Source organism: Myotis daubentonii, chromosome 8, assembly GCF_963259705.1.
Source record: "Myotis daubentonii chromosome 8, mMyoDau2.1, whole genome shotgun sequence".
Lineage (NCBI taxonomy): Eukaryota > Metazoa > Chordata > Mammalia > Chiroptera > Vespertilionidae > Myotis > Myotis daubentonii.
The window spans coordinates 25,120,186-25,192,274 of NC_081847.1; the positions used below are offsets into that span (position 1 = coordinate 25,120,186).

The 72,089-nt window shown below is 39.9% G+C and overlaps 1 pseudogene; it reads right to left on the bottom strand.

The window, feature by feature from the left end:
* Positions 1–26,232: 26,232 nt before the first annotated feature.
* On the bottom strand, positions 26,233–30,735 carry LOC132240255 (keratin, type I cytoskeletal 18-like; annotated as a pseudogene).
* Between the last annotated feature and the right edge of the window lie 41,354 nt (positions 30,736–72,089).

Sequence of the window (72,089 nt, forward strand, 5' to 3'; positions counted from 1 at the left end):
TCTCCCTGAGGCATCCCATAGACAATGAATGTCTTGTACATGGAAGACAAAAGCCCAGCTCTCAGGTAAAACAACTCATGATGGTGCCTTTCACACACCAGAGCTCTTTGCAGGATCAGGCTGGCAGTAGAATTTATCTGCAACCTTATTTTTGCTATGCCTCTTCCTATTTCCTGTCTTTTTCTCTCATTCCTTTTCTTCCTCAATAAATAACTTTTCCTCAAATCCCTATGTCAGGCTCTGCTTCTAGGGAAACTCACCTAAGACAAGCCATAGATAGAGGTTTATGAAGCTAGCATCCACCCCAACAATAATTGTAGGCAGCATCCAGGTAATATCTGATCTGTGTTTATAAACTCTTGCCACCATGTATTCTGAATACCACCGGGGAGGGAAAAGGTGCAATTTTTACAACAGTGGTCTAGGAGTCCTTGAAGTTATTGACAGGGACCCATGTATTCATCAGCACATCAAGCTTCATCTGTAGCCTATATTAATGCTATTCTTTGTTCAAATGTTTACCAATAACAACAAATACTTATGGATCTTGTGATCCTAAAATTCCTTTTACCCTAAAATGTTTAATTCAGGGTAAGTCTTGGCCATTTTATATTTTATCAATTTCAATACTCTTGTGTATGTAAGATTTTTTTGATGTTAAAGAAGGTCTCTCATACTCTATAGAGGTATTATTGATTTAGAATATAAGTTCCCAAAGTAAAAGAAAGGAAAAATGCTGTGTGTCTAAACAATCAACCTAAGGACCCACAGTCAAAATCCATGAAAAAGTTGCCTTCTCTGCCTCAGAATCTCTTTCTCTACCCACTTTTCTAAATATTTTCACCTATTTTCCTTATTACCTGACTTTCTATAACTTGAAAATTTGTTTAGGCTAATGAGCATCTCATTAAAAATGCTAATATCTCTGGAAAGGTTAGGAGTCAGCAATAATTCACATTCTAGTAAGAAATTGCCTAGCCATTGATTCAATAAATACCTATTGAGAACCCACTATGTAGAGGGCTCTAAGTTTATATAGCCAGGAATACAAAGTTTCATAAAGGAAAAATCTTTTAAGAAAAAAATTAAAACCTTTCTTATCATCTGGCTAAAATGAGTTAGAGCAGTGAGGGAACAAAATTTGGAACTGAAGAAATCAATGAGGCTGGAGACAAGATGGTTGGAGGCACAAAACCCCAAGGGGACCGGGAAAGTTAGAACCCTATAAAAGCATGAGCTGGTGAGAAAGAGGGATTCCAGGAAATGAAGATGACAAAAGAAGCCTTGCTTAGATAGCAGTGTTGCTTAAGTCGTGGTACAATTAGGAGTGAGCAAAAAACTGCTCCCTCTCTCTCCCCACAGAGCTCTTTGACTGTAAATTCAGGTTAATACTATTGTTGAGCTCCCTTGTGTGTCAAGTAAATGGTATAGACCTACAACAGGATTCTAATCACTCACTTCAGTTACCTGTGCGGAATATAAATGCTATTTTTTAGGCCGAGTTATGAATATATATCATGACATACAATTCGATTTATAGAGCATAGGTCTTTGTCCACAGGCTTGTGGTGATACTATTCATTAAAGATGAGCTGTAGCTTTGGAAATAGGCCAGCATTTTCCCCTATGAAGTAAGCTTTGTATTGGCTAATCAACACTCCCATGTTCAACACAGGGAGTCTTTGTTACTGTATAAACTTCATTGGTTTTAGATCCTATCTGGAGGTTTGAGGGAAAAGTTAGACATCCATCCCAAAAACCGATCATTTATTCTGTCCCAAGTGCAATGCTCTGCACTGGGGACATGAAGACATATTACTTAAACGTCTCACTTCCAGGAAATCAAACTTTGGGATCCCAAAGAATTAACATTAATTCTGCCTATGGAATCAGGGAAGGTGTCAGGAAGGAGCTGATGTCATCTGTCTGGTCTTTAAAAAAAAAAGGTGGGAAAGGAGGTAAAGATAGCTCAGGTAGCAGGAAGAACCTGTACAAAGATATTGACATAGTAATTGTGTGGCTTAATGGGGAGTGGTAAAGAGATTAGTAAGTCTGAAAAGTTTATTGTCTGCATACCTCTTCATGTGTTTAGGGCCACTGAGCATTGGATATGCTCTTTTTGTGAAGTGCTCATTCAAGTCTTCTGACTATTTTACTACTGGGTCATTTGCTTTTTCCTTATTGATGTATATGAGCTCTTTATATGTTCAATATATGAGTCCTTTATCCAGACATATGCTATTATATTGCAAATATCTTCTGCTCTATGGGTTTCCTGTCCTCTCTCAAAAGTGTCTTAACCAATCTTAACCAATTTATCAACTTTTCCCTTTATGCTTAACACTTTTTAGGTCTTGCTTAGAAAAAATTTTTATAACTACACTATTTATAATTGCCAAAAGTTGTAAGCAGCCCAAATTTCCATCAAGAATAGACCTGGGAAATAAATATCCCTTTAATGGAATATTATGCAGTGAGGAACATGAATCCATCACAGGCATATGTACAATATGGGTGAAACAAATCTAATGTTAACTGACATGGTAAGATATGTACTCTATGATTTCATCTATGTGAAGTTCCAAAAAAAAAGCTAACTAATCTCTGGGGTTAGAAGTTAGGATGATGGCTATCCTTAGAGAGATAGTTACTGAAAAGGACCTTTAAGGACTGTGGGGGTGCAGGTGGTATTCTGTTTTATGATATGACTGCCAATTTTGTGGGCATACAAATTTTGCAAGCAGCACTTATATATTTCTACATTTATGTTATATGTTTATAAAAATATTCCATTAAAAATATCAGAAAAGACCACCTGAGAAAGAATAATAATAAAAAATAGGTTGGAAGAAACAAAGAATTCAGAATTTGAAGATCCTGACTAGGAAGTTTGGGGAGTTTTAATAAGTGTTTAAGAGCTGGGCTTTTGCCTGGCCTGTGTTGCTCAGTGGTTAAGCATTAAACTAAGAGGTCATGGTTCAATTCCAAGTCAGGACAGGTGGGGGCTCAATCCACACTGTGGGGCATGCAGGAAGCAGCCAATCAGTTGTTCTCTTTCATGAATTTCATCTCTCTCCCTCTCCCTCCATCTCTGAAATCATCTCTCTCCCTCTCCCTCCATCTCTGAAATATATATTATATATATATTAAAGCTGGGCTTTATAAAGACTAACTTCTAACTTGCTGTGTGGAAGATTGAGGTGAGTGTGGATGTGATGGGAGACAAGGAGACCTATTTGCAAGATCTACAAGAGTCCAAATGAGAGAGAAGGAGGCCTGGTTGGAAAAAGAGGTAAGGGCAATGGATAGAAAGCCACCTTGGTTTTTCCCATTGAATGTTTCTTTAAAATCCACTCACCAGAGCTATAAGACCAGAAGCACCTGTCCAAAATGTGGGGGGCAAAGAACTTCAAGTCTTTGACAGATGTGGAGTTTTCAAACAATGAGAGACCTTGATAAACAAACCTCTCCCCTGGATTTATTAAACCCACGCATTTTTGTCTGGTTCTCGTCTTGGATTGTAAGACATGAGTGCTGATACAAATCCACATATGGATTAGTGGAAAGTTATAGAACTGACACTAACTATATTGTTTGAACACATTTTTCCTTTCTTCCTCTCCTCACCCTCCCCTGCCCACTATCCAGGTCTTCTTGCTGGGTGGTTTCTACTTGTCTCCTTAATTCCCTCTTCTGTCTGCATGCTCGTTAGGAAAAAGAGTGATTCCTAATCTTGGGAATAAGGCAGGGCTGCCCAGGAAACTCAAGTAGGCAGCATGGTGCAAGATGGAGCGCGACAGGGCCTCCAGGCTCAGAGAGTGCCATGAAATTTCCACAGGCACAGGGTCAGGAACACAGGGTGCCACCTCCTAGAGGCAGTTGGCGGGGGGGTGGAATAGGGGGAAAGAATACCTTGCTGTCATCAGTGTTCCCTCTATTGTGTTCACCAGCAAATATTTATTGGGCATCTCTGGCTGAGCCACCCACTCATTTGTATGTTTCATGGGAAAGGACATGGAGGAAGCATGAAATTTATCCTCAGGCTTGAAGTGAATTCATAATCAAAAGACTTGGTGTGCACCCCACTCCATTCTTCCTGTGAGAGTAGACTCTGCTCACCCAATATCCCCAAAGAAAAAAGAGGTAGCATGTAGAAACTTAAACACAGACCCGCCAAGAGCAGACCTTACACTGAGAGGAGACAAAGATTTTCTGGTCAAGCAATGGGATTTGGTTTCCTAATCTTTCCTTTATGGCATGTTTGTTTCTCAAGGTCTCTCTTAGGAGCTGATATCCTTACACTCTTGTTTAGATTTTATATGAGACAGTCTCTCTTTGCACATTTCTTGAACTTTTGTCTATGTTTTGTGTCTTGCCACTTTCTGAAAAGCCTGCAGATGTGGTCCAAAACCAACTCCAAATTTCACCTCCCTGAGTTCGCTGTATGGCTTTTTCATAGAAATCTAAGAGTTCAGAATCAACGTTACCCTGCCCAGAAAAAAAGAAAAGAAAAAAAGAAACAGTAACTTTGACCCAAAGTGAAGGTTCTCCACCTGTATTTTCTGAAGGAACACAGTCTACACAGAGCATTGCTCAGCCTCAGGGCCCCCCACACAAACTAGACAAAAATATCACTGTTTTCTTTCTTTTTTAAAATATATTTTATTGATTTTTTACAGAGAGAAAGAGAGAGGGATAGAGAATTAGAAACATCAATCAGCTGCCTACTGCACACCTCCTCTACTGGGGATGTGCCCACAACCAAGGTACATGCTCTTGACTGGAATCAAACTTGGGACCTTTCAGTCCACAGGCCAAAGCTCTATCCACTGAGCCAAACCGGTTAGGGCACCACTGCTTTAAGTGAGGAACTACGGCCTCTCCCACTGACCTGCGATAAGTCCTGAGTCTCACTCAGGCCACATGCTGCCAGTTCCAAAGTAGAAGCAACATAATAGTGATTTAGAATCTTGAGAAAGAAAGCTTCTCTCAGGCCAGGCTAAGCCTGCAACCTCCCCAGGACTAAACAGAGCCAATTCGCACATAAATTACATAACTCTCTTATTTCCTCACCCAAAAGTCATAGGGCCACCATTCATTTATTGGGCACCCATTTAATCACTTCTGAGAAGCAACCTATATCTTGTCTACCACAGTGGGATCAACCAGGCCTGTCCCCCATAAGATATACCAAAATAAAACTGTGTTTCACTAAGGCGAATTTTTCATTCCAGAGAAGGTGAAGATTGGAATTTTCAGCTAGATCATGAACTAGTCATATAAATATGAAATATTATTGGCATTTCCAGTCTTAGGTTGAATATGGCACTAGAACATTCCTAAACCCTTCCTCCCTGCTGTTGCACAGTTATTTTGAATGCTTATTTCAGTGATTTTCAACCTTTTCCAACTCAGCACACATAGACTAATTATTAAAACTCTGTAGCACAGCAAAAATATATTTTTTGCCAATCTGACCAAAAAATAGTCATAATTTTGATTCATTCACACAGGATGGCTATCATTGTGTTGGCTTTTGTCATTTTTTTTATTTGACATTCTCAAGTGAAAGAGGTCAATGCCCTGACTAAATAGTCAGGCATTGAATGTTTTAATAATTCTTACAGACATTGGATAAAATGCTGGCTTATTCACATTATCTTATGAACTGGTGGAAGTCATACAAAGTAGTGTTTCTCAGAAACATCCACCAAAGTTGTCCTTTTAGCCTAAGAGAACATTGTACTCCACCGGAGGTCTGAGGGATGAACACATACTGTCAATTATCATTGCAACTTTTTCTTTGAAATCTCATGTTTATTTTTAAAGTTTATGGACTACTTAAATACTACACCAAATTCTCTGTGCCCCCTTCCAATACAAAACTAGTGCTACAAATTCTGTAACATCATCTTCAGCACCATGTTCTATTCTGCAGATAGTCTTGCATAGCTTTGTGAAACAAAGGACAAATTTCATAAGATCCTTTCAAAGACAGAAATTATTATTTCAATTATTAACTCATTTTAGTAAATGTTAAATAGCTTTTAAAATTGAGTTTACATAGGCATTCTCATAAGATGTCACCTATAAATCGGAGTCAAAGAGACAGAGAGAGAAAGAATGAATGAAAGGAAAATGAGTGTTGATTCCTTACCCAGTTCTTTGAGAGAAGGAAGATAATTCTGAAAATATTCTGTATTTCATTCCCCCCATTGAAACATCAGGATGAAATAGGACTTTGAATTCAAGTGGGTGACTGGTTTTTCAGCACTTCTAAGCCCAGCCTAAATCTGTAGATAATTTTAACGAATACCTCTTTCTGGGACAAATTACAGTGATCCTATCATGAAAAACCTGCCCTATGCTCCAGCCCAGCCCAGCATTCATAAGCAGGAAACTTCATACTAATCTTCCTAATTTATCGCTTGAGTCCTTTGAACAATCTTCCTCGGTAAGTATGGAAAGAAGGCAACTGTCATAACACGAAAGCGAATTTCCACATAGTCAAAAGAAGTCAGCATAAAATTTAGGGTAATGGTCATTTGGGTCCTGGAAGATTCTAGGTCTAATTGGTACTAATCATTGCAAAAGTAATATGGTTTATCAAAATCTTTGTGGCGGTTCATATGAGTCACCACAATCTATGTACAGATCTCAGTAACACATGGCCCATCTTTGCTGGTTCACATATGCCATCACCGGAGGTCCTGTTGTTATCCCAACGTTTATTCAGCCCCTCCAGCCTCTTCTCCCAAATAAAGATTTGGACAGAATCAAAACTGCACCTACCTGTGATGGTTGCCCTGCTAGAAAGTCAACAATAAGTTCTCAAAAGCTCTCCAGTTGCTCATGGTTTGGTTCCTCCTTCCTTCCTATCTTAAGTTAGGGTCTAGATAGAATCAGAGCCCAATATGGAGATTCACATGGAAGCACTTTATTGAGAAAGGAAACAGTAAGTGAGGGACTCAGAAAGGAAAACAGAGCTAGGGTGTGGTCTCAGCTGGAGTCAAGTCTCTATCTGATCCCACAGGGAACTCTGGAGCTTGGATTGCACTATGGAGTTGCCCCCTTCCCTTTTTGAGGCAAAGGGTCCTTTCTAGCTCCTGAGTCAGTATTTGGCTATGAGCCACACCCAAGGGCAGAAGAGTTGCTAAACTTCCCAGACAATTCTAGGCTAGGCAACTCCCATTAGGCCAAGGGCAATTCTCTAGAGAAAGAGGCAGCTGTAACCCATTAACAACCAATGCTCATAGCACAAGGAATATGGGGACAACAGCCTGCCAAAGGGGATTCGGATGGGTCAGCAACAGCATCCCTATAGCTACCACCCTAATTCATCTCAAAAGACATTCCTTTGGACAATGTTTGGTCTCCTAATGTTTGCTTTAAAACCATTCCACCTCAGCAGCATATAATAATATACTAATCCACAGTGTTTACTAAGAGCCTACCATGTGTGAGGCACTTCTCTTAAACGGATCTTGTGTTCACAATAACCCTATGAGGTTGGCACTGTTATCACCCACATGCGAAAAATGGAGGGATGGAGTAATTAAAGAACTAACCAAGCTAGTAAGTGGCAGAGCCAGAGTTAGTAGCCCATCCTCTCAATCCTGCATTCAAATAAATTCTGCATTAAATAATGCCAAAAGGCAGCAGCAAAAGAGAGAAAAGTAAGCTCAGAGCTAAAGTGGGAGGTTTCATTTATATAAGACACCACACCCAGCTAGGTGAGAAGAAAACCTTTTGAATGGTGGATATAAGAGCTTGAAGATAGTTAATACCCTTTCGTGTGTGTATGAATTTCAAAAACATGCAGCAGTTTCATCTACTGGGTTGATGTTCACCATTTGAACTTTCATCATTTAAATCCCATGAAAGTGCAGTTGCATAAGACAGGACTCTATGCCAAATGAAATAATAGCTAACATCTGTTAAACACTTTCTGCGAGCCAGGCACTGTTCTAAGCAGTTTACATGGATTATATCATGTAATCCTCAGAACCATGCCACGAGGCAGTCCCATTTGTAGATAAGGAAACTGAGGCACAGGGAAATAACCAATATACCCAAGGGCACAAAGCTAGAAAGAACCAGGGCGAGATCTCAGAGCGAGTAACCTGCTTGTGGAGCTTATGTTTCTAACTGCACTATGTTACTGCCAAAGAGTTATGGACGGTTGGAGCTAGGAGTCATCTTGCAGAGTTCAACTTTCCCAATTTAGGGATGAGAAAACCAAGGCCCAGAAAAAGCTGGTGACTTGCACAAGATCACACAGAGCCATGACTCTTAATTTTCCTAACAGCGTTTTTCATATTTTGATAATTTTTTTGTGTAAAAAAAATAATGTAAACCAAAAACAGTATCATTTACTTTTCAGTCATTCAAGGGTATGTTTTGATATGTTTAACGTGTCTTTCTTTCCTCTTCTCTCCCCTGAAGAAGATGACATCAAGTCTTGCTGCTTAGAAAGGCTAGTCTGACTAGCCTAGGAAGAAATGCCCCTGACTCTACTGACTGTTATGAAATATGGTAACTCATGTACATAAATGTGAGGCAACTTCCAAGTTGCTATCCTAGGCTGGAACCTGAAAATTCCAATCTGGCAGTATATTTCTTTAGCTGAAGAAAAGGAAGGTAAGGATCAATGTTTGTTAAATATCTACCAAATGCCAAAACCATTGCTAGTAGCTCTATGCATGCTATGTAAGTTATCCATCAAAATAATCTTTAGAATCAGAATATGTATCAGTTAGCATTTACTACATAACAGACCAACCCAAAATTTAGTCGTTTAAAACAGAACCATTTATTCCTGCTGATGCACATCTAGGTCAGCTGGGTGCTTTCACAGATCTATGGCAGGCTTTGCTGACTTCATCTGATGTCACTCATGTTCCTCTGGATAGTTGCTGGTTTGACTGGGGGCTGGCTGATCTCAGATGGCTCATTTCTGTTCTACATCTTACAAAAGAATATTTCAGGCTTGTTCACAGGGTGGTGGCAGACAAGAGCAAACAAAAGCACATAAGACCTCTGAGACCCAGGCTCAGAATGGGCACACCATCCCTTCTACTCCATTCTAGTGGCCAAAACAAGTTGCAAGTTTCGCCAAGATTCAAGGGAGGGGACAGAGTCCAACTCTTGATGGAATGGGTTGCAAGATCACAATGTCAATGGCATGGATATAGAAAGTGATAGAAAACTGGAGATATTTTTCCCAATCAATTTGCCAAAAATATCCTAGAATATTACACATTATGTAAGTTGTATGTTTTCCCACAAGAGAATGTCTCCCTCACATGCCTAGTGTACTTGTGAAGTCATTTAAATTCCCTTTGTTTCACTTATAGGAAATTTCAGGAGAGGTGCCACTGAGTTTTAAGTTGGCATATAGCATTTCCAGTTTACCCAAGTAAGACAAATGACCATCTAATCCCACTAAAAGTCTTTGCGCTCTCATTCTAAAGAACAGCAGGATAGAGCTAAATGTGTCTGTTCTCTCCCGACCCACCATATCACTTACTGATTGAAAGGGGTAACTAGACGGGAGCTTTCTGCTCCTGGGTTTCCAGCTGGGTTGGGTAAGAGGCCAGCCCAACAACTCTCATCCTGAAGGGAAGCCCTGTGGCCTCAACCAAAATAGAAGCACATCTTTCCCTGGTGTTTTGTTTTGCAAATAGAAAAGGCATATTAGGGGAAAAAACCCAGGGGTCACAGATAGTTTTTACGCCATATGCTAACTCCAATTGGTTAGTGGAAGCTGCCAGGAGTGCTATTTTGAAAAAGAATATTAGACCTCAGGCAGTTCTAGTACAATCAGTAAATTACAAGAATTTTCCAGCTGATGGAGATAGTAGTGTCTTTATCCTAATCCACACTAAGATGGAATACAGTCAAACACTGATTGATTCCCACCATCAAGTTCAAGTCACAGGGTAAGCTGACTCATCTCATGGGCCTTTCTCCTAACACTTCTTTCTCACAACTTCTAGCTGGGTAAATTTTGTGAAAGACAAGTACAGCAAGGTTTCAATATTGGGTTTTTGTTGTTTTGTTTTGTTTTGTTTTTATTTATTGTTGACAGTATTATAGATGTCTCCCATTTCCCCACTTTGCCCCCTCCACCCAGCCCTACTCACCCCCACCCCCCAGGTCTTCACCACACTATTGTTCTTACAGGCTATGCATGTAAGTATATAAGTTCTTGGTTTATCTTTTATCATTCCCCCACCAACTATTGGGTTTTATACCAGCTAACCCAAAGATAAATACATAGGCTCACACCAAATCCAAAACCCAGGAGGAATAATCAAAAACACAAAAATAATTCAAGAGCATCACAGCAGAATACACCCACTGTGTGCTCACACCAGCCCTATACTTGACATGTTTCTCTATACAACATCATCTACCTGCTGAGTCAAGAACAGTCTAAGCCTAGTCCTAGGTGGTCAAGGTCTCCTTTATTTTAAAAAGAAACATCCCATACTCAGAATAAACCTTATCAACAATGGAACAATCCATTACATGCGATACTAAAAAGGTCCCCCAAAACTGTGGTTCAAATTTTGTCTTTGAATCTTGCCATTATGCAACTCTTAACATCCCTCCCACAGTCTCAAAACATATATAATATTGTCCCATGTTCTAATAACTCCCATTTCAGGGTTTGTGGTGAGAGTTAAATGGGCTAATATACAAAGCACCCGGATTAGTAATTGGCACATAGTCAGGGCCCCTAAAATGTAGTTCTTATTAGCAACAGCAAGAATTTATTCAGTTTATATTATATGCTGTTCCATTCTATGTATAAACAATAGAGAAAAGAACCAAAGCCTGAAGACTTGCTCATTACCTTTGGGAAATACAGAGTCTATTTGGTGAATATGCATGAGATAAATAAGAACAGTGGAGAACAGTATCTAAAATGCTTAAGCAGGCTCTGAAAATACAGGGAGTCTAGGATCATTGCTTCTATTCCTTGCCAAACGATAAATTAGTTTCTCAAACATGTTGACAGTTCTATTTTCTTAAAACAGTTTTTGGAGATGACTTTACCACCCAAACTTGTTTTATCTGATTTTGAACATTTTCACTTGTACCTTGTGTACCACCAAATAATTTTATATGACGTATAAAGGACAGTCCATCGTTAGCTCAAGAGAATGAGGCCCTCACCTATTACCCTGGTGCCCCATCTGACACTTTCCATGTCATCATCCACCCATCATCTGGCATATCATGGGTCCTCGGTGAGGTAGACTAAAAGTGACAACAGGGCAAGGCCTGACACCTTCCAAATTTTCCCCTAGATGCCAATGCTTCTGAATAATCATCCTTTCTTTCCATTACTGAGATGTCATTATGCAGGCAAAGCATGTTCTCAGTTGCCCACAGTAGGCTAGAGGCAGGAATACATTGTTCAAAGATAAATCATGTCTTATTAAATGTCAAAACTCATGTGATTCAGCCAGTGCCTCACCCAGTTGCAGGCTGGAAAATTCATCTGAGCTAGCACCTCTGAGAACAGCAGGGAGGGAAGGTGAAGAGCAGGAAACAATGACTGAACCATGGCGATGAAGGTCTTTGTCAGGTCATAAAGCAGCAGTGATTACAATTAATTGCTGATAAAATATGAAAGAGTCTCTTGTTGCTAGAGGTCAGGTGCTAGGATAAAGCACAGCTCTTTCTAAGAAGCTTGGGAAAGGCAAGTCTCTGAGTTGATCTATGCTGTGGGCACTGTGGGGAAAACAATAGTATGGAGTTATATGGGACTAAGATAAAACCTAAAATAATGGGCATCTTTCCCCGGGTTGATGTGCAACTTCCCTGGGCTACCATGGCTCCTCCAGCAGATGGCTGCTTTTGAATGATTTCCACAACCATATTGCAATGGGAACGTTGATAGTAAGAGAGCAATTCCACACTTGTTTGGTTGTCACAAAAGTTGAAAAATAAAAACATACACACATATATACATACATAAATCACAAAAAGGAGAAAATCTGCCAGATGTTAACATCAGTAAATATACAAAAATCTTTGAAATATAGGTTTTTGGTAAAAGCCTAGGGGTTCTTCAGTCTAAGATGATAGTTAGATCTTGCCAATCCAGATTTACAAAGGAACAGAGGTGGCAGAAAATGCATTTCTAGGAAAGGTTTTCTACATGTGTTTGAAGTCTAAACTACACCTTCCCTAACAACTCACCCCAGCCTCAGGGTGGCTTTGAGCTATGCATATGTGTGTGTGTGTGTGTGTGTGTGTGTGTGTGTGTGTGTGTGTGTGTGTGTGTGTTTTGAGGATTGGTACTCATTAATGAACATGGTTTTCCTACAGTACATTGACATTGTCAGTGACTAAGGAAGTGCTAAAAATATACAAGGAATCAATATGCACTAACACAATAATTTAAAATAAATTTTAAAAGTCAGATCATAGCAAATATACTTAAATATACCTAAATGACTTGGACAGTTGTTTCCAAAAGTTGATCATAAGCTGAATAAACCAAAATAATCAGGGGGCTTTATTAAAATACTCATTCCCAGACCTCAACCTGTATTAATGAAAAAGAAACTCTTGGAGAGAGGCCCAGACACCCAAAATTTTAAAAATAGCCCCAAGTGACTCTGACAGAAAGCTTCTCATATAGGTGATAGCTTTAGGTCCTGAAACAACTGAGTTAACAATTATGTCCTCTATAGGAGCGAGCACCACACAGTGGCTGGGGGAAATTGGGCCAAGTTCAGCCTTTGCTTCGGAGAAGCTGTCTTAGACCCCTGGCCCCCCAGTGCAGGCTATGGAACAGCAGCACTGGCATCTCCTGAACCTTGTTAGAAATGCCGAACTTCAGACCCACCCTCACCTAATGATTCAGTATCTTCATTTTAACAAAGTCTCCATGTAATTCCTGTGAACCTTAAAGTGTGAGCACTGTCTAGACCAAGTCATCCAGCCTTCTCTGGTTCCACCTGGAAACTGATGAACTTGAACCAGATGGTTTCTACGTCCTCCTCCAGCCCTATTGTTGCATGATGACCATCAGAGTGCAAATGCAAAGAGAGAATGAAATAGAAAGTTCTGCATAGGATACCAGAAAAAATAAATTGAGATCAAATAGATAGATACACACACACACACACACACACACACACACACACACACACACACACCTTCTTAGAGACCATTTGAATAAGAAAAATCCAAATCCCATGATGTCCATACCCTCATCTGAAACCAGGAGAGCCTGGTCAAAAACAAGCAGTTCCCTGATGGGGATGGGAAACTGAGAAAGTGAGAAAGGTTGTGGACAGCCCAAGTTCCAGGGCAAGTCCAGAGGAGAGGAAGGACTAGAATCCAGGTGTCTCCACTCCCAGCCCTGGACCACCCTGTCTTGTTGTCTCAGCTGCATTGGGAAAAATTAAGAAAACAAGAGCAAGATATAATAACAAAGACAGCAGGTGATTATAGAAGGTGGTATATGGACATGGCTCCTCAACCCCTTTTGTCCTTGGGTTATTATTTCAATATTATTAAAATTCACATGATTAAAATTTAACATTAGGACCTCCATATTCTACAACCATCCTCTCCCCATCTCCAGTGCTATACAATTTTTCTTTGGAGAACCAATGTCAATCCCTGGTGTCACATATCATAAATCCTGATTGACACACTTCCTTTTCTGATTCCAGACCTTAGTTTCCTATCATTTAGACTTTCATGAGTTCTGTAGGTAAGTTATGTACTTTCCTAATGATAAAATTTTTATGACAGGTACTCAGATATTAACACACAGAGCTATATACAAATTTAGACTCACTTATTCTTCCTACTTGCATAAGAAATTTATGAATGTTCACATATTACATAAATCATTAACATAAAATATGCAATTCCCTTTTTTCACTGGTCTCCAGAAACAATCACTACAAACCATGTGGCATATATTCTTCATTGTTTTTACATTTTCTTATGCATAACTTTTTTAAAAACAGAATCATATCACACATGCTATTTTTACAACCTGCTTTCTTCATTTTCTATTTCTTGATTATCATTTCAAGTCAATTTATAAAGGTCTCCCTTTATACCTGCATGGTTTCTAACATTTTCCCAACCATGGACCTGTCAATGAACCCTGGGATTATTTCTGATTTTTCTCTATTACAAACTATGCTGTACATTTGACTATGTAGTTAATACGAAGGGTGCCCTCCTGAAATGACAAAGTCTGGTTTATTTTGTTTGCTTATTGCTGATTTTTGTCAAAACACATCTTTGTTCTTCTATTGCAATAATGGTAGTGGTAGAAGGCTGCATTTATTGGAGAGTTCAAAGGTTATGAGGACATAAAATTTGACTCCTACCATTTAAGAACACTGCATGTGCTCGGAAGGGGTTCATCTTTGCTCCAGGGACCATATACTACAAGCTATTTATCTCAACTCTGCCTCACCACTCAACCGTTGGGGAGCCAGTTGCTTTATCCTACATGGCTCCAGATGCAATCACCAATCTCAAGAGTTCTGTAGTCTAGGAAGGATAGTAGAGAAGGAAACATAGGAACAAAAATTTCAGATGGAGATATGTGGTATGAAGAACTTTTACCAGGTAATGAGATACAGAATAACTGAGTGGGATAAGGGAAGAAATGTTTTAAAATATTTTTGAGTATATAACACAATCACATAGTTAAAAATTCTAAAAGTATTAAAATTATGTATAAAAGCTTATGAAAATTATCCTCCCCTCCCCTCGCTGGGCCCTAATCACCCAGCTACTCTCCCCTTTGACAATCAATGTTTCCTGTGTAATCTTTAGAGATGATTTTTATTTATGTGAGAAAATATATGTAGATGTATACAGATATCTAGGTATATTTACATATATTATTTCCCCCCATTTTTACACAAATAGTAGTTTCTATCTTCCATAAATATATTTAATATATTTAGAAATTATTCCATTTGTGCATATATATTCTTTTTTTATAATTACATACCATTTCACTGTGGGCATGTACTATAATTATATAGCCAGTCCTTTATTGATAAACATTTAGTTCATTTCCAATCTTTTGCCAACCAATGCTGCAGTGGATATTCTGAACATATTTTACTTTACATTTATGCAAATGTGTCTATAGGATAAGTTCCTGGTCTTCTGTTCACTAGGTGAAAGGGAACTTATAAGTTTGATAGATATTTTTAAGTTGTAGGGCAGGGGTCGGCAATTTTTTCTAAAGAGGAAATAAAAGTAAATCTATTCAGCTTTACAATCTGTCACAACTACTCAAATAGCACTAAAGCACTATAGACATATAAAAAGAATCAGTGTGTCTTTGCTCCAATAAAACTTTAGTTAAGGCCATTAAATTTGAATTTCATATAATTTTCACATCACTAACATTATTTTTAAAATTCTTTCCCACTATTTAAAAATGTAACAACTACCCTAACCAGTTTTGCTCAGTGGATAGAGTGTCAGCTGGCTGACTCAGGGGTCCCAGGTTCGATTCCGGTCAAGGGCATGTACCTTGGTTGTAGGCACATACCCAGTGGGGAGTGTGCAGAAGTCAGCTAATCGATGTTTCTCTCTCATTGATGTTTCTAACTCTCTATACCTCTCCCTTCCTCTCTGTAAAGAATCAATAAAATATATTTTTTAAAAATGTAAAAACTATTATTAGCAGCACAAAAACAGGCATTAGGCTGGATTTGACTCAGGCCATTGTGTGTCAACCTTTCCCTTTGACATTTCCCATAGCTATACATGAAAGTCTTAATGTGTGCACACCATTGGCAACACCAGGTAGTACCTAAATTTTGCCAATTTAACAGCTGAAATTATGTCTCAGTTTAGCTTTACTCTGCACTGCTCTTTTTATAAGCAAAGTAAATCATCTTTTCTTATGAATTTTCTTTGTATTATCTGACTGTCCTAATCTTTGTTCTTTATTTGATATTAGTCTTTTTTATAGGTTTATATGCCTTCTTTATAAAACAGAGAAATTAACACTTTCACAAAATTGCAATATTTTTCCAGTTTTTAATTTATCTTTTAACTTTGATGTTGGTGGTTTATAACAGGTACAAATTCTTTATTTTCAATCAATCTTCTGTTTTATGTCTTACGATTTTCCTGTCAATGTTAAAAACAAAAAACAAACAAAAAAAAAACAAAAAAAAAACCAAAAAAAAGAAAAACACTTTTCTCCTCTGTAATTATAATTTTTATATTTTCTCATATTTTTATGGTTACATTTTTAGCATTTAGAGATTTTATTCACCTGAAACTTATTATTCTATAAGGTGTGATGTGCTATTTAATTGTCCTAACCTAATTCAATGAATAAATTTTTTCACTTATTTTAAATCCAAACTTCATCTTATATTGCATTCCCATTTGTATTTGGGTGTATTCTAGACTTTCATTCTGTTTTGATGATGTCTGCGTGTTTATATGCACGTACCATGCCATCTTAATTAATGAGTTTTTGTAAGATAGGGCAGTCATCTCTAATTAACTTTCTTTGTCAGAACGTTATTATTATTGATTATCTTTCTACATAAACTTTAGGATCTTTCCACCTAGTTTTTATTAGGATCACATAAAATTTACACATTAATTAAAGAAGAATTGGCATCCTTATCATATTTTCTTCTATCTATGAACATGGCTTTCCATTTTTAAGTTATCTTTTATGTTTCTCATATAATTTATAACTACTCCCAAAATTATTCATCCATATAAAAATATTTTTTAATTTATGACTTTACATTTGATAAGAGTAGACTATAAGGGGGAAGTGGAAATTATCTATAGGAAAAACCTAGTTTGAGACACCCAGACATGAACCCTCATCAGAAAAAAATGATACAATCTAACTTGTGTTAAAGTTTGTAATACAAAAGTATTTTTCTTCTTCATTTACCTAAGAATACTTAGTCTGACAGAACTTGACATAGAATTTTCTAATGGTGAGAAAATGAATGGATGGATGGATGGATGGATGGATGGATGGATGACTGGACAAATACCAAATTATTGAGGGAGTTTGAATCTCTCTGCATGTCTTCTGTCTATTCTTCATATAGAATACAGCTTTAACAAACTCAACAAATATTGATGGAAAGTCAAGAACATCAAAATGGCCTTTCAAGATTTCTTCCAATTCCAGGATTCCATCAAGGCATATGAAAAAACACAATGTTATTTGCTTTTCCTTTCTTATTTATTCTTCTCTTTATTAACTGAAAAAAACCCAAAGCAAATTTTAAAAATTAAAATTTAGTAAGAAAGAAAGAATGTTGTTCTTAAATGCTTTCTCTACTGTGGTTTCCTTTTAATTGATCTCTCTTTCACTGGATCACAACCCAACTGGCATAGAGAGTTGCTGCAGATGGAGAGAAAAAATAAATTACTCCGTTAAATCCCTGATTAAATTGATATTTCCTAACTAGTCTGTGGAAATGCTGCATGACATGAAGGGCAAGGGAAGGGATATGTGTTGAGTATGGGAGTATACAATGGGTGGATATTTTGTTTGCAGATTTTTAATAAGGCCATCTTGGTTTCCCCATGAAAATTGAAACATGAGCTCAGTTCACTAACATACATTCTCCACTGAAAACCCAGGGCCCAAACTAGAATCATTACTCTGGCTCCTTCCAATTTGAGTCATTGTCGTATTTATTAATCTCCCTCACAGCTGTGTTGGAAACTCCTTGAACTAGAAGTAAACCAGCCCAGGTGGAGTCCTATTATAACTAAAACTCTCCCTCGTGCTTCCATTCACATCTCAAACTGAACAATTTGTCTTCTAAAATGTGCTCTGCTTTGGAGTCAAAATTGTAACACATGGAAAGAAAAAAGAAGAGATAAACAGGATTTTAAAATATATTCCAGAGTGACTTTTCCTTCATTAGAGGGTCTGAAACTCAGTGACTGGTCATGATCCTCAACCAAAAAAGAAAAAAAATTCATATGTCGAAACCCTAATCCCAATATGGTGGTATTTGGAGGTTGGGGCCTTTAGGAGGTAACGAAGGTGGAGAACTCACAAAGGGATTATTGTCCTTATAAAATGGACTGAAGATAGCTCTCTCATCCTTTGCTTTTCACCATGAGGATACAACAAAATGTCTGCAGTCTGCAACCTGGAAGAGGGCCCTCGCCAGAACCTGGCCATGCTGTTACCCTGATCTTGGATTTCCAGTCTCTAAAACTGTGAGAACTAACTTTTTGTTCCTTACAAGCCACCCAATTTGTGGTATTTTGTTCTAGCAGCCTGAGCTGATGGAGACACAGGGGCTCTAAGTTTCAGTCTAAAAAAAATGCTGACATATTAGGACCAAGATTGCCTATTGCAGACACCTACAATTTCTGCTTATGGGCCTTTTTTATGGAACAAAAGTGAATGCCCTCAAAATCAGCCTTGAACCAATGACTGAAGGAAATTGGTGGATAAATATAGCAAACTCCCTCACCCCTCAAGTGATACCACTCTGAGGCATCCTCTACACTGAGTCCCCTTGTTTCCTAGGGGGATTAAGCTCCAGTTGTCCGCCTTGGTAAATATTTTGATAGCACACCCCTTATTGCCTTCCTTTACCTCCTGGTCTCACTTTCCTAATTCCCTACTAGAATTTCCTAGGATCACCTGCCTTGGATTCTCTGTATCAGGGTCTGCCCCTGGGGAAACCCAAATGTAGACAGATCATGTCACCCATGTACACAAATTACTCTTTTAAAAATTGACAATAAGCAAATGGACAAAACAGAGTGATCTAGCGTAGACTTGCCGTAGCACTGAGAGGAAGGTAAATGCATGATTTAAGTCATATCTTCCTACTCTGGCCCTGTTCTCTTTCATCTTCTTGCTCACTCTTCATTTGCCCAAACCCTCTATTCGCAGACATATATATGCATTGTCACCTCTCTGCTTTTGTGAATTCCATTCTTCTACTCCAGACTTTCTCCCATCCTCCTCAATCTGTTCCGTCCTCCAAAACTTGTCTCAAGCTTTGCTGCTTGCATGATACCTCTTGTGTCACAACTAAGAGAATCACAGCACTTTTAGCCTGTAATCCACAGCTCACTACTTAATCATATGCTTTTTTGTAGCTTCTAACTATTGCATACATGATAGTCTTATCTCCTTAATTAAAGAACTTTCTTTGGGAATAATAATCATATCTTGTACCTCTCTAGTCCTCCCAGGGTCTAAAATAGTGTGACACACACAATTAGTTGTCAGTGTATGATTTATGCAGTTAAGTAATAAAATACTGTATGTGTATGACCGATAGTAATGAATCATCTTTAATGGATTTTAGAAAGGCCTCTTTCCTCTCGTGCAAACTGCCTGGCAGACAGAGTTATCAGAAGCATCCTTCTTGGTGATTCTTTCCAGGGATTTAAAAAAAGACAACAGGCCACAGCAACACCTTGGTTTATACACACAACTCCCCCTTGCTGGCCTAAAGACATCATAAAAGATAATGCTTCTCGCTCATATATAAAAAGTGCTTAAATGTAATTTTGACAAAATGTGTCCCAGGGTGATTGAAGTCCTTTTTTCTCTGTTGTGATTGTTGCCATTATAAATAGAGAATCATAAAAGAATCAAAAGGGGGAACCTTTTAAAGGCTTACTCCAGGACCTGATACCCTCCCCACTTTATTTTTCTTAGCCCTAATGCCAAAGGAAAACAAACACTTATCAACCTTCTAATGGTGTTTATTCCCCCATCTTCCTTGGAAGGGTGGCAGTATGCCAGGCCCTGAGACCGTTCCCTAAAGCGCCAAGTCACCTAAGGTCAACTCTATCGTCGACTGCACCCAACACTGAAACTTTGAGGGCCCAGGAAAAGTTCAGGATTCTAAATTGCTTGTGCCCACATCTGGGCCTTTGCAACACCTGGGGAGTTTTTCCCAGGCCCAGTGTAGATCAGATCTCTTCTGTTTTGCCTGTCAAATCATGACCACCTTTATGACTCTCAAAAAAACAGCCTAGTTGAAGACGGTCAAGAAAAGGCAAAATTCCTCTTTGCTTCTGCTTTGTGCAGGCCTCTGGCTCCCAACTGCTCATGCTGGAGCTGCTCCAGCAAGAAAACTGTCAGCCATGTGGCTGGCATCACACCTGTCCCCATGCCTTTCCTACACCATCTTCCACCTCACGGCAGCCAGCAGCTCCGCGGGAGCTGTGAAGAACTGGACTCCTGTTCACTTGCCTTTCATCTTCTAACAAGTCGTTCCTGACCAATGCAAAGATCAACCATCCTGTGCAGGTGGGAGGTCCTGAAAGATCCCAAGAGGAGAAATGAGCATTTCCTGATGATTTTCTGTCTCCCTTCCCAGCAGCAAGAGGAAGTAGCTCTACTTTCTCCTCTCCTTTCTCCAAGTCTTAGCATTTTTGGCACCTACACTGGAGCACACGCCCAAAGCAATCTTGTCTGGAGCAAGATTCTCCTTCGGTGGTGATATAATTCTTAATGACACCTCAGTGTATCAGCTGCCCCAGTGCCTCTTAAGATCCACTGCAATGAAACCTCCCTAACCTTGACAATAGACTTCTTCACGATAGCTCTGAAAAATAAGCAGTGGTTAGGAAATAATATCCTTTTAATAGAATATAATATCCTTTTACACTAAGTTCTACTCATTTGGAAGCAGCTTTCAGTAACTGGAGAGAATGTGGAGCCAGCCTTTACTTTCGCTAAAAATCCTCTCAACACTCAGGAGGCATAGAATGAAGACCTTGGGAAGGTTTTAGTAACAATCAGCCCTCTCATTTCTACAGAAGTACTTTTTTCTTGCCACCCTCATGTTTATTTTTTCAGTTGATTCTCAAGGGGTGGATAGGATGGTTCAGTAGTTAGGAATGCTGGTTGCAGATGCCTGAGTTTGAGTTCCAGCTTGTAAACGTACTGGCTTTGTGAGACTGAGCAAATCGCCTGCCCCTCCCTGTGCCTCCACTTTATTATCTGAAAAATGTAGGTCCTCGTCATACACACCTCACAGAGTTAATTTTCTATATATGGCATTTGGAATTACATCTGGTACACAGTGAGTGCTAAACTAATTTTATTATTATTATTATTATTATTATTATTATTATTATTATTATTAAAATATTAGAGCTGAGGAAATAAAGGCTCAGCAGATTCTATGTCTGGCCTAAGCAATTCTATAAGTGAAGAGATCATACATTGTCTTTGTTTGGGTTTCCTTGGAAGCAAAACCTGAGACAAATATTTGGGTGCAAGTAGCTAGTCAAGGCAAGAAAGGAAAGGGAGCAATTAAGGGTGTGTTTATGAGCAGGTTACCACTGTGGACAACTGAATACAATCCCACTGGGGACCCTCAGGGTGACTTCACAGAACACACCACACACCTCAGAAATGTCCCTCTGAGGGTGGAGGCACCTGGAGAATTTATCTGCCAACTTCCTGCCACATTGCTGAGGGGTGCTTCTGGGACACTGACCTCCTCAATGAAGACTTCCAGCCAGCCCCAGGCATAGGAGGAACAGCCCCACAGGACCAGATGTCTTTGAGCTAAAAGATGCAGGAAGCCACCAGCATATCCTAGAGTCATCTGCAAGTGACCTCCTGGTGTGGACAAAGGAATGAACAGGGCAATGACATCTGTGACTCAGGAACACAGTGAAAGTCTTTGAGGTCCTTGTTCATCTTATGCATTCAGACAGAACCAAAGCCAAAGGAGCCCAACCAAGGAGAACATATCCTGAGTTACCTTCTGGAGAAGGACACTGTGTGATGTTTCCTAGTCACTTGTTCCAAAGCTTGTCAAATTATGACACCCTTGCCCTAACTGGTTTGGCTCAGTGGATAGAGCGTCGGCCTGCAGACTCAAGGGTCCCAGGCTCAATTCTGGTCAAGGACATATACCTTGGTTGTGGGCACATCCCCAGTTAGGGGGTGTGCAGGAGGCAGCTGATTGATGTTTCTAACTCTCTATCCCTCTCCTTTCCTCTCTGTAAAAATCAATAAAATATATATATATATATTTAAATTATGACAGCCTAACATACCATCAAAATCTCTTCGGGTGAGTTTTTGTTCTTCTACATTGGTTTCCAACAGGTAGAAAAAAAGAATAATATTGACAACATATTTTGATCAATAAAGTACACTGCATTTGCTTGTTGTTGTTAATCATCACCTGATGATATTTTTCCATTGATTTTTAGAGAGAGGGGAATGGAGGGGGAGAGACAGAGAGAGAGAAACATCAATGTGAGAGAGACACATTGATTGGGTTGCCTCCCACACATGCCCCAACTAGGGCCAGGGATTGAGTCTGCAACCGAAACATGTGCCCTTGACCAGAATTGAACCTGGGCCAATGCTCTATCCACTTAGCCAAACTGGCTAGGGCATAAAAGGAATTTTTTTAGGCCCTGCTAGGTATATGGAAGGGAAAGGATTTTCTTAGCTAAAGTGTTCTACTCTGAAAATGTGAGAACCTATTTGAAAATGTCTATCTGCAAAAAGGTTGACTGAGTCCTCTGCATAGGAGTAGCTCCACACATATGCTTCCTGGGTCATGTATTTGGAAAAAGTCAAGTTTGGAGCAACTATTTTTGGAAAAAGTCAAGTTGATAAGCTAACACTTGAGAGACATAATGCACACCTAAGCCGCTCAGGCAGGGATCAAACCAAGTTCCTTAATTTTGTCAAATACCTGCCCTTCACTCCATTCACTTCTCCAGCAGGGCTTTTATTTCATCTTTTCACCCTTCCTTCCAAAGGGAAAAAAAATCCAAAATCAACTTATAAAAGCTAGAACTTTCATGCACCATCCATTTCTAAATAAAGACAGAATACCAAAGGGAAACAACAAAACTTATCAAACCACTCTCTTTGATTTCCAGCCAAACCTTTGAAACAGGAACAAGATACAGTTGGTGATGAGGAGATGGTAGAATGTGGTTTTTATTTAGAAGATGGCTAAGCCCATTTGTAAATAGGCATCTTTGCATCTTTTTGCATGGGAAGCTTATTTTCTCTATATTTGGGCAGAGCTACTAGAGTGACTGCAAACCACCACCTCTGTGGATGATCTCTGATATAGACCAGAAAAAGTCTTAGTTGAGGTAACTGAGGCCAGAGATCCACAACCAAACTGTGCTGTATTATTTCATTTTTCAAACTTACACGTTCATTTTCCTACAGCCCTTTCGTTGGGTGATTTATGTTCAGTTGACTTTGCTACGGGCCTGGAATGTTTACACAAAGGCTTAATAGACATTTACTTTGGAAGTTACATTGTGAGATAGAATCAAGGAATTGGCCCATTGCCCGAGTCAGAACGGGAGGCCACCTGGAAGTTAATGATCGCTTTGTGAAGACCAGAGGCATGTAACAGAAGGTTCCAGAAGGCTGGAGACTTCACATAATAATCACATTGCCTTCAGACATACACCATTGGAATGACTGAGGAGAAACTTGTGTAAATAGAGACATCCACAGATAGAAATGTCCAGGATTACAATTCCTCAATACCTTAATACTTTAATATTATATTTTGTACTGCATCTTACAGTTTATATATGTTTTTATGTAGCATCCAAATTAATGCTCTCCAAAAAGATACCTGTAACCTCAAAAGTCAGTCTGTTTTAAATAATCATGCTGAATTCACCTTGAGGCAAATATAAAAGAATTACTACCCTGGCTTTAAAGATGCAAAAAATAAGCCTCAGAAAGGGCTACTAGCTCAAGATTACATGACATGTAACTGCTAAAAACCAGTCCCTTCAGTAACATCACTACTTCTCTACAGATGCTTTAATTTATTCATTTTTTGTATGATTCACCAAACCCTACTTATCAAACATATTAACATCCCTGGGCTGAGCACAGTGAAGAAAAAACATAAATGTACTCTCCTTGACATTATTACCTAATTTGAGAGAAACACTTGTTTCTTTAAAATGCTTGTTTTTACAGAGAAAGGGTAATTCTTAAGGAAGTCTCTGTAAGAGACATCAACATATGGTACATCCTTCCCCATGGCATGGAGTGAGGATGAGTTAGTGCATTAAAGAAGGTGCTCAGACGAATTCTCCATTATGCTCTCTGGTAGACACCTGCAGATGGGAAAGGAGTAAGCTGTGCAGGTATCTGGGGATACCATTACAGAGAGAGCAAGCAGCAAGGGCAAAGTTCCTGGAAACGTATTTGGCTTGGTCACAGAATGTCAAGAAAACCAGCATGTCTAGAGCAGTGAGGGCAAGGGGGAAAGACTATGAAGAGAAGGCATAGATAGACAAGGAATTCACTCAGGGCCTTATAAGCCATAGTAAAGGACTTGACTTTGACTCTGAGTAAGATGAGATGTCATTGGAGGATTCTGAGCAGATAAATGACCTGATTTGGCTTCTGCTTCTAAAGGGGATTATTCTGGATTCTTCGTGAAGGAGAGATTCTAGGGAGGACAAAAGTGGAAGCATCAGTCTTGGGGTGATGGATGTGATGAAATGATATAAGGTATAATTTGAAGGTAGCTTCCACAGTATTTGCTGGTGAATTGAATGGGAGGTTAGAGAAAAAGAGATGAGCTGATGATTGTTCCAAGTTTTTTCACTTTAGCCCCTAGAAGGATGTTGTTGCCACAACTGAGATGGGGAAAGCCAGAGGTACATCATATTGTGAGGGTTAGGTTAGAAGGCCAATGTCTGTCTTCTAAAGTTTGAGATACCTGTTAAATATCCAACTATGGATGTTGAAAGACATTTAAATATATCAATTTTGGGTTTAAGTGAGAGATCTGGGCAAAAGTTGTAAATATGGGCATTATGAGAAGGTGGTATTTGAAGCCACAATACTGAAGAAGATAACACAGAATGTGGATCTAGATAGAGAAGAAGGCCAAGGTCTGAACTGGTTGGGTGGGAGAGCCCAACATTTAGAAGTTGAGGAAATAAGGAAAAAAACAGCAGAGGACATAAAGTAAGATAAGTCAGGGAAATAGGAAGAAGATAAATAAACAGTCACACCCTGGATGACAAAAGAATAAAAATATTTCAAAAAGGAAGACATTAAGAGACATGAGAGTATATATCAACAACAACAAAAAAAGACAGTTCATAGTAGATTTATTCATATACCCCGAACATGGGAACAACCCAAATGCCTAAGGAGGAGAATGAATAAACTAATCATGGTACAGGCCTACAATGGAATACTACTCAGCAATGCAAAAGAATGAACTGCTGCTATCCCCAATAACAAGGATGAATCTTCCAGCATAATGACGAGCAGGATAAACCAGACATTCAAACTGCATGCTCTTTGATTCCATTTACATGAGTAAGGAAAGACAAATAGGCATTGACTATGAATGGAGTCCAAACAAACTTACTGGAGTAATAGAAAAGGTCTCCATCTTGATCCAGGTGGTGGTTACATATGCAATATACATATATCGCAATTCCTCAAGCTTAGTCATCAAATCTGTGAATTTTATTATATACAAATTTTGTCTCAGTAATAAAACAAGAGTGGGGGAAAGAGGGCATGAGAATGGTGTCCTATGCTATAGACTAGAAGGACAAAAATAGAATAAGTGATCTTTGCCCTGGAAGAGTTTATTTATCAGTCCAAAAATAGAAAATGCAAAGATTTCCTCTTCAGAACTAGAGGACTGCATACGTCTGTGTTTTTACACTCTTTTCTGTTGAACTTCCTCTTGCTCCACCTTTCATCATGCCCACTTCAGCCAACAGTCACATACCTTAGAGGAAACAGGAGAACATGTTGAACAAGTTATCCTGGTAACCAAAGTATTTTTATGGCTGGCCCTTTGGCTCTGTCCTCCTTGTCCCACCCTCCCAGTTCCCACTACTCTCCCACATGCTATTTGCCTGAACTTTCTGTTACGCTCTCTATGGATTGCATTGGTTCTCCCCACCAATGCTCATTTCTCTGTTTGATCTCTGACCTACTTTTTATTCTGAACTTGTGCAGTTGTTTGCATCTAATTTTTAGCACATTCAGGGTTTCTAACCCATGGGGTTGTTTGAATTTCAAATTCCTGCAACTTCACTGTCCTCTGATAGGTTCTTCGGTAGGTTTTCCCCAGCAGCTACAAAACTTCTTTAATGGATGGAAAATTATTTGTTAGTTTTTCATTGATCTCTGAACTTATTATTGGCCACCTGCTCGCCAAAGGATGCCCCACTACTGCTGCCTTAACGCTTCAGAACTTTGGTGTCATTGACCTCAGATATCACTTCCTGTCCACAACTCTGCAGGTGGTGGTCTTCTGGATGGATTGCAGGAAATTTCTGTTGTCCAGGGTGTCACTAAGATAGAGGTCCTCCCTTCTTCCAGCAGATTGAAATAGGTGAAAATCTCGGCCTCCAATTTGACCTTGATGTTCAGCAGGGCCTCTACTACTAGGCCTGGTGCTGCCACTCTGCCCAGGTCTGGACCAGCTCTGACGGAAGGTACAGCAGGATCCCATTGAGTTGTTTCATCTATGTGGCATAGCACATCTCCACCTCCATCAGTATGTTCTCCAAACTGGCCTTCAAATTTCTCATGGAGTCTAAATCAATCTCCAAGGACTAGACCATACATCTCAGCAATCTGTAAGGTGACCACTGTGGTGTTCCCCTCAATCTGCTGGGACCAGTATTTGTCTAGCTCCTCTCAGTTCTTCTACTGGGCACAGATGTCCACCATGATCATGCTGAAGTCCTGATATTTGGAAGCATCCAACTCCACAGTCAACCCAGAGTTGGCAATCTGATTTTGTAGACCATGTACTTCCTCCTCATGGTTCTTCTTCATGAAGAGCAGCCCTTTTTTTTTTTTTCTTTTTAAAAAGAATTTTATTTTTTTTATTTATTTTTTTATTGCTTAAAGTATTACAAAGGGTATTACATATGTATCCATTTTATCCCCCCGCCCTAGACAGTCCCCTAGCCTCCCCTATCCCCCAGTGTCTTATGTCCATTGGTTATGCTTATATGCATGCATACAAGTCCTTTAGTTAATCTCTTACCCCCCTACTTCCTGCCCCCCAACCCTCCCCGGCCTTCCCGCTGCAGTTTGACAATCTGTTTGAGGCAGCTCTGCCTCTGTATCTATTATTGTTCAAAAGTTTATAATGGTCTCTATTGTCCATGAATGAGTGAGATCATGTGGTATTTTTCCTTTATTGACTGGCTTATTTCACTTAGCATAATGCTCTCCAGTTCCATCCATGATGTTGCAAATGGTAAGAGTTCCTTCCTTTTTAGAGCAGCATAGTATTCCATCATGTAGATGTACCACAGTTTTCTAATCCATTCATCTACTGATGGGCACTTAGGCTGTTTCCAGATCTTAGCTATGGTGAATTGTGCTGCTATGAACATAGGGGTGCATATATCCTTTCTGATTGGTGTTTCTGGTTTCTTGGGATATATTCCTAGAAGTGGGATCACAGGGTCAAATGGGAGTTCCATTTTCAGTTTTTTAAGGAAACTCCATACTGTCTTCCATAGTGGCTGCACCAGTCTGCATTCCCACCAGCAGTGCACAAGTGTTCCTTTTTCTCCACATCCTCTCCAGCACTTGTCGTTTGTTGATTTGTTGATGATAGCCAGTCTGACCGGTGTGAGATGGTACCTCATTGCTGTTTTGATTTGCATCTCTCGGATGATTAGTGACTTTGAGCATGTTTTCATATGTCTCTTGGCTTTCTGAATGTCCTCTTTTGAAAGGTGTCTATTTAGGTCCTTTGCCCATTTTTTGATTGGATTGTTTATCTTCCTTTTGTTAAGTTGTATGAGTTCCCTATAAATTTTGGAGATTAGGCCCTTATCAGATATGACATTGGCAAATATGTTTTCCCACACAGTGGGTTTTCTCGTTGTTTTGTTGATGGTTTCTTTTGCTGTGCAGAAGCTTTTTATTTTGATGTAGTCCCATTTGTTCATTTTTTCTTTAGTTTCAAGTGCCCTAGGAGCTGTATCAGTGAAGAAATTGCTTCGGCATATGTCTGAGATTTTGTTGCCTTTGGATTCTTCTAGAATTTTTATGGTTTCCTGTCGTACATTTAAGTCCTTTATCCATTTTGAGTTTATTTTTGTGTATGGTGTAAGTTGGTGGTCTAGTTTCATTTTCTTGCATATATCTGTCCAATTTTCCCAACACCATTTATTGAAGAGACTATCTTGGCTCCATTCTATGTTCTTGCCTCCTTTGTCAAATATTAATTGAGCATATTGGTTCGGGCCGATTTCTGGGCTCTCTATTCTATTCCATTGATCTATATGCCTATTCTTGTGCCAGTACCAGGCAGTTTTGAGAACAGTGGCTTTGTAATACAACTTGATATCTGGTATTGAGATCCCACCTACTTTGTTCTTTTTCAGGATTGCTGCAGCTATTCGGGGTCTTTTTTTATTCCAGATGAATTTTTTGAGAGTTCGTTCTAGATCTCTGAAGTATGCCATTGGTATTTTAATGGGAAGTGCGTTGAATTTATAGATTGCTTTGGGTAGTATGGACATTTTAATGATGTTGATTCTACCAATCCATGAACACGGTATGTTCTTCCATCTGTTTATGTCTTCCTCTATATCTTTTTTCAACGTCCTGTAGTTTTCTGAGTAGAGGTCTTTTACCTCTTTAGTTAAGTTTATTCCTAGGTAGCTTAATTTTTTTGGTGCAATGGTAAACGGGATTGTTTTTATAATCTCTCTTTCTGAAAGTTCACTATTGGTGTATAGAAATGCCTCAGATTTCTTGGGGTTAATTTTGTATCCTGCTACATTGCCAAATTCATGTATTAAGTCTAGTAGCTTTTTGATGGAATCTCTAGGGTTTTGTATGTATAATATCATGTCGTCTGCAAATAAGGACAGTTTTACTTCCTCTTTTCCAATTTGGATGCCTTTTATTTCTTCTTCTTGCCGAATTGCAATGGCTAACACTTCCAGTACTATGTTGAATAGGAGTGGTGAGAGGGGGCATCCCTGTCTTGTTCCTATTCTTAGGGGAAATGGTGTTAGTTTTTGTCCATTGAGTATGATGTTGGCTGTGGGCCTGTCATATATGGCTTTTATTATGTTGAGGTATGATCCTTCTACTCCCACCTTGCTGAGAGTTTTTATCAAAAATGGGTGTTGAATTTTGTCAAATGCTTTTTCTGCATCAATTGATATGACCATGTGGTTTTTTTTTCTTTCAATTTGTTTATGTGATGTATCACGTTTATTGATTTGCGGATATTGTACCATTCTTGCATCCCTGGGATAAATCCTACTTGGTCATGGTGTATGATCTTTCTGATGTACTGCTGGATCCGATTTGCTAAGATTTTGTTGAGGATTTTGGCATCTATGTTCATGAGGGATATTGGCCTGTAATTCTCTTTCATTGTGTTGTCTTTACCTGGTTTTGGTATTAGGGTAATGCTGGCTTCATAGAATGAGCTTGGAAGTGTTCCTTCCTCTTGAATTTTTTGTAGTAGTCTGAGGAGGATAGGTTTTAGTTCTTCCTTGAATGTTTGGTAAAACTCCCCTGTGAAGCCGTCTGGTCCTGGGCTTTTGTTTGATGGAAGCTTTTTGATGACTGCTTCAATTTCTTCCATGGTTATTGGCCTGTTGAGATTTTTAGATTCTTCCTGATTGAGTTTTGGAATGTTGTATTTTTCTAGGAATTTGTCCATTTCCTCCAGGTTGTCTAGTTTGTTGGAGTAGAGCTGTCCATAGTATTTTTTAACAATCATTTGTATTTCTGTGGGGTCTGTTGTTATTTCACCTCTATCGTTTCTGATTTTATTTATTTGGGTCCTCTCTCTCTGCTTCTTGGTGAGTCTGGCTAGAGGTTTGTCAATCTTGTTTATCCTTTCAAAGAACCAGCTCTTGGTTTCATTGATTTTCTGTACTGTTTTTTTGGTCTCTATGTCATTTATTTCTGCTCTAATCTTTATTATCTCCTTCCTTCTGCTCACTCTGGGGTTTTCTTGTTGCTCTCTTTCTAATTCTTTGAGTTGTAGAGTTAGATGATTTACTACCATTTTTTCTTGTTTTTTGAGATAGGCCTGTAGAGCTATAAACTTCCCTCTCAGGACTGCTTTCATTGTGTCCCATAGGTTTTGGAAGAGCCTCGATCTCTGTCTCCAGTGGCAGTCTAGTGATATTGGTGTCATTAGTGACCTTTCAGAGCCCATTGATGTCACCCTCCATAGACCAGCACATGGCCAGCTCCTTCTCATATTTGACTCTGAAGTCATCAGCAGCAAGACAGGCATTATCAATCTGCAGAACCATGTGAGCATGTCTCACAAAACTTACAAATATCTGAGCCCTCAGATCTTCAATGGTCTTGAAGTAATGTCCCTAATCTCTGACCTGGGGTCGCTTCTTCTCCAGGTGTTCCCAGATTTTATTGTCCAGTCTCCAGTTATCAGTCTCCAGGCTTCTCACCATCTTAGGTAGGAGGCCAGATAGTCATTCAGGCATTGCATAATCTCTTCATTTTGGATCCACTCTATGCCTGCTGGACCCCCAGCCATCTCTGAAGCCAGGCCACTCTACGTGCTGGTGAAGTGGGACACAGAGATCTGAAAGCTGAGCCCCTGGCATCTGCATAGTTGATGGCCATGCTGCTGGCTGGCTGGTCCAATGGCTGGGTAACTACATGGAGCCCAGGGTCCAGTAGTTTGTGGAGAACCTGGAGCAGTTGCTGAAGATCATGTTGTTCATGGAGGAAGGTGAGAGGCCAAGACTCAGGTCCAAGCCACCTGTATGAATAATTTTTCCCCTACTCCCAAACCTTTTTTTTTATTTTAAATAACTTTATTTGCAAAATATATTTTACCAAACCTTTTAAGTTAGATGAGATTTGTCAAGCTGTTAATTATTGAAACCAAACCTTCATAGTCAGGGGTTAGAATTCTCTCCATCAGAAAACTGGGAAAGAAAAAGTGTTCCTATTGTAAATAAGGTCACAAAATGGACATATATCTACTTTCAGTTGGAAGCCTATACCCAATGGCAAAGGGGCTCACCACACCCACCCTCACAAGGCTGTCCTAACTTGAACTACTGCTTTGGCTGCCCATTAAGATATTACTTCTGGGCAAGAATTGAAAATTACTTAGAAGCCAACATGTGATTCTATACCGGGGCATGACTCCCAGGTTGACCCCTGTGTTGCTCTGTCCACCGCACCATCCCATTATAACCTCCTTGTCCAGACTCCTGGGGTGGTCACAGGGCAGAAGATCATAAGAGTAATGTGTTGGGCTGATTTTACTTTTCCAAAAGGAGAGAGAGATAACGGAGAACCTGGCTCAGAGTTTAGAGCAAGTATCCAACACTAAAGCTCAGTTGTGAGAGGCAGGGGAGGGGGAAAGTTGGTGAGGTTTCTGCAACTTGTGTGACTGCCCTTGGGTTATTTCCAGGACCAGCATCATGAGCATGTGACTCAGGCAGTTGCACAGGGCTTGTGCTTAGAAGGGCCCCACACTTGGTTCAAGGCTCTGTTATTATCATTTTGAAATTGTTAATAATTTTTGAACAAGGACCCCACATTTTCATTTTGCTCCGGGACCTGCAAATTATATAGCCAGTCCTGATTGTTTCAGCTCAGTTATCAGCAAACCAAACATAGCTTGTGATTTTAAAACACTCTGCCTTGAGCCTTCTCTGCAGTAGATTCAAGTTGATAAACTGAGAGGCACAGACCACACTCAAATATCTATGGAGATTACTGTTTTCAGAGTGTAATTGGAGGGAGTTATGTCAGTTGGATTTCCAGACTGAGATATTCTCCACCAAAACTGGGGAAAAATAAGGAAGTCTCGATAATTGAAGGTCAAGATGATGGTTAAGAAAGTAAAACTTCAAATAAAATGTTCCTCCCTGGCTTGGATACAGCATTATACCTACACTTACAGCTAAGAAAATAATCTATCAGTATTAATGCTGATGGTTGAAAAATACATGTAACCTGAAAAATCCCCAGTCCATCCTTTCTAAGAGGTAAGATGTGGTAAAGTGGCTGAACTGTGTTACAAATCAACTTCTGGCAGTGATACAATGATGTTAAAAGAGGAATTCGGGTAATCCACTGAATAATTGCTTCTCTACTTTCTCCCAAAAAGCTTAAAGATATGTTTCCAGAGAGGCCCATCGGATCCCTTACTATTGTGCAAACTTTCTCTGTGTTCTCAGATCAAGCCCTTCTAAACTCTCTTCTCCTCTGTAAAGTCTTCCCTGGCTACTTAGAAGCAATTCAGAGGGTATTTTCCCTTTACTATCTCCTCTTCTTTCAATAAATCTCTGAGCATGTAAAGACTCTCCCGGTTCTTGTCAGCACTAGAGCCAAAGGGGGTTGGGGCTGAGTAAACAGAGAAGGGGGACCTTAGTAGCTGGGCTCAGTGCCTGGCTGCAACCCTTTTCATCACCCACAGAGTACTTCCTGTCATGGAATTCACCACCACAACCTTCCCCCTTTCCTTCATTCTCCTCCAGGTCTATTTCCTCCCCTGCCCCTTCACTCTCAAAGATGACCTCTCCACCTACTTCCCTGGGAAAATTGAGAACATCTGATGAGAACTCCCACAAGTTTCCTCCCAGCTCTTTAAGTTTTCTTTGGATCCTCACTGAAACTTTCTTCCTTCCCGCCCATCTTGGAAGAAACTGTCTCTGCCACATGGGCAGGTTAACCCCTTCACCTGCCTCCTATGATGCTGGACCCTCCCTCTCATGACTATGGTCTCTGTTTTCCTTTTCCTCACCAGCTACTTGTTCAATTCCTAAACATGAGCTCAAATCTTCCCATCCAAAAAGGAAATAGACAATAACACCCCCTCTTGATCTACTCCTCTCCTTCCTTGTCGTACCAATCTCCCTCCAAGTCTGCTGCTTCCTGTTCTCTCTTTTTCCCTCAATAAAATAAGATGTTGTCTGCCATCCAGCCTGAAGTTTAGAGACACCGAATAAATGGGAGACTTATTCCTCCGTCTCATGGATCTTGGCTCTTCCTCTCTCCGGTCTTTTGAAACTGTTTTCACAAAAGCCAAACAAAATCAAAGGCCTGGGTTCGCTGCCCCTCTTGCTTGCATTTCCAGCAGCACTCTCACCTCCCAGCACGAACGCTTGTCTTCCTTGGTTTCTGTGATGTTGGTCTCCTTCCAACTTTTCCTACTGCTCATTTCAAGTGTCCTTTGGGGTTTCCCCTGCTATTCATTGTCCATCTCTTAATAGAGGATATTCCCCAAAATACCAGTCTTGGCCTATTTTCTGCTCATGGTACTGTCTTTATCCCAGGAAGCTGCTCATTGGCTCCCATCCTCACAGTGTGTTTCCCAAAAGTGTATCACTACTTTGGACTCACTCTGAAATGTCAGAACACATCTAACACCTGCAAACACCCAGCCACCTGCCTGACATCCTTCTAAGTGTGGCCCACTGACTCCTCAAGCTCTACTTAGCTAACGCAGAGTCAGTGTGACACAAGGAACAACTTTGCACAGCTTTTAGGAAGCTTCTTATGTGATTCTTGCTGGGAGCAGGAACTGGCATCAGTCTAGCCGTGGTCGGCAAACTGCGGCTCGCGAGCCACATGCGGCTCTTTGGCCCCCTTGAGTGTGGCTCTTCCTAAGCCTTAGGAGTACCCTAATTAAGATAATAACAATTACCTACCTATATAGTTTAAGTTTAAAAAATTTGGCTCTCAAAAGAAATTTCAATCGTTGTACTGTTGATATTTGGCTCTGTTGACTAATGAGTTTGCCGACCACTGGTCTAAGGCAAAACAGGCCTACAGGCAAAAGCAACAGATGATTTTACCGGGCTGGGGCAATAATTTGAGAGAGGGGACAAAGCCGGGGCCTGACTGACCCAAAGCAGCCAAGTTGCACCTACTTCTGTGCTTGGCACTGAATGTTGCCTCTTGTCCTCCTAAAGTTTACACTGTGCGAGGCCCTGATAACAGAGACAGACATCACCCAAAATTAGACAAACATTGCTTGTACACCTAGCGATAGAAAATTAAGTACTTATTTTGGCTGCAAGTCAAGGCACAATAGCATTGCATGAAGCAGGAAGTGACGGGGGTGTCTGGCTTGGGCATAGTGGATTAAGAAAAGCTGTGACCTCTTTTCCACTTATTGTTCACACTCTAAATGCTTTACTTCCATCAATTAAAAAGCGCATGTGGACTCTCTCCTTTCAATTATTTGTGGGTTTGTTAAGCATCTGTCTGTGATCAAGACTCACTTTTCTTTTTAGTGTGAGTGCCTGGATCTTCTTTCCCAGTCATGGCATCCCAGCTCCCAAAGTCCTCTGTGAGGGATCCTCCCCTGGAAGACACTGACTCTAACATTGCCCTCCCTGAGTAAGGAAAGTTAAAAAGAGTTAATCGGTTGTTGGCTATGAATGAGTCCCACCTCCCCCTGGGGGGAGGGGAGGCGGCGGGGGGGGGGGGGGGGGGGGGAGAGAGGCGGGGGGAGGATCTCTCTTGTGAACAAAGAAGAATAAAGAAAAGCTCTCTTCCTCCATGAGGAGCCTAGATTCCCCATCCAGGGCCTCTTGCTAATTCCATGCCTCACCCTGAAATCAGGGAGGCCTGAGCCCTTGGGATGATCACCACCCCTCTGGGCATGATCTGAGGCATTCACAGCTTCCGAGTATCTTAATCTATTCCATATTCCAAGAGGCTCTCTGAAGGGAAAGGTAATCACTCTCACACAAACAGTCACTCCACGTTTTCTTTCCCACTCACATCCGCTTGGAATTGAGAGCAAGCGGGGAATGGAGTTCTGCCCTCCCTGATGGTGCATGGCTCTTTGGCCTTTGCTTAATCAAGGCATTGCTATGGCAGTAAGCCATGTACAAAGTTGCCTGCCCAGAAAAAAAGCCGGGAGCCATGGAATTGCCTTTTCCCAGCTTAAAAGGAGTTATCTGATCAAAGCCATGCCAGAGGTGGTAAAGAAATAGAAAGAGCAAGGAGGAGCGAACACCCTTAAATATGAACAATTATTGAGAAGCCTTCATGGAGAGAAACACAATTAAATGATTTTGTAACATTCCCCTAATTACAATTTTGTATCATTTAATTCAAAACTATATTAGCTTCCTCCAATGAGGAAGGTGGAATTAGATGTTGACAACCCATTTGAGAAATTTCCAAGGCATACGATAAAGCAAGTACTATTCCTACCACTCTTAGCCATTTGCCTGACTTCTCCAACCTAGATTTCTTTACTCTGCCATATCCAATTTAACAGGAAGTACTTACTCTACTTCTAGAATATTCTCCCAAATCCAGCCCCTGCTCACCTGTTTCACCACCTTTTTTTTTTTTTTAATGCAAGACACTATTATTTCTTAGCTGTGATATTACAATTTTTGGTCAAGAAGGTTTTCTGCCTCATCTTCCCCATAGCTCATTTTCCACACCACAACTGGAGAGCACTGGGATACCTAAATTACTTTCCAAAGGCTTCCCATTGTCCTTTAAGTGAAATCTAAGCTTTTCATCTATTCTGCATAAGTTTCCTTCAGCTGTCCCCTTCCTCCATATGTACCTTCACACCCTCACACTCTTGCTCCCTGTGCTTCAGCCATTACCAGCCTCCCTTGCTGTCCTTCCATGACACCAGGCTCTTTCCCATTGTCTTAGATTGGGTTTCCTAGAAGCAGAGCCTTTGATGGAGATTCTTGTGCATGTGGTTAATTGGGGGAAGGATCTCAGAACCAAACTGGAAAAGAGTAAGGGAAGCCGAACAGGAAATGGGGAAAAGCCAAGCAAAGATGTGGTCTCCACTGGAGGCTAACTTTGATGATCCCATGACTCCGCATGAGGCAAGGGGCCAGCATCTTGTACCACACTATCAATCAACCATTGGCTGTGGTCAACCCACAGGGGTGGACATAATGTCAGCCATTCTCCTTCAGCTGAGGGCAACTGCAGTTGTGAGCAGAAAGCAGCCAACATTTATAGCAGCTACAGAATTTGTACATTGGCCCAGGGAAGGCAATGTAGGCAGGGCATCACCAGTTTTACTGGACCCACCTTAAGAACTTGTTTTAGATATTGCTACTGCCTGAAACAGTCTCCTTCCAGATCTTCAGTGTCTAGCTTCTTGTCATCACTGGCACCTCAGTTCAAGTGTCACTTGGTCTGAGTGGCCATGCCTGGCCATTAAGCTGAAGCAGACACCCTGCCTTCTCACTTAGTTAATCTTATTATTCTCTAACATTCATTTTTATTCTCTGAAATATTTCCTATTTAATGTTTACTTATATGTTTATTGGTTGTCTCACTTACTATAATATAAAGTCTGTCAGAGCAGGGACCCAGTCTGTCACCTATCTAGTGGTAAAGTCAAAAGATTCTGGAGTCAGACATCCTGGCTCAAGTTCTGACTCCACCATTTACTAACTATGTAAGCTTGAGCAAGGTAACTTCTAATAGTGCTAGAGTAATAGGTTATTGGTTGGATTTAATGCAAGTAAAGTACTTAGAATAGTGTCTGATACATGTTAATCATTCAATGAATGCTAACCTAGAAGATGACTGATGAATGAATAAATGAAAACATCCCTTGCCAATTCAAGCTACCACCTTGCTTTGCTTATAAAATGTGCATCAAAGGCCATGAGCATTGCTCTGATTTTCACCCCGTAAAACTACACAAATTCTTATTCTCTTTCTCAGCCATCAGTAGGCATCCAAAATACTTAAATTGTTTTTTTCCCATCATGCTCAAAACAAGCCAATACTCCCATTTTGACTGCACTCATTGCAAATCTATAAATTTAAAGATTCAATTTCCTGGGCCTCAGCATGCTAAATCTTGAAGGCAAGGCCCTCATCCCCCAACCATACGCAGTCACTGTTCCAACAACTCTTGCCCATTGTTACCCTCAGGCCAACCCTGCCATGTGATTAAATAAACTGACTGCATCAAGAGGAAAGGAAGCTTTCAGTAAACTTCAGCCACCAAATGAGTTGTGGTTTTGTCTGTGGCCTGGATGAAATGGGTAAAGGAGCAATTAGTTCAAGTCTCCTCTGAAAGAGAGGTTTTATGGGAAGTAGGAAACAGAGGCAGTCATTAACCAAATATAAACTGACCACTTTCTGTAAGCAGGCACTGCAGGGAACATAAAGATGAGCGATGAAGAAGAATTAAAGACCCCGGTCAAACAGCATTTGCATTTGACTGGGGGCAGGGGCATTTTATTCACCTAATATTTTTAAAGGAGGCTATTGTATTTGTTTGGATTTTTAACAGTCTGACAAGACATTTAGGATTTATGTAAAGACACCCAGAACCAGTTTAAGCTACTAAACTGTTATGGGGAAACTGGATGATGTGTTTGTCCCTGAGGTAGGAGGAGGAGAGCAATGCAAAAGGTCCAGGGCATAAATCCACATTTCAGTGATGATTTCAGTGGCCCTGTTTTCAAACATAGCCTAGGATCTTCATCATATGCCCAAATTTAAGACAGTGAACTATTATAAGCCGTGGCTGAAGTCTCTCTTTCATGTATAGAGAAGCAGTAGCAGTGACAGTAGCTAAGATTTACACAGGTTTATATGGTATATACTTTGTGCCAGGAATCACTTTAAGTATTTTCTCTACCTCTCACTTATATATTTATGGATATTACTCAGCAATAAAAAAGAATGAAATGTTGACATTTGCGACAACATGGATGAAACTTGAGAGGAATAATGCTAAGTGAAATAAATCAAAAGAAAATAAGAAAAAAACAAATACTGAATGATTTTACTCATATGTTGTATATAAAAAAATGAATAAAGAAAAAGAAACAGACCAACAGATACAGAGAACAAGCCAGTGGTTGACAAAGGGCATGGGGAAAGATGGGTAAAAATGATAGATGATAGATAGATAGATAGATAGATAGATAGATAGATAGATAATAGATAGATAGATGATAGAATAGAAGCTGTAATGCTATCTGGAATCAAATAGAATGCAAAGAAAAATAAAGGAACATTTTTAAAAAGACAGCAAGTCTTGGTCAGCAGAGCCATGGGTAAAGTAAGCAGAGTGCCAATTGAACCAAAGCAGCAATTGGTTAACAGGTGCACATGAAGAACAAGGTGTAGACAGTCAGGCTCATTCCAGAACAATTTAAGCATGTAAACCTACTTTTTCATCATAAGTCTTTCAACTATAAATGGCAATTTAGCATCCAAATTGAGATGTTCTATAAGTGTAAAATATACACATAATTTAGGAGATTTAGTGCCGGGAGCCGGTCCATCCTTGCTGTTTCAAGGGACCTGGCATATATGGCATACGGTTCTTAATATGTTTGCTCACCTTCTTGGCGCTGTGTTTTAACCAAGGTCACCTCTCCGAGAAAGGTTGAATCCCCAGGTAGGGATTTTCCCCTGAAGTTAGGGAGGGAATAAAACCCCTCAACTAAGTGCCAGGCGGGTAATTAATCCCTTTAACTACGAACAATCATGCTTAAACTACATAATCTTTTCTCCCTGGAATGGAGATAAGAAACGCCCTAACCTTTGTAATAGAGATTGATAGGATTGAATCAACTGGTATAAATACAGTTGTAACAAGACAGAAACACTCAGAACTCAGAACACAGAATTTAGAACACAGAACTAGAGACAGAAGAACTTCGCTGGAGAGAGCATGCCGGAGGATCCTGGAGAGGGACTGGCCTCAGAGCCTAGAGACAGAGCCTAGCGGGAGAACATGGCAAGGGATCCTGGACTGAACCTGACTACAGAGATTGGCAGGAGAACCTGACTGGAACCTGGACACTGAACCTGACTGGAGAGCCTGGACAGAACCTGGCTGGAGAACCTAGCGAGGGAACATGGCTACAGAACCTCGCTGGAGATCCGAAGCAGAACCTCTCTGGAGATCCGGGCTAGAGATCCTGGCTAGGCTGCTGATCAACTGAACGCTGTCTCCGTGTCATTCCTTCTTCGCCGACTCCGTCTACACCTTTGGGGACCCCTGGACCTGCTGGGGTTGGACCCCGGCAATTTAGTACTAAACACTACCTGAGATAAAGCAACAATAGCAGTGAGAGTAGCTAACATTTCTACAGATTTATATGGTACACTAGAGGCCTGGTGCACAAATTCATGCATGGGTGGGGTACCCTAGGCCTGGCCAGCAATCAGGGCCTGCTGGCCAGGTGTAGGAACTGCGGAAGGTTGGCCTGCTGGGGACCACCAGGGGGCAGCTCCTGTGTTGAGCGCCTTCCCCTGGTGGTCAGTGCACATCATAGCAACTGGTCGACCGGTCTTTCTGGTCGTAAAGGTCACTTAGGCTTTTATTATATAGATTCTTTGTGCCAGGACTTACTTTAAGTATTTTCTCTACCTTTCATTCTTTCTGTATACATATGTGTATGTGTGGTTTATAAATATTTGAGTGTTTATATTAGGTTTAATCCTCATAGCAACCCTATAAAGTTGTAATCATTATCATCCCCATTTCACAGGTAAGGAAAATGAGACATGGAGTTAGGATTTGAATCCAGGCTGTCAGTTTCAAGGTCTGCATTTTTAAGCAGCATAATAGCCATTGATCGTAGGTCAGTGAGGAGAGGGATGAATCCTAAGTGCAGGTGCACTGAGTCAGGCCCAGGGTCCATCAGCCCAGTGTTCTGTGTCTGACAGGTTTATCCAAGGTGCACATTTGGTAAATTCATACACTGGAACGCTGCAACTGTTAAAATAATGTAACTCTCTCTACTCAGTCACATAATTATAGTTCTGCACAAAATGTTGAATTGAAAAAAAGCAAGTTTCAGATGACACATATCTTGACATTTTTGTCCAATTTCCAAACCAAAAAATAAACATTATGTATTATTATTGAGACATACATATGTATGTAAGTGTATTCAAATAGAGTAAAAAAGATATGTGCTAAGTTCACATTTTACCCTGGGTTTGGGACATGGGAAATAAACTGTTAGTAGAGAACAAAGAAAACTTTCTCTGTAACATGTTATTTCTTTCATTTAAATTAGGATGGAGTGAAATATTTCAAATCCTTAGTTCTGGTTGATGTTATATAAATATGTGTCATTATTCAACATATTTTGGGGTATTTGTCAAATTTCTCAGAACAAAAAAAGCCCATAGTAAATTGGGAATAAAAGTCTCTTTAAGATATATATATAATATGGTAATGGTGAAACACTAGAAGTATGTACATCAAAATAATGTTTAAAATAAGGATACACTACTATTATTAATTAATATAGGTCTACAGTTTCTACTTATTAAATTAATTGATCAAAATTAAAAAGTCAATTTTAACAGTGTGTATATCTCTGTATGTATATGTGTATGAATGTGTATTTGTGTGTGTATAGGTATGTGAGTATATATGTGTGTGAGTGTATGCGTGCCTGTGCCTGTGCATATATCTATATATGTTTGTGACTGGGTATATGCATGTGAAAGTATATATTTGTGCATATATATATATATATATATATACACACACATATATATGTGAGAAACTATGTATATGTGTGTGAGAGTGTGTGAGAGTGCATATGTCTGTAAAAAAAGGAGGTGTATATAAATGTATGAATGTATGTATGTGTGTATCTATGCATAAGCACTATACATATATTTATACATATATTTAAATGTGTTTATTATTATATACACTTGCTTTATAGACATGTATAAGTATTTATATGTGTGTAGATGTGAGTATATGCACATATGTGTGTGCATGCATACAGATGTGTGTATCTGTGTGCATGCATGTGTGTATGTACATATGCATACATGCACATCAAATAGGAGGAAATACATACCAGGTGTTCCATATGTGTTTGTTCTGCTTTGTAAGTAAATTTTATGCTTATTAAGGACTGAAGCTGTGACTCATATTTCTTTTGAAATTTACACATAGTGAGTTCTCAACAATACCTATAGAATTTAATTTTGCACCACTACCCCTTAATTTCTATGGACCAGCAAGAATTCACAGACCAGCCCGACCAGCATGGCTCATTGGTTGAGTGTTGACCTATGAACCAGGAGGTCATGGTTTGATTCCCAGTCAGGGCATATGCCCCAGTGTGGGGCATGCAGAAGGCAGCCGATCAATGATCAATGATTCTCTCTCATCATTGATCTCTCTCTCTCTCTCTCTCTCTCTCTCTCTCTCTCTCTTTCTCTCTCTCTCTCTCCTTCCCTCCCTTCTCTAAAATCAATAAAAATATATTTTTGAAAAGAGTTTACAAACCAAACTTCAGGGCTATTTTTTTTTTTTTGGTACAAGACAGTTTGTAGTCAGAATAAAAGATAGAAAATAAAACACTGAGATGAGTTTATTTTTAAATTTATACAAATATAGACATAGTTACTCCATTTTCTGGAACCCATAGCAAACATCAGGTACCAAGAGCCTATAATTACTTCTATATATTTCACAAAAATCGCTAAACTCGAAGAGAGGATAGAGAAGATGCGATGCTGTAGATGACCCACTTTACAAGCCTGAAGAACAAAAGAGAATCCATCAGGTGGCCCTTGCGTCCACTCTGGGTCAGAGGGTAACTCACTCATTTAGGTGAAGGTGGTATCAATAAGCCAGTAAAGGTGGGGGATCCCCTTCGTGGATCTTTTAGAGCAGGAGAGGGAGACGGCGGTGGCAACGATGGACGAGGCTTTCTGGTCCTGTGTGGGAAAGCTGTCAACTCCAGGTTCAGCCCCCAGGATATGAGGGCGGGGTCCACGGCCGAGAGCGTCATAGCCCAGGCCTGAGCAGACATGCTTAGCACTGGATCCCACTGACAAGGAGACACAGCCATGGCTTTTGTTCTACGGGAGAGGCATCCAGGAGCAAGAGAGACCATTTCCCCACAAAACAGGAGGTTTCTTATTTTATTTTTTCTTTTCCCCTGGAGGTTGAGTCAGACAGGAAAGGAACACCCTAAGGTCAGATCTAAGTTGAAGAGGTGAGAACTCCATTTGGGTTTATTTCAACAGGCTGCAAGACATGCATCGCCCAGCTGGGCAATAAACCAGGAGCTCCACAGCAGCAAAAGGAATGCCTTATTCCACAGCGCTCGGAGCCTAAGAACAGTCTCTTGAATTTCAGCTCAGACTCCCCGTCCAGAAAACCAAGCTGTGTTCTTTCTGGGTGGCTAGCTTAAAGAATTGTACATTACAGTGGAAACTCCCACTTACTTCATTTACTGCCATTTATAATATTTTCCACTATTTTGAGATAATGAATTCATCCTTTTCTTTTCTTTTCTTTTCTTTTTTTTTTTTTTTTTTTTTTTGCCAGACATTATGCAGGCCAGTACAAGAGCCAAATGTTCCAGAATCCTTCTCAAATGTGTTAGCCTTCATTTTCTATGATAGGCTTAGTAATTTCTTTGGAAAGGTCCCAATATCAACCAAATTAACAATGCTGAGAATAAACTCAACTGTCACCTTCATTCCCTTTGAACAGCCAGGGGGAAATGCCACCTTCAAAAACCTTTCCAGTGTGCAGGCTTAGAGAAGACAGGTTAATTAAAGTCCCTCCCAGGAAAATAACCACCCAGCACGGAGAGTTTCTCCCCAGTCCAGCCAAACTCTGTATCACAGTGGTAGACAATCTCCAGTTTATCTGAAATTCGTTTCACATGCAGGACTGGAACCATGAATTTTGTCAATGGAGTTACATCCCTGCAATTGCCCAGCTGAGGGGCCTTTTGAAGGGATGTTAAACAGGAGCAGGAGTCAGAGCAGGGGGTTAGAGGAAGAGAAGGAACATTCCAGGGTTCCTTTTTTTTTTTCCAAAAGATCTGGAAGAGCCAGGCACACATTGCATATGTGCTGCATGTGTAGAAAATAACTCACTACTCATACAGCCTACTTTTTACCAAATAACGGCCTCATAGCAAAGCATGACAAACAAAGCCACAACAGCATCTCTTTCGTTTTTACACCCTTCAGTTCACCAGCAAAATTTGAGCAATAAATATGCCAACAGTTCATTTCTCTCTCTTATATTCTGTCATTGTTTGCTTTGGCAACAGCCACTGTCATGGGGCCAGCAGGAAAATAGGACATACTGAATCAGGGAAAAAAGATGGCAGTCGGCTAACTTTATCACCAAACCCCAACTGGTGAAGGGAATTGGGACCCAAGTCATGTGTTTGCCACTGCTCACAGCCCAGATGGTAGGTGAAAATAAAATAAAGAGCCATTTTGGCAAAGGTGGAATAAAAAATAAAAACTCGCACCATTCTACACCATTAAACATGGCGACTTATTGGCAGTTCTCTACAACACATAAAAGGAAAGATAATACTTGATTGTTTGCTAAACTTGCCGAGTCTCTGGAGAAATGGTTTCAGCATACAGCAGCACCAGCATTCTCTTGCTCAAAGTGTCATTCTTCTCAAGTTTCCTCCTTCTCTGTTAAAGCTTCAGTCCTCTATATAAACCTATACTTCCTGCTTCAGGCAAGGCAGACATCACTAGTCTATGTGGTCAGCCCCTTCCTGGGCATGTCTTTTCTCACCTATTTTTTTTTTAACCTCTCTGTGTTTTCATAGAGAAAATGTATTCTTTGTAAATAAAGCATAAGTGGACTTTATTTTTTTCCCTCAATCCAACAATCTCTGCCTTTTAATTTGAGTGTTTAGTCCATTAACATTTAATGAAATTATGAATACAATTGGGTTTGAAATACTACTTTCTTGTTATGTGGTTGCTATTTGTTTCACTTTTCTTTGTTTCCTTTTTTTTAATATATTTTATTGATTTTTCACAGAGAGGAAGAGAGAGGGATAGAGAGTTAGAAACATCAATGAGAGAGAAACATCGATCAGCTGCCTCCTGCACACCTCCTACTGGGGATGTGCCCGCAACCAAGGCACATGCCCCTGGCCGGAATCGAACCTAGGATCCTTCAGTCCGCAGGCCAACGCTCTATCCTCTGAGCCAAACCGGTTAGGGCTTCTTTGTTTCTTTGTTTCTGCTTTCCTGTCTTCATTTGGATTGATTAATTGATCAAGTATTTTTTAGTATTCTTTTTTACCTAGTGTACTATCTTTTCAACTATACCTCTTTGGTTACTTTTATTGTGATCATCCTAAAGATTATCATATGCATTCTTAACTTATCACAATCTATTAAGAATTAATATTAGAGCATGTCACATATAATGTATGAATCCTCCTTTTACTTTCCTTTCCTCTTCATGTGATTGTTATCATATATGTTATAAATCTAGGAATACATTGCTTATTTTTTAGTTGTCAAGGGTCTCTCTAAAAAAATAATAATAAAATAAAATAAACTGTATATTTACCCATGTATCCATTGTTTCTGGAGTTCTTCATTTCTTCCTGTAGAGTATTAAACTTCTGCTTCCATTTGAACTTTCCTTCCATGAAAACAAGCTGAAGACTAGGCATGATATAAACCTAAAGTAAATTGGTGCCTGGTGAAGAGCTATCTTCAGAATGACCAGTATGGATATGCACCATCTCTCCAGTGATCATAAATACGTGCACTACACAAGTGATTTGCAGCAAGGATTTTTAGGAGCTATTTATTCTGGATAAGAGAAAATCGAGGGAGGATGGAGTAAGCCTCAAAGTCTGTCAGGATAGAAAGAACCTTTTCTGAAAGTTAAAACCAGAATCAAAGGATTTAAGAAACCTAGGAGCTTATTTACACTCAAGATAAAGAACTAAGATTATAAAACATGAAACATAATGTATTGAAAACTGTTAATTCTCCATGACAAGGCTACTCAAGCTGGGGAGGCAGTATGGCACAGAGGTAAAAATGTCTTCTCTGGTGTCTGGCCTCTGGTCACACTATTTACTGGCAATGTAACCTTGGGCAAGTTCATTAATTTTTCTGGACTTGTTTTCTTATCTATAAAATGGGCATGATGATAATGGGACCAACCTCAAAAGATTATTATAGAGGGAGCATCTACAAAGCACTTAGCACACTGCTACCTGGCACATCCCCAGTATTCAAGAAACATTACCTATGACTATTACTGTTACAACAATTTTCCTGTTATTTCTAACTCAGATTCTGTTTTGGTCTGTCTTCTCTCTTTCATTATGTTTGGGGTTCAAAGCAAAAATAAGACATTTGTTTTCAAGTTGCACATTTTTTTTCACCCAACCTCAATAAACACTTATGAAATACTCTGTAATTTTTGCAACACTGGAAGAAACTATTTCTTTTGTTGAAATAATCTACCAACATAGGAACTATGGCACAAATATATCATGTCACATCCCCATCAATGAAAACCAGAATATCATCATTTTTACCATTCTTTGGAAATGCTATTTCCCCTCCATAAAAAAACAAATATCACAGGTAAAAATAGACTGATTCTTTAATGTATGGCCTTGAAAAGTGGTCAGCCATGAAAGATAAAGACCTTGGTCTATAAGTGATCAGACAATGAGAAACACGAGAACCAATTTAGCCTGATGATCTGTACCAGTGGTCGGCAAACTGCGGCCCCTTGAGTGTGGCTCTTCCACAAAATACCACGTGCGGGCACGCATGTACAGTGCGATTGAAACTTCATGGCCACACTCAAGGGGCCAAAGAGCTGAATGTGGATCGTGAGCCGCAGTTTGCCAACCACTGATCTATACTATCCACTAAAATCCCACAGGAAATTAAAGTTCTAAACCATCTTAATGATGGGGCCCACTAACCTCATTGTACAGATGACATAACTGAAGCCAGAGAAGTTTAAATCACTTATACAACTTTATACAAATGTGGCTCCCACAAGCATGATCTTTTCAACCACAACAAATGTTATATCACGTGCATGGGCAGCAGAGAGCAGGAACATTTAGAATGTGTCAGGAGCCCAGCCAAGTGGCTCAGTAGTTGAATGTCAACCTATGAACCAAGGGGTCATGGTTTGATTCCCAGTCAAGGCACATGCTCAGGTGGCGTACTCAATCCCCAATAGTGGGTGTGCAGGAGGCAGCGGATCAGTGATTCCCTCTCATCATTGATGTTTCTATCTCTCCCTCTTCCTTTCTCTATGAAATCAATAAAAGTAAATTTTTAAAAATAGATTTTTTAAAAATAGAATGTGTCAGGAATTGGAGAACTAGATATAATTTTGAATATACTCAGTTAATGAAGAATAGAACACATGGAGGTCAAGAATGCAGGTAACCAAAAAAGGTTGTTCAGAAGATAAATCAGAAACAGGTCTGGCTTGGTATGGGTTCCCCAAAAGCAGACACAGAGTCAAGGACTGATTTTAAGTAGTTGATCTTGGAGACAAAGGGATCAGCAAAAGAGAAGAGAAATCAAACAAAAGTAAGGCAATCAGGAAAGTTTGCATTACCAAGCAAGTTGCTACTGTGGGCAACCAGAGCTTAAACCTCCTGGGGCACTCTGGGAACCAGTGTAGAGCCATGAACTTCAGTTATGCCACCCAGAGGGTGCAGGAGATGAGGTGTTTATACACCATTTCATTCTATTTTCTCTGTCAGTCTGTGGTTTTTAAAATATATTTAAGAGTTGAACTTTTTTTTAATATATGTTTTATTGATTTTTTACAGAGAGGAAGGGAGAGGGATAGAGAGTTAGAAACATCAATGAGAGAGAAACATCAATCAGCTGCTTCCTGCACACTCCCCACTGGGTATGTGCCCACAACCAAGGTACATGCCCTTGACTGGAATTGAACCTGGGACCCTTGAGTCCGAAGGCCAAGGCTCTATCCACTGAGCCAAACCGGTCAGGGCAGAGTTAAACTTCTTTTAAAAGATGTTTTAATTGATTTTTACAGAGAGAGGAAGGGAGAGGGAGAGAGAGAAACATCAATGCGAGGGGAAACATCGATTGGCTGCCTCCTGCACACCTTGACCTGGGATTGAGCCTGCCACCTGGGCATGTGCCCTGACCAGGAATCCAACTGGCAACCTCTTGATGACGCTCAGCTACTGAGCAGGTGTTAATTCCCTGGCACTCCAACCTGCCATGCACATGAGCAGAGTGGCCTTGGATGACAGGAGAAAGCTCGCAAATAAAAAGAGGCAGGCGCTGGCAGCTGAGAGTCGTGCCAGCATACATTGAAATGGTAAAGGCCAGAGTCAGGAATTCAGCTTGAATAATATCAGAAATGTTGGGAGGTTGATGGCCCAAATTTTTGCAAGCAGCTAAGACTAAGAAACTATAAATCATTAATGCAGATTTATGGAAACTACACTTACTATCTAGGTCAACACCTTTATTTATGTTTTGAGGTCACAAAGGTCAAGAAGAAAAATGCCCTTGGATGTTCAGTGTACTAATGGCAAATTAACATTTCAGTTCTATGAATTCGAACTCCAGCATTCTCATCTATTTCTCCACGCAAAAAAAAAAAAAAAAAAAAAAAAAAAATGTGATACATGTATTCCAAAACAGATTTAATCCAGGTAACAGCTTTTTTTTAACTACTAGGGAAGGCACACAGACACACAAAAAATCAAAACGGGGTCTGGGATTGTAAATCCATAGGAAGAGAAAAATAGAGAAATTAAAAATCACAGTAGGGCTCTTATACACTATTGGTAGAACTGCAAATGGTGCAGCCACTTCGGAAAACAAGTTGGCTGTTTCTAAAAAGGTGGGTTTGGATTCCAATATTCTAATCGGGAATTGGAATATTAAAACATATACTTGCCATACAATGCAGCAATTTCACTGTAAAAATTTTTCCAAGAAAAATGAAAACTCACATTCACCCAAAAACCTACATGCCAATATTTATAAGAGCTTTTTCTTAACTATCAAAAGCTGGAAACGAACTGTCAATGTCTCTCAACCACAGAAAGGCTAAATAAAGTTTTGGCATTCATACAATGGAATACCACTCAGAAACAAAAAGGTACGAGCTACTGATACACACAGCAGCATGGTCAATCTCAAGTGCATCATGCTAACAAAAAGAAACCAGACTCAAAAGGCTACCCTGTAAATTCCATTCATACGACATTCTAGAAAAGGCTGGACATGTGGGGAAGGATTGACTACGAAGGGGCAACACAAGGGAATTTTGCAGGTGACAGATATATCTTGATTGTGTTGGTGGTTACTTGAATCCCAAATGTGTCAAAATTTATAAAATAATACACACACAAAATAGAATTTTGCTGTATATTTTTTAAGTGAACCTTTTTTTGAAAAGGGCAATGGTAGATTTTGATAGCAGCAAAGAACCTCTGCCAAAGTTGAAAACCAAACCCCAAGGTACTAGGACTGAAACTTCCATTCTCTGTGCTTCAGCCATTGGCAGCAGCATCCCAGGTTCTTAGTAACTGAGACGGTCCACGATTAAAGCAAAAATATTTGCAGACTAACAGATTCTTTGAACCTCCATGAGACTACACCTCCAACTCTAGGACAGAGCCAAGTCATGTGGATTGATTGCAGTCCAGTACCACAAAAATGACAATCATTCAATGAGATAAATAACAAAAATTTTAAAAGCAGAATATCGGGTTTTTTAAAGGATGAAAATATAACATCTGCCCTGGAGACAAGGAGTCACATGGATGGTAAAACTGTCTTTGATCGCACATGAAGAATTTGGAGTAGAGGAAGAAATATAGACTATTGGAACTGGAAAAACTTAGAATGAACTCCAGAACTGACCCTGGCTTGCCACTTGACCATGGCAGATCTAATTTTGAGCCTCATTTCCTCACCGGTCCCTGAATCATGTTCTTTGCCATGTAACTTCATAGTTCTTCCCCTTATACTGTGGGCATAGGGTACTTCTCCAACCCTTACCTTTGGGATTAGTGAGGTGATATGTATTGCCCAGTGGAATGTGGATGGAAGTGACAATGTGAGAATTCTGAAGACCCACCTTAAGTATAAGCTTCTGCTTGCCCTCATGCTTTTATCATCTCTATAAAAGCTTCTCTTGTGCCCCTAAATGAATTCACATGATAGAGGCCATTCAGCTCATTTCCTAATCTATGAGCAAGAATAAATGAATCTTATTTCAAGTCACTAGGTTTTGGGGCAGTTTGTTATGCAGCATTACTATGGCAACAGCTAACTGATACAATGATCTCAGGTGAGTATCTTTATATCCCATTTATACCTTCACTCATCCAAAATAAATATTTATTAAACATACACAATGTGCTAAGAACTAGAGCAGGTGCTGAGACTCTGCAGAGCAAGAGCCTAATTGTTCCTTCTAACTGTAATCCAAAGCTCACTACCATGTGGGTCCAATTGATGTCATTAATACACATATTTTGCCAGCTCTTAACCAGTCTCTGCTTATACAAGAAGTCCAGTACATAAGCACATTTCTATCAAACTCTAAATTGGTTTGGGCTGTATTCACTCTGACATCTCTCACTCCACACTCTGCTGCACTTTGCCGCCACTGACTTCCACGTCTCTAACTTGGATTTACTGAGCTATGCTTAGTACTGGGGAATCCCACAGCAGTGTAGGCACTCAAGCATTTAACTGTGGTAGGCACTAGACACATGTGGCCACTTAATTAAAATTCCTTTCCTCAGTCATATTAGCCTCATTTCAAGTGCTCAGTAGCCCCATGTGGCCAGCACACATATAGAACATTTTCATCCTCACAGAAAGTTCTACTGGACAGCATTAACTAGAATTCTGGCTTTTAAAACTGCCCTTTTCTTCCAATGGTTCATATATACTGTCGGAGTATCATGTGCCAGTTTCAATGCTAGACCCAGGACCAACATCAATGTGATCCCTATTGCAAAATCTGCCTCATCACACTGTATTCTTCTATTGGAATGAATACTCATCGAGGTCTCAAGAGTCCCTCCCTGAAGTTTGGCTTCTGTTGTAATCCCCTGCCAAGTCCATTTCAATGCAAGTTACTTTTCCTCTGCAGGAAATTTTTGGACTCCCCTGAGGATCAGTCGATACATACAGTAATCTAGAGGAAGAGGTGTCACCCAACTTCTCCTGCCTGATGTGTCCACACCTCAGATCCAGCTAGGCAAGAATGCTCTCACATGGAAATTATAATGTTCAGGTGTTAACAGGAGGCATAAATACTATAATATGTATAACATGTCTAGTGTAGGACCAGGAGCATAGTAGAGATCAAGAAATAATGCTTTTCATCTAATCATCTCAATTGTATTAGAATTGGGCATAATTTCCTGATGCTTGAGACTCACTGATCCCGTTACAATTTCCAATTAAAGCCCACTCAGACAAGTTCATGGGTGACTGGAAATGACAGCATTATCAAAACTCTCAACAAGGACCCATTATTATCTTCTTTTGACTGCACCAACATCTTACCCTTTTGCCAATGGAGGAATAGAAGAAAGAGAGATTTATGATTATAGGGTCCCAGCTCTAAATGGATGGCCACTAAATGATTCAAATGGCTCTAAAGAAATCCCTAGTATTTCCCGTGGTTCCTGATAGCTGCTTTTAGAAACATAACACACAACCATGAAAAACAAACGCAACATCTCAACCACCTCTACATTATTCTTCCTCCGGTAACCTTTGGAGTTCTTAAAAAATTAAAATAGAAGGAAGCCTAATTAGGAAGAATAAAGTTGGCCTTGAAAGAAGAATAGTGAATAAGAACAAAGCTACAGAAGAGTTTCTGTTGTGTTTTCTCCTAAGCTCTTTGGAATTTTTGGTCTTGGACAAACAGATCAGCACAGCCCATCGCTCCCAAGTTTCCAACCCCAAAATATTTTTCTTAATTTTAAATCTTTGAAGGAGAAATGCTACATTTGTTTCATAATTTTTCTTACTATTGAATATGATGGAAAGAGTATGCCAGCTCCTGCCTCTTGTCCCCAAAAAGGAGTCAGGCCAATGGAAAAAGCTGAGACTTTGCTTTTTTCCTACCCATCTATTGAGATTTTCAAAGTATACCTCTCAGAAAATATCCCTATTTGAAAAGGATTTCATCCCTGGTACTTATGGCTTTGATGACTAGATCTGAAAAAAAGAAAAAGAAAAAACACTTGTAATTCTTAAGTAAACTCTCAGTCCTTCCAAGATTCCAGAACCTAAATACCCCTAGATGTGACTGGAAGAAAAAAAATTGATTTGCCATTCTATGAAAATGCTGATCACAAGACCGAATACTTTGAATAGGCCTTTCATATTCCAATGCATCTCATATTGTGCATTAAATCTTCCAGCCAGTAGTATTAAACTTTTAATCTTGTTTACTTCATTTTCTTCTGATTTTCTCCATTTTATTTAGTACCTTGTGGCACATTCCTTTTCTTTCATTTTGCTCCCTATACCTTTGTTTTCATCAGCTTCCTTCTTTCTGTGATACACAAGATCCCTGCCTATCCTTGTTACTTACCACCTCAGAAATAGCTTAACCATTTGCCCAGGGGCTCAAGCTATGAATGGGGGACTCATCATTGATTTCTCCTTTTCTCTCAGGGCCAACACCCAATCTGTCAAGGTGGCCTACCAAATATGCCTCCAAAACATTTCCCGAATCCATTTACATTTATTTTGTTTGTTTCAGTACCTTGTTCCAAGACCACATTTTCTTTACAAAGACCTACTGACTGGTCTCTCTGCTTCCACTTTTGTTCTCTAATAATTCTTTCCTCACAAAGTAGTTGGAATGATCTTTTAAATCTATATGTAAGTTTGTTTTACTTCCCTGTGTAAACTCACCAATGGCTTTCCTTGAGATTTATAGTGAAATTAAAATTTCTTAGAACACCTTACTGTGGCTCTGAAAGTTCCAGCCTGTGTCTACCTTCCAACCTTATCTTCTGGGCTCATAGTCTTATCCTCATCCTCCTCCTGTTTTCTGCACTTGGGGCACGCTGGCCTTTCCTCTGTGCTCTGAATTGCTAATTTTCTTCTCACCTTAGGACATTTGCATTAGCTGGTTTCTCTGCCTGAAATTGTCTTCTCCCATAACTCTGAATGGCCAATTCATTCTTGACCTTCAAGCCAATGGCATTTTGGAGAGGACTTTTCCTACCACTCCATTTTTTAAATATATATTTTATTGATTTCAGAAAGGAAGGGAGAGGGAAAGAGACATAGAAACATAAATGATAAGAGAGAATTATCGATTAGCTGCCTCCTGCACCCCTCACCCCCTAAGGGGGACCAAGCCTGCAACCCAAGCATGTGCCCTGACCAGTAATTGAACCTTAACCTTCTGGTTCATAGGTCGATGCTCAGCCACTGAGCCACACCGGCCAAGCCCTACTAACCAATTTACTGTAGCCCTCTAGTCATTTTGGATTTCATCCCCTAACATATATTCTTATAGTCCTTATCATAGGTAATATTTGCTAGTTTATTTGCTTATTGTGAGTTCCTCTATAGTAGAATGTTAGTCAAATTAGACTAGAGCAAGGATCTTGTCTGTTTTATAACTATATTCCCAACACTTAGACCTATGACTAGCACACAGTAGGTGCTAAATAAATATTTTTGAGGGAAAAGTGAATAACCTTCCCCAAATATTTTCTTCTAATATAAGGGTGTGGGCAGGGAATAGCTGATTCCTTTGAGAAAATGTTCTTCACTGCAACCAGAGAGATGAAGGAAGGGAAACTTTAACAATGATTTAGTGCTTACTTTGTGCCTGGCACTGTGTTTAAGCCTCTGAATGCATCATGTCACTTAGTAGTTATATTACCAGCTTTGAGTTGGCACTAGTATTGAACATTTCATTTTTTAATGTTACCGTATTTTATTCATCACCATTTATCCCCCCTATACACTCGTCCACCTCTACCCACCCCTTTCCCCACCACAATCACCACACTGTAGTCCGTGTCTACCAGTTCTTTCTCTTTTTTGTTCTTAGTTGCTCAATCCCTCCACCCCCCAGACTCTGTACCTTAAGAGCTGTCAGCCTACTCTCTATTTTGCTTGTTAGTTCAGTTTGTTGATTAGATTCCACCTATGAGTGACATAATATGGTACTTGCCTTTCTCTGACTGGCTTACTTCACTTCACATAAAGTTCTCCAGGTCCATCCATGCTGTCACAAATTGTAAAATGTTCTTCTTTTTTACAGCCAAGTAGTATTCCATTGTGTAAATGTACTATGGCTGCTTTTATCCACTCATCTATTGATGGACACTCAGGCTGCTTCCAAATCTTGGCTATTGTAAATAATGCTGCAATGAACATAGGGGTGCATACATTCTTTCAAATTAGTGTTTCAGATTTCTTCAGATAAAGTCCCAGAAGAATTGCTGAGTCATAAAGAAATTCCACTTTTAGTTTTTTGATGTATCTACATATTGCTTTTCACAGTGGCTGCACCAGTTTGCATTCCCACCAAGAATACATGAGGGTTCACTTTCTCCACATCCTCACCAACTCTTGTTATTTGTTGATTTATTGATGATAGCCATTCTGACCATTGTGATGTGATACCTCATTGCGGTTTTAATTTGCATTTCTCTGCTGATTAGTGGCACTGAGCAAGTTTATATATGTCTATTGGCCATCTGTCCTCTTTGGAGAAGTGTCTATTCAAGTCCTTTGCCCATTTTTTAATTGGATTGTTTGTCTTCCTGATATTGAGTTTTGTAAGTTATTTACAAAATTTGGATATTGATCTCTTCTCCGATGTATCATTGGCAAATATGTTTTCCCATTCAGCGTATTATATTTTCATTTTGTTGATGGTTTCCTTTGCTGTGCAACAGCTTTTTAGCTTGATGTAATCCCATTTGTTAATTTTTTCCTTTGTTCCCCTTGCCAAAGGAGATATGTCAGAAAAAGTATTTCTTTCATACAAGAAATGTCTGAGATTTTATTGCCTGTGTTTTCTTCTAGGATTTTTTATGGTTTAGTCTAACATTTAAGTTTTGGTCTATTTTGAGTTTATTCTTATGCATGTTATAAGAAAGTGGTTTAGTTTCATTTTTTTACACATATCTGTCCATTTATTGAATAGACTATCTTTAGCCCATTGTATGTTTTTGCCTCTTTTGTTAAATATTAATTGACTATAAAGGTGTGGGTTTATTGCTGGGCTCTCTTTTCTGTTCCATTGATCTATATGTCTGTTTTCATGACAGTACCATGTTGTTTTGATTGCTATGCCCTTGTAGTATAGTTTGATATTAGGTAGTATGATTCCTCCAACTTCGTTCTGCTTTCGCTATTGCTATTCAGGGTCTTTTGTGGTTTCATATACATTTTTGGAATATTTGTTTTAGTTCTGTGAAGTGCACCATCAGTATTTCAATAGGGATTGCATTGAATCTGTAGATTTCTTTGAGTAGTGTGGGTATTTTAATTATGTAAATTCTTCATATCCATGAATAGGGTATATGCTTCCACTTATTTGTACCTTCTTCCATTTCTTTCTTCTGTGTCTTATAATTTCTAAGTACAGTTTTTTTACATCCTTGGTTAAATTTATTCATAGGTATATTATTCCTTTTGAAGCAATTGTGAATGGGATTGTTTTCTTAGTTTCCCTTTCTGATAGTTCATTATGGGTGTATAAAAATGCAACTGATTTCTGGATATTATTTTGGATCCTGCCACTTTACTGAATTCGTTTATCAATCCTAGTAGAAGTTGTTGTTGTTGTTGTTTTGCGGAATCATTAGAGTTCTCTATATACAGTATCACATCATCTGGAAATAATGACAGTTTTACTTCTTCCTTTCCAATTTGGATGCCTTTTATTTCTTCTTATCTGATAGCTGAGTCTAGGACTTACATAATTTAACTTTACACTTAGAGGAACTTGAAAAAAAAAATAACAAACAAAGCCCAAAGTGAGTAGAAGGAAATAATAAAGATTAGAGCAGAAATAAACAGAATAGAGTCTAAAAAAGCAATAAGAACGATCAATGAAACTAAGAGCTGGTTCTTGGAAAAGATAAACAAGATTGTCAAACCTTTAACCATACTCATCCAGTAATGGAAGATAAATAAATAAAATCAGTAATGGAAGAGGAGAAGTAACAACTGACACCGCAGAAATACAGAGGATTGTAAGAAGATATTAGGAACAACTGTATGCCAACAAGTTTGACAATCTGGACAAAATGAATACATTTCTTGAAACATACAATCTTCCAAAACTGAAGCAGGAACAATCAGAGAATCTGAATAAAAAGATTACAACTAGTGAAATTGAAGCAGTAATCAAAAAATTCCCAACAAACAAAAGCTCTGGACCAGATGGCTTCATAAATGAGTTTTACCAAATATTGAGAGAACTAACATCTATCCTTCTCAAACTAAAATTTAAGAGGAGGGAAAACTCCCATGCTCTTTTTATGAGGCCAGCATTATCCTAATTCTAAACCCAGATAAAGATACTACAAAGAAAGAAAATTATAGGCTAATATCCCTATGAACATAGATGCTAAAATCCTCAACCAATTTTTAGCAAACTTGACCCAGCAATGCATTAAAAAGATCATACATTATGATCAAGTGGAATGTATTCCAGGGATACATTTTCTATTTAAAAACCTGAGAGTGATTATAGTAGGAGCTGTGCTCTCCTACCCAAATCCCATTGAGACCTAACTACTGTGAATAATGGCAGCTAATGCTCAGAGCTGCCCCCTTCTCCTGAGAATTGTCCTTTTATGACAGAAACACATCACAGGAAGATTGTATCCCTCCCTGGAAGACGCTAGACAAAAACTGACTGGCAGAGTGGTCCAAAAGCTGACCTCCTTGTGACCAACTCTATGGTACACTTCCCACTCCAGAGTTCCCTGTGGGATGAGGCTGAAGCTAGATTCCAGTTGAACCAGATTCTACATTCTTGCTCAGCATCTTCCCCTTCCCTCTCCGGCTTCGCTCATTCTATTTCAGATTTTTCCCAACAACACTCCCTTAACAAAACATTTGCCCCCAAAAAAACACATCTCAGGCTCTGCCTCTGAGGAATTTGACCTAAGACACTTAGAATAAATCATATACTCAAGGTCAGAGAGTTAATGAGTTGTAGAGCAAGAATTCAACCACAGGTCTGTGAGACCCATGCTTTCACCACTGCACTGCATTAACTTTTGGAAGTTCATCTCCGTGCCTTCGGGGAAGCGTGCCATAGACCATTCTAGTATAAGTCTTTCTAAAATATGCCTAAATGGGAAAAAAAAAAAAAGCCTGCAAGAAGGGTTAGTGGCCCTTCTATTCCTATATCAGTGACAGCCTGAGGCATAAAGGAAAAAATGCATAAAGGAAAATAAGATAATGGTAGTAAAGGGACTGCCTCTATGTCTTTCTTGTATCCAAGAAGCTAACCATCTATTCTGTGACCTTGAACATATTACTTGAGCTCTCCATTATCTCTTTCTGTAAAATAAAGATAACAGCTAGTAGGTAGTAGGCGCTCAATAAATGAAGCTAACATTTTCCAAAACCACAAGTTTTGCTATCCAACTCTGAAGCTTTCCTGAGATTCAAGTCCTCGGTCTCCAAACATATTTTCCTCATTTTTCACTGCTCATTATCTTCCTCTCATGGAGGCTGGTTTTCGGTACATGTCTAGTAAGTTGGTTCAATCAGTTAAGCAAAGACTGGGAGCTACCAAGGAGCTGAGCATTGGAGGGTAAATCACTTCTCTGACCTTAGTCTGAGGCATCTTATCCTACACAAGCATGTTGCTATGAAACAGTGCTGGTATTCACCTCTCCCAAATGATGCAATAAAAATTGAGATAATTACACATGGTCCACCGTACATAAAGCTATGGATGTTATTCTTGGTATATGCCCGTTTGAAAGGGAATTGAGGATACCTCAAACTCATTTAATGCCTCTTAAATGTTTAATTGAGCCATAGAAAATACCCCTCCTGTGCCAAGTCCATTATAATCAGTATTCTATATAATTCTAAGTATAGACCTTCTGTATTTTTTTAATACACCTGACCATTTCTAGAGAAAGCAGAGGCTTGGGGAAGTGTCCTCAAATTTCAGCATGCACCAGAATCACCAGGAGGGCTTTTTCAAATCTACAGTGCTGGGGCCCAGCCCCAGTTTCTGATTCAGCAGGTTTGGGGTGGAGCCCCACCGTTTGCTTGGACCACCCTTTGAGAGCCACTGACTTAGAAGAATTACATAACATTTCTAACACTCCACCCTTCAAAGAGTCATTTATACTCTAAAGTAGGAGAGGGGAATGCCCAGCCCTTGGGCCGTAGAAAGCCCACTAAATCACGTGGTCTGGCCCTGCCAAGGCAACCACAGGCAGAACTCAAAATTCAATAAATCTAGGAGCTTTTTTCATAGCAACATAAATTTATATTAAGTGAATTATATTAAGTGAGTGATATTATAAATATCCAAATAGCCCTTGGCAGAAAAAAGGTTCCCCACCCCTACTAAAGCCTTAACCGCTCAACTACAGAAGGGAAATTCTTACCTATTCCTATCAGTGATGTGCTGGACCTGGCTCTTACTGGGTCACAAGAGCCAACTGCTATCATCTCTTCCCAACTTCACATTTCGAGAATCCACAGCGGTAGCCTGAAATCAGCGATGGTGGGAGTATTTACACCACGGAAATTGGCAAACACTACAAGTCAGGGTTTGTTTGTTTTCAAGAACCCAGTTATTAAACCTTTACCAGTAGAGCACTGATCAAGACCATGCCTACAGATTCCTCTGTTCACTGTCCATCCTCTCCGAAGGAATTTATCAGTGACCAATGACCACTGACCACAACTGTGACTAAACTCTTTCAATACAGTCATACCAGTTTTTATAGCACATTCTCAAGTAAGCCCATTTCTTTTCTTCAATTTTTCTTTAAGAAGGCAAATGATCAATTTCAATGTAAAATTACTCCCCTGGCAATCATAGTGTGTACAAACTAGCCCCACTGTGGATTCTTGGGAGCTACAAACTTCTGTGTAGTCATCTTACACATGTTAAGCCTTTATTTAGATTTACAACAAGAATTTTTTAGCCACTACTCTATGCTAGGAACTAGATTAGGCAAAGGGGAGAAGACAGTGATAGGCTCTGACCCTTGTGCAGCAAATAGTCTCTCAGGTGGGCTTGAAGAACAATTCCAAATTTCCAGACGGAAGAAAACCTAAAAGAAACTTTTATCTGAGAATCCATATTAAGGCTCAGATTTTTTATGAGTGATACAATCATATACATGGTATAAAATTCTAAAGATACAAAAGGATACACAATAAAATATGTCTCCCTCACACCTCTGACTTCTAACCCCCCTCTGGACGAAAATGGTATTTCCATTTTATTGTGTATACAAAGACATTTTATGCACATACAAACAAATACATTTTTTTCTTTCTTATACTGATGGTAGCTCACAAAAGAAATTATTCTGCACCCTGCATTTTTCCCATAAAAATATATATTGGGTGTTATTCCATAGCAGTACATAAAGAAAGATCTGCCTCATTCCTTTTAACCACTGCATAATATAATATATTGCAGCATAATATGTTATCCAAACCCGTATTTACAGGCATTTTGAATTGTTTCCATCCTTTTGTATTTACCAATAGTGCCACAATGAATAACTTTATGCATTCATTATTTCACCCATGTGTGGTATTTCTGTAGGACAAATTCCTAAAAGTAGACTTTTAAGTCAAAGGACACTTGCCATTTTTGTAGCTAGTATCAGATGGTCCTCCAAATTGTTTGTACCAATTTAAATTGTCACTAATAATGTATGAGAGTTTCAGTTTCTTCACATCTCTTAAACCAGATATATTATTAAACATTTAGGTGCTTGCTAATCTGGGCGATGAAAACTATCTTATTATAGTTTGAATATGTGTATTTGTTATTATAGACTAGTGGCCTGGTGCACAAAATTCATGCATGGGGGGTTGGGGGGGGGTCCCTCAGGCCATCCTGCACCCTCTTCAATCAGGGACCCCTTGAGGGATGTCCAACAGCCCTCTCGCAATCTGGGGCCACTGGCTCCTAACCGCTCACCTGCCTGCCTGCCTGATCACCCCTAACCTCTCTGCCTGCCTGCCTGATCGCCCCTAACTGCCCTGCCCTGCAGGCCTGATCTTGCCCCCAACTGCCTTCCCCTGCTGGCCTGATCACCCCTAATGGCCTCTGCCTCAGCCCCCACCACAATGGCTTTGTCCAGAAGGAAGTCAGAGTCCAGAAGATGGCCAGTCGACCCAGTCTAATTAGCATATTACCCTTTTAGTAGTATAGATAGATTATATAGGAGAGGATTGCTTAAGTGGGGGGGGGGGGAGGGGGGAGCCTTTTTCATCAGAAGGAGATGCTCTTGGCAGACAAAAATTTACAATCTCTATACCTGGACTGATAGCCAGCCATATGCACTATACTGCCAAACCGGTCATTTAAAAATTGAACCTCTTTCTTATACCTTACACCCAAACAGCTATTGCCCTTAAAACCCCTCCTCAGCCCTTGCCTTAGGTTCTGCCTTTGCAGTTCACCAAGATTAGGTTCTGATTGGTCGGTTTCTATGCCATTCAACATCAAAAGCTCCACCTCCTAGGCAGCCACTGGCTCCTCGCACTTCACCCAGATTTGGTTCTGATTGGTCAGTTTCTATGCTAGTCAGTGTCTCCAGGCCTATCAACAGACCTGATCAGAGAGACGGGGCTGATCAGCAGCCCCAGCAGAGGGAGAGAGAGAGAGAGAGAGAGAGAGAGAGAGAGAGAGAGAGAGAAGAGCACAGCTGTTGGCCAGGCCCAGAGCGAAAGAGAGAGGCAAGTGCTGATCAACAGCTGCCACATAAGCTATGGATCAGACCCTGCTTTTCTCTCCAGGCCTCTCTTCAGGCCTGATCCGCAGCCCCCTTGGCAGTCAGTGCTGGGATGGCAACCCAGCACTGCCTTCTGGTCAGTTGAGCCTTTGGTTGTTTTGGATGTTACAGACCCTGGGTTTTTATATATTAGGATGAGGTTGAATAGTTTTTTCTAAATATTCATTTCATTAATTTGCTTTATGTTGTTGTTAATCTTCACTGGAGGATATTTTTTCCATTGCTATTTCAGAGAGCCAGGGAGGGAGGGAGGGAGGGAGGGAGGGAGGGAGGGAGGGAAGGAGGGAAGGAGGAACATCGATGTCAGAGGCACATCAACTGGTTGCCTACTAGCTGCCTCCCACAAGAGCCCCAATAGGGGGTGGGGAGGGAACCCACAACCCATCCTGTCCGTGACCCTCTGGTACATGGGCTAATGCTCTAAGAACTGAACCACACCAGCCAGGGCTCATTAATTTTCTTTTTAGTGAACTACCTAATCACATCTTCTATCCATTTTTTCTATTAAGTTCTTGTCTATTCTTATTGATATGTAGATACTCTTTATATATTATAGAAATCTCCTCTTTATTTCATATAAACTGTAATTTTTTCTATATGGTTATTAGAAACTGATTTTTAAAAAACAGTTAATCACAGGAACTTTCTCCTTTAGCCCATGACTACCCCCTATACTTAAATACATTTGAAATGAATGAGAGGGTCCAGAAGCCACAAATAATATTAAAAGTATATATCTCCATTTAAACAATATTTCTCTAAAACTGTGGCAACAGGAAACGCTCTGACCAGAGCACTTGATGGTAACATGCAGAACCTCACTCCTGAACTAACAAGGAAAATAATCTCAGATGCTAGACCAGAGAACTGATGGACAGGGACCAGCTTTGGCCCATCATCTCAGTAAGTGTCAGAGTAGATTACTAGGATGGTCTTGGGAACCTTTCTCACTTGTTTATTTTGAAATGCCTTTGAGAGCCCATGAGAGAAGCCTAGATAAGACCAGATAGGGTTAGAGATGGCAACTCCACTCACCATGGGGACTCTTGTGAGCCTTCAAAAAGAGCCCCTGCCCCCACCCCCCACCCAGTCATCCAAACACATTCGTGAACCGGAAAGAGGGTCAGCATGAATTAACGCCAAACATGTCCCTGGATGCCTGGTCTTAGTTTTGGTGACAGCATTCTTTTCTTATTCAACAAATATGTTTCTCACAAATAAGCAATTTTCTGCTTCAGCACAGGCTTGTCAGCTCTTAGCTAATTCCAGAACTCTCTGCGCAGACCCTCACTTCAAATTAACGTTTTCCTAAGCACTGTTTTCAGAAGGTGGGGCATCCTCTTGTTTATGTATGAGAAGTTTTACAAAGAGTTCTGGCTAAGAAAATACCATATAAGCTTCTAAACCCCAAGGAGGTTCAGTAAATCCTTCAAGAGAGAAGATAAAGCTCTCAACAGATGCCAATGTCCTGGGACTCCAAACTTGGCTCAGCATGAAATCCACACTTCAGGGGGCTGAGAAATGGAGCTCCCTGGTCTCTGAAAAATGGTCAAGAGACAGCCTGTTCTGAAAAACTGGCCACCAATCCCCCTGCTGCTATGGAAACATCTGAATGTATACTCATTGATCTACAATTTCATAACTCCCCTGCACCTTCTACCATGCAACATCCCCAAAGATACAAATGGGAAGAAATGATAGGCTGAGCTTATATTGTGCAAAAGCCACGATGCAACCTGAAAGGAGCTTGGCATCCCAAGGTAAGCATAACTCTCAATTTCATGAAGACAAGGTAATGTTTCCTGCTTATTTTTTCTTTTCCCATAGTTCCTTCCATGGGGCTTAGCACACAGTAGGGGTTCAGTGAGCAGGCGTGACCACATAGATCCTCCCACAAAATGTACAAAAAGGTTCCAGGCACATATTCCTCTCCCCTGTGCTCCCTGCCATGTCTTGCCCTTTCTTTAAGTCCTATCACACTTAGTTTATCTTCCGAGTTTTCTTGGCTGTTTTCCAGCCTTATAGATATCTATCCATGCTCTTCCCACTTCTTGCATCAGAGTCTGAATAAATAAGTTCATTTTGTTTAATAACTGACTTCTTTATTTGTGTGTGAATCTTGACAAGACAGCAACATAAGAAGCTCCTTGAGCAAAAGAATGTTCATATTTATGTGTCCCTGATAGCATGTAGAAAAAGTGAGTTTTGTTCTCTACGTTCCAGGTTTCTGATGTAATTCCCTCTGCCTGAAACATCTCCTTCTTTCATCATCTTTTAGGTCTGAGCTTAACAATGTCTTCCATTAAGAAGGTTCCTCTGAGATTCCATATTTATTTCCACTTCTGTATGGTGATTGCTGCTGCATCGATTGAACTATCTCTGTGTCAGTGAGTGATGGCTGCACACAAATACTCCCCAAAACTTAGTGGTTTCAAACACGAGTCAATGGGCTGTGCCTAGCTGTCATTGCTTATGCATCTGTGGTTATCTGTGTGGGCCCTCCTGTCCTACCATCGTCTTAACTGGACTGATTTGGCTGTGGTCCATGTATATCTGGTGTCTGTCCTCCAGCAGGCTAGCTGGAGCTTATTTACAAAGCAGCTGGACAAGAGAGAGAGAGAGAGAGAGAGAGAGAGAGAGAGAGAGAGAGAGAGAGAAAGACAGAGAGAACTTGCACAAGGGCTCTTGAGCTCTAGGCTGAGAATAGGCACAGGGTCACTTTTACCACATTCTATTGGTCAAATCAAGCCACAGGGCTAGCCAGATTTAAAAGTGAGGAAATGGACTCCTCTTGATAAGAGCTACTTCAAAGTGACATGACAAAGGGTGTGATACAGAGAGGGGTGAAGAAGTGGGGCCACATTTATATTCCAACTTTAATAGTCTCCCTCAGCTGATTATAAACTCCTCCGGACAAGCACAATTATTCTGTTCACTGGTATATGTCCAGTCACTGCACTCAAGAAATTAAGGGATGACTGAGACTCAGGGGGGCAGAAATGAAAGAATTAGGAAAGATCACCAATAGCAAAAACATGTCACTAGAGACTAAGGCTAAGATCATCCATTCCTTTGTATTCCCAATTACTATTGTGGATGTGGAAGTTGAACAGTGAAGAAGGCTGACAGGGAAGAAAATTGACTTATTTGAAATGTTATATTGGAGGAGAGGCTCTACAGATATCCAGGCCCACCAAAAAGACTAACAAGTGGGTCCTAGAGCAAATTATACCTGAAACATCACTGGATGAAAAATAATGACAAAATGGAAGCTGTCCTACTTTGGGCACATCATGAGAAGGAAGGGTTCTTTTCAAACAACTATGATGTTTGGAAAAATAGAAAACATCAGGAAAAGAAGACAAATATGAGATAGATTGGCAGTGATGGCGAACCTTTTGAGCTCAGCGTGTCAGCATTTTGAAAAACCCTAACTTAACTCTGGTGCCATGTCACATATAGAAATTTTTTGATATTTGCAACCATAGTAAAACAAAGATTTATATTTTTGATATTTATTCTATATATTTAATTGCCATTTAACAAAGAAAAATCGACCAAAAAAATGAGTGTCATAGGTTCACCATCACTGCCATAAAAGAAGCCATACGCATGGGTGCATAAAAGCTGAGCAGGGCAGTTAAGGATAGGACATTATGAACAACACTCATTCATTCACAGAGTTGCCAGATCTGACTCAATGCAAGTAACAAGACTGGAACAGAACAGCCTTATTTGTTAGGTGAATATATGAGTTAAATAACTATTAGTATGAAAAAGAAAGGAAAGAAGTAAAAGCTCTCATGAGTGAGCACCTATGAATAGTTAAGTGTTTTCTTCAATCCTCCTAATTTATTTCATTAGTTCCTGGAGTAGAGTCTCAGGAATCTTATGTCATTGGTATTGTCAACTTCTAAATCTGGCTTTCTATATGCTAGGCACTATTCTATTTGTTTTCTTTGATTTAGCCAATAAATTGTTACACACATACTATGAGGAAGGTATTGTTATTGTTTTATCCCACAACATATATAGAAATTAAATAACTACCACAACTTCATATTTCAATAAAGCAGAGGTGGGATTTGAACCCAGCCAGCCTGGTTCCAGTTGCCTCTCTCAATCAACCACTATATTATATTGTAATCTCAAGATATGTGGTTCATAGCATCTTTGTCCATCCTGGCTACTAGAAAAGTTACCTACTCTACTAGCGTTGTTCAGCATGAGGCTATTTAGATTTTAATTAAATTTAATAGAATTAAAGATTTAGTCCCTCAGTCACACTAACCGCATTTCAAGCACTCAATAGTCCCATGTGGTTAATGTCTACTGAATAGGTTAATGCAGAAAATATGTCTTTCATCACAAAAAGCTCTATTGGATGACACTGCTCTAGAGTATTCTACTCTCAGAGAATTTTTCAATTCCTGTAGAATCTCATAAAGCTACCTTGGGTGTATGCTCATGAGAACCTCAACCCCAAGATGCAAGTGACAAATGAGAAAAAGACAGGATACTGAGCATAGGGATTAAGTAATAACCAACAATGCTTTCACATCAAAGAATTTTTATCGTTTCTCCAGTAGAAACACCATAACACATCTGCCCTCTATTCATCCTCATTTTGCCTGCAGCACAGGTTTTCTTACATGTAGATACTCAATAAAGACCCATAAAATTGACTTGAATGTGAAAAAAAGGAAGAAGAAAGAAAGAAATTAAGAAACAAAGAACCGTGAGAAACCTTCTCTAGATGAAGAGTAGGAGGAGCCAGAGGGCAGGATCAAAGAGACTTTTAGAACATCTGACTTGCAGAGCTACATAGCTGGCCAAGCACTCTTGCTTCTCTGAATTTCACTGTGAATGTAATGTTTAAATAATGCCAAACAGCTGAGGAAATTTCAGCTATGCTATCTAAATATTGCAAGTTTTTATTCGCTCATCTGCTTTATATTCCTTTATTTAAATCTTATAGTCTGCTCTGCAAATTTGATTAGGGTTCTCCTGAAAGCCTACATGGTATTGAAAGTTGATAACACCAGCTGGTACTCAGAAGGCTGCCTTCCTTTGCACCTCCATTTGCAACTTGACATCAACATTCTGAGAGCAAGGGCCACCTAGACGATAGATGACCCTCTTTCTGCATCTGGGCATTTCCAAAATTCTTCAGCTCCTGAGGAATTACAGTGGGAGCCCTTGAGGTCACCCTTGAACAAGATCCTTTCTGTATCTCAAAAATCAATTTTTTATGTTATGGAAATAAAGAAAAATCAGTACAAAAGACTTCAATGTCACCCTTTTTTTAATTGTAAAATATGCTAAAAAGTGCCCTATGTTTTATGGTTTGTAAAACATGATGAGTTTCCAAAACCTAAACATACTAATGGTGGATAGCTTAATAATAATCTGATATGTTTCTTTAGTGCAATTCAGCCCCTTGCCTTTCCTCTTCCCCTTAGGAGAATATAATTAGACCTGACCTCAGATGGCAAGAATGTAAAATAAAGAATGGAATCTGTGGAGGAAGATGTACTACTAATTTTAGAGCACTGATCAAATGCGCTTGAACAGGTTTACAAAGTCTTTGTGGTTAGATTTCCCCACCTTTCTCATCAGGATGGTCATTTAATGCCTGTCATATTTTCACCTAATACTATAAGCCCCATAGACCCAGACACATCTACAACCTCAGCTTTATCAAAAAAGCTTGAGAGGAATATGATCAGTGGCAAAGATTAAGGGGGATTTGCAAACAGAGGAAGGCATGTTCCATGTTAATTGCTAATCGGTTTCTGCCAATATGGTACCGTGACAAGGCAGCAGGCCTTATCTAACAAGAAGGGAATAGTCATGCTTTTCTGGGGTACAATATGTCTAAACAGAAGAATCACCCAACAACCCCAGGTGACTAATTTCTCTATAAATATATTATTGACATAATAGAGGCCTTTTTAATGGGATTATAACTACCCAGACAGCTGCTCTGCTAGTAGAGGAGAACATGGTTGACAAAAAGATTTAAAGGAAAGAATAGAGGAAAATAGCAAGCCTCCAGCCAGGCACACGTAAATGACCTCATTGTTTCAAAATAATAGGATCACGTTGCAGATGTGAAAGGAAAAGCCAATATACTTAAAGCAATCGCTTTCTGCACGCTCTTCACCATTTCTCTCCCACTGCTCAACTGAAGCCCCCCTTCCCCATGCCTGCAGCGGGCCTTCCAAAGCAAAGGCCACACTGTCAGCTACTGTGTCCTTTAAAGGAATCATGTTTAGATGTAATAGGTCTCTAAAGTGGATATGTTCTTTGCTTCTAGAGCCAGGCTAACTTTTATAATTTATATGAAACATTTCAAGTTTTACTCAAAAAAACTATTCTCTCAGATGTCCACTTATCGGGGGGGGGGGGGGGGAAGAAAAGCATACAATAATACTAATCAAGGAAAAGAAATGCTTTATTACTGTCCATTCAGGAAAAAAAAAAAAACAGTGAAAACTAACGGCATAATATTGTCTACATTCTTTTAAGGTTCATAAAAAAGAATACATTAGGTAAGACTTGAGAAAAGAGAGTCAAATCCATGACTTATATTTTCTTATATTTAAAGTGTCTGGTGACTTAAACTTATAAGGCACTTATACATTCGATCATTGAATAACTAGAAATTCAGTGGAGAATGAAATAAAGTACATTTCTGCCCTTAGGAGCTCACATTCTAGTAGGGCGATGCCTTAGATTGGGACCCCATGGAGCAGAGTCAGGGATGAGGATTCTTGTGACTTGTAAGAGGGGGCTCTCAGGTGAAACCTCTGACTGTGAGAGACACAATACAGGGCAGGGGAAGGAGCTAAGGGATGTCATAGTTTCAGCAGATCCCACAGAGAACTCCAGATGTGAGGAGCATCACCCCACCAAACCACCAATCCTCTTTCTATTCCTCCAAAGTTAGTTAATGTCATAATTCAAGCAAACTTTTAAAAATCTCAAAGGTGTGACAAAATAGCATAGTTTGGGTATGTTTTCTGCATTTTTGTTTGTTTTTTGTTTTCTTGCTCATATAGTTGTTCAATACAGGTTTCCTTGATCAGGTAGCTCTTCTTCAAGCCCTCATCCAGGAACCTTGGCTCCTTCTACCTTATTGCTTCACTGTCTTCAAATTCAAATACACAGCTTCCATGGTGCAAAGAACAGACAGGGAAACCCCACAGAGGAAGCCCTGGAGTTTTCCAGGGCCCGGAAGGAGCACATCCACATTCTATTGGCAAGAACTCTACTGGTATTCAAATTTAATTGCAAGGGAAGTTGGGAAATGTAGTTTAGTTATGTGCCAGGAAGAAGGCAAAGCATATTTGAGGAATACACTAGGCATCTCTACCATTTCTTTCTGATTCTGCTCAAAGAAGGCTACAAGAACGCATACAAGTGCCAACAGAATCGAGAAGACTTTGCCTGGGCCTTCATGACTGCTCAACTGCACCTGTGAAAGGGAATCTATTCATCTGGCATCTCCACTGGCCTAGAAGGGAGTGAGAAGGCAGAAAAATGGGAGTAGAGAAAAGTGTAGATATGTTATATCTACACAGAGCTGGTCCTCTAATTCCCATTTCTTTTAGCTGAAACAACACACCTCCCAACTCTTTGGATAATTTGCCAGTGTAGAGTAGTAGCACCTATGCTGGGCTAAAGGCCTGATCTTTGATGACTCGCTTTTTCACCCTATGCAGAAGTTTCCACATCTTCCAGGAGGGGCAAAGACCCAGTGTTATCTACACTACACATTACACTGGAATTCTTTACAGTGCGCAAGTAAGGAAACAAAGTCTTGAAAAATTTAAGAGCTATGGCCAAAGTCACAATAACTGATTAGTGATCTAAGTAAAACTCCAACTCAGATTTTTCAAGTTCTAATGTGGGGCCCTTCACTGTATTGCAATACCTCTCATGTCAAATGTGAAAGCTTATGGAAGAGTATAAGTCACTACCTAAGTGTAAGGCAGAATTGTTCTTGCTGCACATCTATTGTGACAACAAACATTTCTTCCAAAAGGAATGTTTTCAGGCTTCAGCAATCAAATGACAAGAAGTAGGATCATAATAAAAGTAGAATGAACTAGAAATCTTGCATAGAAGCCCTGAGATAGGTTGGCCCAGTGGTTCTCACCCTACCTGCAGAGGAGCATCACATGGGGGATGTTTTAAAAATGCTGATGCCTAAGCCCCACTCCAGTCAGCAGTATTTTTTTATGTTTCCTAAGCAATTCTGTCATGCTGTCAAATTTGAGAACCACTGGTTCTCATATTTGGATCTTTACACCAACTTGTTGGAGAGTGAGTGGCCCCTGAAAGGAGATGGAGCCTGAAGCAGGAAAATAGAAGGTTTGAAATAGAAGAAGAGCAGCTAGACAATGATGGGAGCAGACACATAAAACCCCCACAAAAGCAGAACAAGGCTGTGCCTTCATGTGCTGCCTCCTGTTATGTCCCACCTGCTGATGTCATTCCTAGAACCATCCTAGACCTGGGTCCTCCTTGGGAGTGTATTATGTAAACTGTTTCTGAGCTGCCATCAACAGCCTGAGTGAAGTTCTTCAGGACAGGAAGCTGGTGCTCAAGAATATTGTCAATTGCAATGAATAAAAGATCAGTTCACAAGGAAAGATAAGAATCTCCCCTGTTTATTGAGTATTTATTATCTAGGACAGTGATGGCAAACCTTTTGAGCTCAGCGTGTCAGCATTTTGAAAAATCCTAACTTAACTCTGGTGCCGTGTCACATATAGAAATTTTTTGATATTTGCAACCATAGTAAAACAAAGACTTATATTTTTTATATTTATTTTATATATTTAAATGCCATTTAACAAAGAAAAATCAACCAAAAAAATGAGTTTGCGTGTAATAGGTTCACCATGACTGATCTAGGAGCATAAGATAAAGGGCTTCCCATGTATTACCTTGTTTAGCCCCATGACAACACTGTGAAAATGGTACTACGACACCATTTTACAAAAGGGAAAACTGAGCTAAAAATAATTAGATAACCTGCCTCAAGCCATCCAACCAATAAGCAGTAGAGCTGGTTTCATTTCTAGACTGCCCACTTTCAAAGTCCCTGTAATTAACAAAAAGTGGTAGCTAGATGTAAGGACCTACTCAGTGTTTTCATCCTACCCACCTTTCAGGGTTAGTATCCTGTAAAAGACAGAGAGGGAAAAAAAGAAAAGTGAGATTAAAAAACAAAACAAAAAACTTCCAGGGATTACAAAGTCCAAATACTACAGAAATCCATAACATCAGAAAACCAAAGGTAATGTTATAATAGAGTCTCTAAAAATCCAATTACAATAATTCTGCTTCACTTATATCCAAAGTAATCAGGCCCTTTAAAAAATTTACATAAAATGTGGAAGAAGGACATATTATAGAGCCCTAAATATCTTGTTGGTTGCTCTTTTTTTCTTTCTTTCAAGAAGACAGTGGAAATCATAGGCCCAGAACCGACCTTGGCAAAAAAAGACATGCATAGTTTCCAGCTTAGGAAATTTAAGCTCCATAAAGGAAGGCAAGATATTCTAAGTCCAAGAGGCATTTTTCTTTTCTATAAAAAAAAAAGACTCAAAATATTGGGTTCTTTCTATGGAGAAAAGGGAAAATCTTATGTGTTTGGAGAAAAGTTGACTTGACCAAGACTCAATGTGAAGAACTTTGTTATTCAGGGATCTCAGGAATTCTATAGTCTACACTCCAACAAACCAAACCAAACCACTTATATGTATATTTATTTTAATGAACTATTTGTAAGTCAACCAAGGGTGGTAGACAGATTGTAAAAATGGCCTCAATTCTTCGCCTTCCCTGGATCTCTGCCCTTGGCTCTATAGTAGTGTAGTGCCTGTCTCTTCTCTCTGGACTCAGCTTTGTGGTTTGTTTTGCTCAATTAAAAGCCAGCAGAGGTGATGTGAGCAGAAGGTTGCATGTTTCCACTTAGTCTCTTGTGCTTCTATTTTACACAAGCTTGTGTTCACTAGATTGCTCAAAGGACAGACATGTGGAGCAGACCCCACTTTTAAGGTCTTGGACAAGTGAGGAGGTCCAGCCAAGATCAGCAAAGTTACCCAAATGAACCAAAACTGATAACAGGTACAGGTGTAAGCTCTACTGAGCCCAGTTCAGATCAGCAAAACCACCCAAGAAAATCATTGATTTGTGAACAAAAACTGTTCATTTTCATATGCATCTCAGGTTCTGAGGCTGTTTGGTGTGCTGCATTATTGTGGCAAGAGATAACTGATTCATCAAGTAATAAAAATTATATGTGTTGACCATTTTCAGATACTCTACTAATACTACCATCATTATAAATTTTCAATAAAAGGTATCAATCCAGCACACATACTTTCCCTTAGGCCTAATTCTCTCCCACCTCTTGGATTATTTTAAGAATCAAAAAATTTGCTCCCTGAGTTCTGGCAATTCAGCTTTAATTCATAGCCATACCTACCTGAAGGTAGTATATTCTTTATTACAGGGCTTACAGAAGAAGAGCTTTAATGTACATCTCTTTCTTCTCCATACAAGTGGAAGCTGAACTTTTTCAAAGTACCAGGCACAGAGAAGGCACTCAATAAATATTACTTGAATAAATAAATTAATTAAAAATGAAGTTGAAAAGTAAGATTGGCCTTAAATGGGGGTAAATTCAAAGCTATGTTGGTCTCTTCAGGTTGTAAATGACAGAAACCCCTGGGCTGACACCTGATATATAGAAGGCATAACTTAAATCAGAGCTGGGGGACATATCTATCTTCTTGGAAAGCAGAGATAATCTCATCTCATGACACTACCATTCCCCTTCCAGAATACCCAGAGTTGCCATGAAATAAGTAGAAATGGTATCTACATTCACATTGCCTAACTCACAAAGCAAACTAAAACACTACTCTTTCAAAAAGTATAAAAAATGTAAATAATCAAACATCAAGACATATTTAATATCTATAGTACATATAACACAGATCAATATTTATTAAAGCACAGAGGCAGGTCCAAGATGGTGGTGGACTAGGTAGATGTTAGACTTGCCTCTTCCGAGAACCAAACTGGAATTGCAATGAACATATAGAGCAAGCAACCTGAATAACCAAACGAATACTAGCTGAAGAGAAGTCTTATAACTAAGGATTTACAAAAGAAACTATATCAAGACTGGTAAGAAGGGCTGAGATGCGAAAAGGGCTGGTCCACTCCCATGGACAGTAGCTGAGATTCTGGAGGGATATTCTAACCCAGATATCCCAACTGCTGGCTCTCCCCAACCCAGAACACCAGAGCTGGGAAGAGGCACTCACATAACATCTGGCTGTAAAAATCAGTGTGGATCTCTCTGCCAAGGAGAAACAGGAATCTGCTAAGAGATACAAGCAAACTCTTAAAGAACCAGCACACAATCTTGTTCCCAGACACTCATCATGGGCTCTGGTGGAGGGAGAGTGGAGCAGTCTAGAGTTGCATGAGGAGAGTCTGGGGTTTGTGGCTCTGAAGAGAGAGCTAAAGGGATAGTCACCAGGATCCCTGTGCTGAGTCACTCTCCCACACCATAGACACCATCTTTCTTGGATGGAGCACTCTCCTACATACAGCATCAACATGGAGGATAGCAAGAGCCCCATCCTCTGGACTTCCTTTCATCCCACCCTACACCCTGTAAAGAAGTCAGCTGCCTAGGCCAGGGTATAGTGGTCTGAGCTGATTCAGGAGGTGTCAGTGAGTTGTGGAGCTTTTGGAGGGTCATTCCCACCACTTTCCTGTGAACTTGGCTGATGTCCCCTCTCATGGAAGAGCCACTAGCCCCATTCTCCTGGATCCTGGCAGCTATACCCTCACAACTCTTGGTGGCTCTGCCCTGCCAAGGTCTGGGCAGAAGCTGGGACAGACTGAGTTGTGTGGCTCTGGGGCAGGGTCCACTCCCCTGATCTTTCCCTAAGCCTTACCAGTACTTCTGCCTCATAGGAGATCACTAGCCACATTTTTCAGAATTTGGGTGCCTTGCCTTGCTGAGCTCAGGCTCCTCTCAGCAGAATCTGGCACAAAATAAGTTGTGTGGTTCAAGGATGAAGTCCATCTTTCCCTCACATACCGATGCAGAGCCCTCCCTTCACATGGCTAAATCTTGGTCTGTTTGGGTCTGATTAATTCTTTTGGCCTCACTCTGACAACTCCTTGAGGCCCTGCTCCACCACAAAAGTGTGCAAGCACACTGTGGGTGGCAGCTAGACATTTGCTGATTAGCCTTATGC